The following is a 72,089-nucleotide window of genomic DNA, read 5'->3' as shown; positions in this document are numbered from 1 at the left end:
AAGAGAGAGGGTGTGGGGGGGGCTTATGTGGCACAAGGTGGAATCTTAGTCTTACTAGGATTCTATCTTATGACTTATTTTAATTTGATTTCTCCAACCAAATCAAACCAAAATTAGATCAACCTAATTAAAATAGATCTTAATCCAATTAAGAACTTAATTTAATCAGATTAAATTATATTTAAATCTAATTTAATTTTCTAATCAAATTAAAAATTAGGTTGATCCAAGTCCTAATTAAACTAGGACTAGTTTTTTTCATGCACTTGACTTATCCAATAAACCAATTGGACTTGATCCAATCAAGTCCAAACCAAATCTAATTAAATCATATTCAAGTAGACTTAATCTCAACCAATTGGCTTAATCAAATTAAGCCAATTAGCAATCGAATTGCTATTCGATCCTCCTGCAACACTTGCACTAGGTTAAATGTCAATTGTATTGATCATTTAACCCTAGAACGATTCTTAATCATTGATCAACCATCCGATCAGATCATAAACTCTAATGTGTGTGACCTCATAGGTCTGAACCTAAGTTGGTATCACAATAATAAATTTTGGTACCAATTGAAGTGATCATCTAGCAATGATACCCGACGATCGGATATGTCGAATGTGTAGAACAACATCCTTAGAACCCATGCGGATATAGTTTTTATATAATTCATCCTCTTGACCAAAATGATCATAGGACACCTCAGAGTTCAACTGTCAACTCTGATCAGGTTGTCTATATTGTATTTCAAAATATCAAATCCATCTGATGGATTATTCTGACAAAAATTTTGCTAAATTGAAATACAGTGACTCATTCTTCTCCAACTCTTGGAGTGGTCAATCCCATCTCGATCACACTCTGACTTCGCAAGTACTTGACTATGCGCAAAAGCCTTCCGTTACTGAATTAGAAATTCAGTTAGTCCAGTACCAAAGTACAGTGAGTTGCTTGCAAGTCACTGAGGTGATCTCAGGTCTAAGAAATACTTATACCTATATCCCATTAGAGATATTCTCGACAGTAGAATGCTCTGAAGTTGGTCACGTTCAATGATGATGTACCCTTATATCTCATCTGTATGCCATACCAGTGTCTTCACACTCATTGGTTAAGAGGACAACCAACCCATATGGCCTACAACGACCTATGCTTGATAGAAGATGTCGTCCTTATTAACAGCCTATCATTTGGTCATGAACAGTTTTAAGGACTAATCGATAAATCCTCTCTTTATCGAATCTAAATAGTTCTAAGGACTTCATCATAACAACGGAGTTTATTAAAAGATAAAAGCTTATGATGAAAATACCAAATATATTTTATTTATTAACAAATAAATTATCATACAAGATTGCTCAACCGTCAACAAGCTGACGATTGATTTTTGGGATACATTTTCCAACAACTCTCACTTGTCCTAAAGCCACTCGACACAGTATCTAATACCCATCTTTGACTTGTGGTTGTCGAACTCCTTTATCGCCAGGACTTTAGTGAAGGGGTCGGTCAGATTCTCTTTTTCATCGATCTTCTGAAGATCGACGTCACCTCGATCCATGATCTTTCGGATCTGGTAGAAGCGGTGCAAAATGTGCTTCGTACGCTGGTATGCTTTGGGTTCTTCGCCTGAGCTATGGCACCAGTGTTGTCACAGTAGAGCAAGACTGAACCATCGAGGGAGGGTGCTACTCCAAGCTCAGTGATGAATTTTTTCAGCCACACAGCTTCCTTCGCGGCATCCGATGCTGTGATGTACTCTGCTTCACAAATAGAGTCTGCCACAGTATGCTGCTTAGAACTCTTCCAGCAGATAGCTCCACCATTCAGAGTAAAGATATAACCCGATACGCTTCTGCTGTCATCATGGTCAGATTGAAAGCTGGAGTCTATGAACCCCACAAGTTTCAGATCTGACTCACCATAAACCAGCCATTGGTTCTTAGTATTTCTCAAATACTTAAGGATGGCTTTAACCACTTTTTAGTGGTTTTCTCCAGGATCAGATTGGTATCTACTCACTACTCCTAGTGAGTATGTCACATCTAGTCTTGTACATGTCATGGCGTACATGATAGATCCCACGATCGAAGCATATAGGACTCTACTCATATGCTCTCTCTCTTCAGGAGTTGTCAGACAATCCTTCTTAGAGAGAAATTTCATGGCCTATCGATAGATAGCCCTTCTTAAAATTTTCCATGCTGAATCTCTTCAGTACAGTGTCTATGTACGTGCACTGGGATAATCCAAGCATCTTTTTAGATCTATCCCTATAGATCTTCATCCCTAGGATGTAGGATGCTTCATCCAAGTCTTTCATGGAGAACTGCAATGACAACCAAACTTTTATTTCCTGTAGTGCGGGAATGTCATTCTCGATTAAGAGAATGTCATCCACGTACAAGATAAGAAATACCACAACTAGATCATTTGCCCATTTATAGATGCAGGGCTCTTCTCCATTCTTAACGAAGCCATACGTTTTGATCACCTTATCAAAATGCATGTTCCAACTCCGAGAAACTTACTTCAATCTATAAATGAATCTTTAAAGCTTGCATACCTTGGACTTATCTGTGGATGTAAACCCCTCAGGTTATCTCATATACACCTCTTCGGTCAGCTCTCCATTCAGAAAAGTTGTCTTTACATCCATTTGTCAGATCTCATAATCCAGATGGACAACTATTGCAAGCATTATCTGAATGGATTTAAGCATTACCACAGGAGAAAATGTTATGTCATAGTCAATACCATAATATTGACGATATCCCTTGGCAACCAGACGGGCTTTATAGGCCTCCACCTTTCCGTCTGAGCCGCTTTTCCTTTTGAACACCCATTTACACCCAATGGGTTTAACCCCTTCAGGTGGGTCAACCAATGTCCATACATCGTTGACCTTCATGGACTTCATTTCGGATTTCATGGCTTCAAGCCATCTTTCAGAATCAGGTCTCTGCATTGCATCCATATAAGTAATCGGATCCTCATCATTCTCATCGAGTTCGATGGGATCATCGTCTCGAATCAAAAAATTATAGTATCTGTCCGGCTGATGCGGTACTCTACAGATCGTCTTAATGATGCAGGTACATTGGGCTCCAGATCTGATCTAATCAAATCCGACTCAGGTTCAGCTATTGGTGTCGGTCCTTCTACCTGTTGAACTTTATCAAGTTCAACATTAGAGGCAACGATTCCTTCACCAAGGAACTCCTTTTCTAAAAAGATTGCCTTAAGGCTGACGAACACCTTTTGTTCATCAGCATGGTAGAAAAAATATCCTTTGATCTCTTTGGGGTACCCTATGAATGTGCATTTATCAGATCTAGATCCAAGTTTATCTGTGACTAATCGTTTGACATAGGCCGGGCACCCCCAGATCCTAAGGTGTGAAAGTGCTGGCTTACGCCCTGTCCATATCTCATATGGAGTCTTAATTACAGACTTACTTGAAACCCTATTTAACAGATAATAGGCCGATTCGAGTGCATATCTCCAGAAGGATATCAGCAAGTTGGCAAAACCCATCATGGATCGGACCTTGTCTAACAGAGTCTGATTTTTCCTTTCAGACACATCATTATGCTGTGATGTTCCTGGAGGAGTCCATTGAGAGAGAATCCCATTCTCTCCTACATATGTGAGAAACTCACTAGAAAGATATTTTCCTCCTCAGTCAGATCGAAGAGTTTTAATGCTCTTCCCAGTTTGTTTTTCTACTTCACTTCAGAATTGTTTGAACATTTCAAATGAATCCTACTTTTGTTTCATCAGATAGATATATCCATATCTGGATAGATCATCCGTGAAAGTTATGAAGTAGAAATATCCACCTCTAGCACTTGTGCTCATGGGCCCGCATACATCAGTATGTACTAGGATCAAGAGCTCAGTAGCTCTCTCACCTTTTTCAGTAAAAGGTGACTTGGTCATTTTACCAAGAAGACAGGACTCATAGGTTGGAAGTGATTCACAATCACTGACTTCGAGGATTTCTCTTAAGTCAACCTGTTTATTCTATTCTTGTTTATATGACCTAGCCTACAGTGTCATAAGTAGATATCTGACATACTATCTAATCTAGGGTGCTTGCCAGTTAAATAGACTACATTAATAGGTTGTGATAACATATACACACCATTGTTTAAATGTTCATAAAAAATAGTAACACCATTCATAATGATGTTATAAACTTATTTTTTTACTAAAATTTCATAATCATTTTTGGCCAGAAGGCCTACAGAAATGACATTTAAAAGGAAACTGGAACAAAAATGACAATCATTAAGAATAACGATATGGGATTCAAATACAAGTTTCAAGATTCTTAATGCTAGAACTGGAACTGGTCTTTCATCTCCAACGTTCAGGAACCTCTCGCCTTGCTCGAATCTCCTACTGACCTGCAACCCCTACAACGAATTATAAATATGGTAAGGGCTACCAGTATCCAATACTCAGTCAGTAATATCACAAATAGAAAATTACAAGGAGTTATCATATAAATACCTTGCCCAGCAACAACTTGCTATTTTCTCTGCCTATTCGGATCCAGGGAGGCAATGTACTGGGGACAGTTCTTCTTCCAGTACCTCCACTTCTTGCAAAAGAAGCATTCACTTGACTCTTATCGGGCTTGATCTTTTTGGTCTGGTCCTGCACTGATGTCCCAGTCTGAACTTGCACCTTTTTCACTTTCTTCTTCTTGTTTTTCTTTCCTTTCTTAAAGGATCGAGAATCAGAAGACGAACCTCCCATAAGTTCACCGACTCCTTATGAAGTAGGTGATCCTTCTCAAAGTTCTGAAGCAACCCCAGTAACCCATGGTAGTTTACTTCAGGCTTTGTCATTCTATAATGAGTGAGGAATGGGAGATAAGACTTGGAAAGCAAGTTTAGTATTGCATCTTTTCCAAACTGCTCATGCAAGGAAAAACTGAGCTTGCACAATCGTTCCATCAGCTCGATCATGTACAATACATGATCAGTGACAGAGGCACCATCCCGCATTTTGGCGTTGAAGATGGCACAACTAGTCTTGTGCCTCTCCACATCATCGGGTGTGCCAAAGGCATCCTCCAACACTTGAAGCATGTCTTTTGGCTGAGCCGTCTCGAATCTGTGACTGAACTCATCGCTCATGGCTGCCAGCATGATACAACGCACCATGGTCCGATCACTGAGCCACTTCTGGTAAGTGTCTCTGACTGTTTCACGTGCATTGGCAGCTGGCTCCTCAAGTGCAGGACCATTATCACATATAGGATCTGTTTATGCTCCAGGACTATCTTCAACTTTCGGTACAAGCTACTGAAGTTGGGTCCCACCAACTTATCATTATCCAACAATGATTGGAGCGATAGAGAAGTGGCTATATCTGCTCAAAGAAAAATCATAACCTAATTAGTAATTGATTCATTAAACCTAAATATTTAAACTTTAGTCAAAAGATTTCTCCCATAATTTTATTCAAATTGGTAGCCTCTACCTCCAATTCGAGGAATTATCCTAATTTCTTAGTGGGTACTAGAATCTACTTAGACTGCACACAAGCCCAACTTTGGTTGGCCAACCCATGTACATCTAAGGGTAGGTTCATAACTAATTATTTCTCTAAATAATTTTTAGTAATTTTAATTTTGCCTCAGAAATCTAATCAGTAGGCTTTGGCCTCCACTGTAAAGATCCGGTTAGGTCCAACCATTAACATGATCATACTTGGTGCATTTAACCAATGAATGATTAAGTCCAACTTTTGTTGGCTCACCTAACCACCATTAGAGAGATACTTTCAAGTTGTCATATGATGAGTGATAATTCCATTAGTCAACAAGCACCAGGCCTTTGGGTCTGCAATGATTATTGAGTTAATGGACTCATTATCAAACACCTTAATGGGAGGCTATGACTCAGTTATCTCCATAATTTTATCATTTTAAGGACCTAATAATTTTAAAAAATTTAAATAATTTAGAGGATGAGATCAGATGAACCAGCTTATCATGATCCTCCCACTGGCTTCACCAAGTCAGCTTAAGGGAGACCATTAAAAGGGCTAGTCTGGGAGCACCTAAATCAGTCACACTGATTTACCTAGCTGACATGGGTCAGCTCGAATAGTCAAGTGATCCGATCAAAATATTATTTCACCAAGAGGCCAGATAAGTTCAATCAATGGGAGGGTCGGCCAAAGCTTGCCTTAGACACCATCAAAAATGGTCAGGTAAGCGGGCTCCCAATTAAAAACCACCGATCTGGTTTACCTTAGACACCAACTGATTTAATTAGTTTCGATTAGATCAACCTAATAGTTTATGCTAGACTGTTTAGCCAAGAATCAAGTCTATTTGGTTTTCGTTAAAGACATGGACTTGACCAACTACAAGTATAGTAATTGATCTAGAGAATCCTTGACCTAATCTAAGATAATAATTGATTAGATTTAGTCAATTCTCTAATTAAGTCCATCTTTAATCTAACCATAGGTCTAACCCAATTAATGGACCTAATTCTCACTAACCCATTAACCCAATGTGTTATGGTTTGTGTCTTAGGTTCTTCGATTCACAATTCTAGAACTTAATCAAACAACTTCTTAATTCTTAATTAAGTTTTGGGCTGACGGTTGGGTTTGACTTTTCAAAAATAATTTTTATATTTATAAAATAATTTTACAATATGGTTCTACCAACCATATCGAATGTTTGATTCATAATCAAGATGTAAATGAAATAAACATGAAACTACTTTAGATCTAATCTAAACAGGTTCATGTAATTAAAATAATTTTAACTTTAAATAATTTCTTTTCATAAAAATTATTAATAAAAAGATTTTATTTTATATTTAAATACCTTTTAAATCTAATAAATTATAAATTTAATATAGATCATATCTAATAAATTTATGATTAGAGATAGATCTACACGAACTAGGACAACCTTTGCACTATAAGGGATAAACCTTACAGCAGGACAACCTTGCAGTTTGTGATTAATCTAAAATTTTAATTTTAGATTTAATAATTAGATTATAAATTAGATCTAATCTAAAAAATAATCTAAGCATATATAAATAATCTTGTAATAAACAACCTTAGGCTCTGATGCCAATTGTAGGAACCAGATCTAGGGTTTTAGGGTTAGATCTTGAAATTTTTTCAAGATCAGGCAGCGGAAGACTAAAATAAATCAAAATTTATTTTATAAAATTAGAGAATTTTTAGATCTAAGATCCTATTATATGATTATTATATAGTATTAAATCAAAAATTAAAATATATAGAGCATGAACTACATGTTGATCATATCAACATATTTCTATACTACATCTAATGTATGTATTAAACAATAGATCAGATCTATTACCTTGTAAGTTAGACATTCTAATCTTGCTGATCTGGGTTTAAGGATGATGTTGTAAAAATGCACATGCATTTAATCTCTAGGAGTCATCCACACGAGCCCACGAATCTCGACCAGAAGTCCTGTTTCAGGAAATCAGCACAGTATACTAGTACTGCACTGATCCTTCTTCGATGGTTGATCAAGTACCTTCTTCTTCTTGATTTGGGCTCTTCCAAAGATGAGAAGTAGGAGGAGGAGTTTTAGATCTGAGATACTCTCAGAAAAACTCAAGATGGAGGAAGAAAAGAGATGAAACTAACAATCCTAGAAGAAGACCCTCTTCTTCTTCTCTTTACTCTCTCCTGGACACCCTGTCTTGTGTCTATTATATCTCCACAACCCAAAGGTCTTTCTCTCTGATTTTTAGATGCCCCAAAGGTCTCTTAAATCTTTGTGTTCTTCAAAAATTTTATAAAGAAACTTATTTTATAGAGAGAGATATGATAGAGTTCTTATCTAAGTCAAATACCTAGTCAAGGCTTATCCAAACATGGCAAGATAAGGGGCACCCAACTCTTGAATACCTCCTCCTTATTTTTATACATAGACCACCACCAAAGGGTGCACAATATGTGCCCTAAAAGTCACAAAAATTTTAAAAAAAATCTGAATAAATTCAATGCAAAAAGAAAAGAGTTTTGGATTTCTAAAACTCTGTCTCATAGAATTTGAAATCCAAGCTTATTCCTACTTTGATTTGATCCACAACCACTTTTCATGTATGAAAGAAGAGAGGAAACCTTTTGGATGTGGGAAAGACCTAGGAGAGGGCTTTTGTCGCACAAAATAAGAGGGGATTGGTGTGGAATAAGAGAGAGGGCGTGGGGGGGCTTATGTGGCGCAAGGTGGAATCCTAGTCTTACTAGGATTCTATCTTATGACTTGTTTTAATTTTATTTCTCAAATCAAATCAAACCAAAATTAGATCAATCCAATTAAAATAGGTTTTAATCTAATTAAAAACTTAATTTAATCAGATTAAATTAGATTTAAATCTAATTTAATTTTTTAATCAAATTAGAAATTAGGTTGATCCAAGTCCTAATTGAACTAGGACTAGTTTTTTCTTTGCACTTGGCTTATCCAATAAACTAATTGGACTTGATCCAATCAAGCTCAAACCAAATTTAATTAAATTATATTCAATTAAACTTAATCTCAGCCCATTGGCTTAATTAAATTAAGCCAATTAGCAATCGAATTGCTAATCGATCCTCCTACAACACTTGCACTAGGTTAAATGTCAATCGTATTGATCATTTAACCCTAGAACGATTTTTAATCATTGATCAACCATCCGATCGGATCATGAACTCTAATGTGTGTGACCTCATAGGTCTGAACCTAAGTCGATAGTATAAAAATAAATTTTTATACCAATCAAAATGACCATCTAGCAATGGTACCCGACGACCGGATAGGTCGAATATGTAGAACAACATCCTTAGAATCCATGCGGATATAGTTTCCATATAATTCATCTCCTTGACCAAAATGATCATAGGACACCTCAGAGTTCAAATGTCAACTCTGATCAGGTTGTCCACATTGTATTTTAAAATATCAAATCCATCTGATGGATTATCCTGGCCAAGGTTTTGCTAAATTGAAATACAGTGACTCATTCTTCTCCAACTTTTGGAGTGGTCAATCCCATCTCGATCACACTCTGACTTTGTAAGTACTTGACTATGCCCAAAAGCCTTCCGTCACTGAGTTAGAAATTCAGTTAGTCTAGTACCAAAGCACAGTGAGTTGCTTGCAAGTCACTGAGGTGATCTCAGGTCTAAGGGACACTTATACCTATATCCCATCAGAAACATTCTCGACAGCAGAATGCTCTGGAGTTGGTCACATTCAATAATGATGTATCCTTACATCTCATCTGTATGCCATATCAGTATCTCCACACTCTTTGGTTAAGAGGACAACCAACCCATATGGCCTACAGCGACCTATGCTCGATAGAAGCTGTCGTCCTTATTAACAGCATATCATTTGATTGTGAACAGTTTTAAGAACTAATCGATAAATCATCTCTTTATCGAATCTAAATAGTCCTAAAGACTTCATCATAACAACGGAGTTCATTAGAAGATGAAAGCTTATGATAAAAATGCCAAATATATTTTATTTATTAACAAATCAATTATCATACAAGATTGCTCAACCGTCAACAGGATGACGATTCATTTTTAGGATACATTTTTCAACAGCTAGATGTGAAATCCAATGAGTCACACACATATGAAAATTGGCCAAGAACCCTTTTAAAAAAGGTTGATTGAAATTTTGGATTCAATTAGGGCTCCGGTAAGCATGCTAGCACATGTGGAACCCTTGTTCCTTTGGAGGTCAATTTGGTCTCATCCCTTGCTAATTAGCTAGCCCAATTTAATGGATATTTGGGTCAGGTCGTGCCACCTAGAAACAATCTAAATTAGGGTGCCACATCCCTTTTTAATGCCAATTATGAAGAGTCCAAGTTGTGAAGGACTCTTGGCGCAAAATAGGTTCTGCATACAAGTATTGGCGTGGGCAGAAGAAAAGAGTCCTTCTTGCATAAGATTAAGATATGTATGGTAGCCCATATCACCCTCCATCCTCTGATGCACATCTCCAAGCATGAGATGTATTTTTTCTAGAATTTTGGGGTAGAGAAAAATTAGAAAAAGGAAGGAAGTCTCGCACGCATGTGCAGAAGTGTCGCATCTCTTTGAGATTTGGAGAGTCTTTATCCTCATCAAATACTTTCAAAATAGAACTATTTTTGGTGATAATGTTCCATATTTGACAATATATTTTTTTTAATTTTTTTAGAATTTTTTCAGACTTATTTGGATGCCAAACGGATGCTATAAGTTCCTCCTCATGCCACGTGCATGGTGATCAGACTTTGCGTGAAAGGATGTGAGAACACATCCATTTGTGAGAATTTTTATCCACTCATTATATGTTCTGGAATTAATATTAAATTTTATATCCACATGAATTTTTAAGGATTTTTCTGATTTGAGAAGGAACATGAAAATATCCCTTCTCTGATCGCATGCGCAGAGCAGGGTGCTGATCGACGTATCATTGATAAGAGTCCTTCTATTTGAAGGAACTCTTATCTCTGATAATCAGATCAGATAGGCCTCTTGGGTGAGGTGCATCCCTCTAGTGGCTATAAATTGGCCAGGACACTGGGTGTCCAAGGTAATTCAAAAAGAGTTTTCAATTTTATCTCCGTTGCTCTCTTTTCTTTTTTACAATCTATCTTAGTTTTAGGACAAGACATGGGATTTAAGACAAAGCCATATCTAGTCCTAACAAGGGTTGTGAGGGTCCTAAAGAAGGAGGATCAGAAGTTCAAAGAAGGTTCTGAGAGAATGGAGTCAGTTTTTTGGAGAAACCTGATCGGTATAAGGCTAGTCGAGTTCTAGTGGCTAGAACTCTTGAAGCAAGATGAAGAAAGAGTGCTATCCTTGGTTCAGTTTTCGTGTGGATCATCATTGAAGGACGGATATTTGGACGCCTTGTAGAAATAGAGATTAGCGTTATAAGTATTCTTCTTATCCTAATTTATATTTATTGTACTTTGATTATTATAGTCAAGGGTTTCTGGGTATTGAGGTTTCTGGTGCATCGAGTGTTTTGAATGAAAATTTTAAACACCTAACCCTTCCGCTGCACCATCGGAACCCAACATTGGGCAGGTCGGCTCTAAACTTTTTAACTTCATTTTTTTCACTGTTTGACCTTCTAAACTTGAATTTTTTAGCTCAAATCTCTTCTAGATAATATTTTCATCTTCTAATATCATTTTCTTCATAACGAGCCATCTTTGTTTCATTTTCTCCAAATTTCACTAAGCCTAAATATGAATTTTTTCTCTTGAAGATGTTAACTTAGTGAATTTTGTGAAGATCTTTTTCAATGAATATTTTTTTAATTTTAATACTTGGAAAGACCTATAAATATTCTTGAAATACATGATTAGATGTATGACATACTTAAAGTTTGACAATCATCAAAATCAATCGCGGGATTAACAATCTCTCCTTTTTTGATGATGGCAAAACTTTGAGTATATGCACAAAAATAAAATTAATATATTTCAATAAATTAGCTAGTATAATAGAATATATATAAATAAATATATATTTCAAGAATATTTCAATTTAGATTCTAAATATTTTCATGCTTTTACATAATCTAAGATGTTTCAAACATTTCAAGATATTTCAAGAGCTTTTCATTTCAAGCATGAAACACATATAGTCAAGCATATACTCAATAATTCCTCTTTCCATTTTTGATGACATCAAAAAGCTCAAGAAAAAGATTTTAAAAAAGATATCATCAAAATCAACTTAAAACTAAATTTAAATCTAGAAAATTCATGTCAAGTATAGATCAATTTGAAGTTTATAACTTTTGAGATAAAAGATAGGAGCTAAGATCATACAAGTAATAATGAGCCATTTGAGCAATTTTTTTTATTTAAAGATTTTCATGAGTCATGACAAAAAATTAGAGTATGTAATAGAAATTTAGATTACTTCTTCAAATTTGTCAACCAAAAATTCAGATTATGACAAAAATTCAAATTTCTTCCCCTTTAGATATATTTGTATTAATATTTCTCTTCTTATTTACTTATTAAATAAAGATTCCAACAAAATGTTTTTTGTGCCAAGTGTGCCAATTGTGTACCATATGTGCTAAATGTGCCATTTTTCAAGTATGTGCCAAATGTACCACATATTTTGTGCCACATGTGCCATTTATGTGCCAAATGTTCTGTATTTTTACTTCATTTCATTTATGTGCCATTTTATTGTTTATTTCACACTTTCAAACCATTCTCTCTCCTTTGAAACTTATCTTTTGATTCAAAACATGCTTAAAATATTTCTTCCTTTTCAAAAATAGCTTGAAATCAAATGCCAAAAAGTTCTCCTCCTTTTAAATGAATTTGATTATATAATCAGATTTTCGATCAAGTAAGTAATTGCTTTGAGCTTGTAATGAGAATAGAATTTTTCAAAAAGTTTAAGCACTAAAATCAAGCATAAAATTCTTCAGCATTAAATCTTTTCTTTTCTTAATAAAAATCCATTATTTAAATTTAAAAAAGATATGTATCAAAAATGTATCAAGCAAATTAATCATTCTAATATATAGTATTAGAATTAAAATAAATTTATAAGTGTTTTTCATTGTGCATCAAGAAAAACTCTTCAAATGATTTGCTTGATACCAAAATTAGATTTAGAAATTCATTTCTTGGAGTAAGAATGAGTTTTCAATTCAATAAGTTTCAAGATTGGGAATCAATTTGTTCGTCTAATACTAATTTATTATCAATAAGATTTTGGCAATCAAATCAAGTAGATCAAATTGAATGATCAAAGTACATGAGAGCTTAAATTGAGAAAATCACAAAGTAATTGATTTAAAAATTTAAGATCAAAATTCAATTTCTTTTCACACAAATTATTTTGAATTAACAAACATCTCTCCCCCTTTTTAAATCCAACTTGAATTTAACTTTTCAAATTTAGATTTTTGAGGTCTTAAGAATATTTAAGATAAGATAAGAGCCTTCATTAAGAAGGACTCTTCACCTTTCCACATTAATTAAGAGTGGGCAGCATTATTATTTTGGCGTGAAACCTGATGAGCGCAAAGGACTCCTTCCACACTTGAAACTGTTTCAAGTTGGATAGGAAGCCAATTAAATTGGATCCAATCCTATTGGTCAAAGATAACTGGTCTAGTTTAGCTCAAACATTTTGAACTGAACCAATTTAAGAACTTGGGTTAATACAATATACTAGCATATCAAATTAACCCTTAAAATGTATAATAATTTTAATTAAATCAGATCAAGATCAAATTCTAAAGTGTGTGACCTATTGAGTTCCAAATCTAGCCAACAGTGGATCTATACTCTCGATGTAACTCTAATTCGATCAGATTAGGTCAGCTCAAGAGTCCCAATCAACTAAGACTCTTCTTAATTAATTCTTGAATTAAATTCTTTTAATTCTGATGAGTCTACAAGTCAAGATTGATGCCTAGCAACGTGTCATGACTATCTGAAAGATTTAAAATTTTGATAAAAAATTATTAAAATATCTTTTAATGATAAGTTATCGTGTAATTCAATCATTCAGTCAAACAACATCCCAGATGAGCTGTGGGTATGAAAACATGTCAAACTCAATTACTTATTTATATGTATCTCGATCAGAAAGTGATAATTCAGTTGATGATACATTAAAAAAAATTTTCTAATTATCATTCTGCTTTGACCAAAGACTTTCAGAATCATCGACCTATGAGATCACATAGGATATTCGCTCTTCTTATTAGGAGTGACTAATCCCTTATTGATCACTCACAACCTCCATGCACACTTCACCACATCCAGAACACCCCATACAAGGATCAGAGAATCAAATTACAAAGTGAACCAAAATATAAATTTCTGTACACAAGATACCATGGTGATCTTAGGTCAAAGGATCACTTACACAACTCCCACTAGAGAATCATCAGCTGATATGTAAATAAGACTCTATCAGATATTCTCTCACAGGTTTATTCGGTGAACTCATTCTCTAATGAGCATCCATATACTTGTATTAGTGACACCACACAAGTAGTTGTGAGATCAACCATCCTCATCTCTGAGCATACATAGGACATGTCAGTTTTATCAGTATCATTGATCTCTGACTTAATGAACCAATGACTGAAAATATTTTAGATCATGACTATCAAGATTTTAGGTCTCACTGATGTGATCTCATCACAGCCCTAAAACTATTGTCTAGACCTATAGAGTTTATTATAATCTTAAAAATAATAAAATAAATATATAATAAATTAAAAATATATATTTTATTAAATAATATTAATATCAATTACATGAGTCTGAAAGATAAAATACAGAAAACACTCCATCGCATCCCGTATGCGATTGGCTTGTAGGGCATTATTCTTTCATACACGCTATAAGAGCACCTCATTAAATGGGAGGAAAGGGTCATGTAACCCTACTTGTTCTATGACCGGACGGTCCGATGATTATCCAATCCAAGTATTTTGCTACTCAGATCATCTAATCTAACATGTCTAAGACTAATCAAATATTAGATCTAAAATTAAAACTTATTTAAATCTAATCTAAATAACATATAATCAGATCTAAAGACATAAAAAATCATATCATAAAGAACAAGGCTCTGATACCAATTGAAAAAAAAGTAGGATAGTACTATGCATATAATTTTAAAATTTTCACAGTGGATCATCTGAGATTAAACACTTTAATCTAATTTACAAGCATAAGATCTAATATAGACTACCATACCAAGATCTATGATATGATTTAATATGATATAAAGATCTGAAAATAAAATTCAGCATCGATCATATCAATGCTCTACATCAAATCTAACCCTTAGATCTAATGAAAACTGATCTAACAAGTTCAGAAACCATTATCGAATTGTAATCAGCTGATCTCTACTGGTTCAACACATGGATAGGTGCTCCTTCAAGCTGCTCGTAGCCACACAAATGTTGCCCAGCTATGCAACCCAAGAGGGGGGGGTGAATTGGGTTTTAAAAATTTCAAGCTTAACTAATTACTTATGAAAAGTATTTGTCAAAAGCTTGATGAATGAGGAGAAAGACTTTAGTTCAAGATTAATTACCTAAAGCAAGAATGCAAGGATATAATGAAGAATTAAAGAGAAACAATAAAGCACACCACAAACACAAAGATTTATAGTGGTTCGGTGCCAACCTTGCACCTACATCCACTCCCCAAGCTCCTACTTGGGAATTTCAATCCACTATATTTGTATTCAATTCGAATACAAACGTCGGAAACTCCGACACTAGCTATCCCAAGCTAGTCCACTTGTTTCTCGGATACAAGCCAACCCAATACACTCCGATTTCAGGTTCGGATCAACCTTCCCTTATTTTGGAAACCCTCCAAAACAAAAACAATTACTCCCAAAGAGTAAAACAGTTTAGAGCATAAATAAGTACAAGAATAGCTCCTTAAATGAGCGAATATAACATTAAATACACTTTACTCAAGTGAAGAAGCCCCTTTTGGATTTCCTCAAAGTGGATGAAGAGTTGAATGAACGCTTGAGGAGTAGGTGAGCTTTGATTGAAGACTTCTTGAAGGCTTTAAATGAGCTCTTGATTAAGGTTGAAAAGTTGGCTTGAGAAACCCTCTCTTTGAATGCTCTTGAATGCCCTCTTGAATGCTCTTGCTTTTCTCTTTCAAAATCTCTTGTATATCTCTTGTGTATATTGTATGTCTCTTGTTTGTTTTTCACCTTTTGAAACCTTTTATAGCTTTAAGAAACAAAGAAAAACATTCTAGGCAGAAAAAGAGCCGTTAGAGCACTTAAAGTGAGCATTAAAAGCAACTAAAACGGGTTAAAAACTAGCTGTTGCGGATAATTCCCATCGCAGGGGTCGACTCATGAGTCGACTCATGCTTCAGGGGTTGACTCATGAGTCGACCTCTGTTGCAACAGCCAGAAATGTGAGTTTCTGGATTTTTTGGCCCAAACCAGCAGAGGTCGACTCATGAGTCGACTCATGCCTTGTGGGTCGACTCATGAGTCGACTCATAGGTCGTGCCAAGCCAAAAAAGTAGCGTGCCAACAGAAATTTTAGCGTGCCAAGCAGCTCATTGTGCCATGAGTTGACTCATGAGTCGACTCATGCACTTCAAACATTCATAACTTCAAAAATATAAGTCCAAAAATAATGAATTTTCACCAATAGATCACAAATCATTTGTTCTACCAAATGATACAATCAAATCAGGATTTTGGTAAAATTATATTTTTGCCCCTGAAGAGCATAAAGACTTTTTCAAATAAAAAATGTTTGTATCCCTTCAATCTGCTTTGTAATCATCAAAATCAATCTAGGAGCAACAATCTCTCCCTTTTTGATGATGACAAAATATTTGAACAAAAGCATTTATGTGAATCATGAATTTCAAAAGAATGCATTATAGGTGTATATGCTTGAAAAGAGTGTGATTCTTTTGGCATGTGATACGAATGGTCATATGCAAAAATAGTTTGCCCATTTGCTTAAAGATTTGAAGATATGCTCATTGGATTATGTGATTTTGGTGTTAGAGCAGAAAACTTGTTTTTGTTATCAGATCAAGCTGTATTTTGAAAGTTTGCTCATTCTCATTTGATTTTAGTTTTAGCATCAGAGCAAAAAATAATTATGTGTGCCAAAGCATGTTTAAGAGTTGATTTGAAAAGTGTATTAGAGCATTTTGAGTTTAAGATGTATCAGAGCAAGAGAGAAAAAAAAAATTGCAATGTATCAGAGCAAGAAAAATAATTTTACAATGTATCAGAAAAAAAAATTTTACAATGTATCAGAAAAAAAAAATTTTACAATGTATCAGAGCAAGTTGGAATTTTGAAGTATATCAGAGCATATTTAAAGAAGTAATTTTAAAGTATATCAGAGCAAGTATATCAGAGCATTGTACTTAGCATTGTACTTTTGATATTGTTCTTTAAATTCTCTAACATAATTTGTAGTTTTGCTTTTGATGGGTTGCTTTTTCTTTAATTGCACATAATTTATGGTTTTCTTTTGATGGATTTTTTTTTTTTTTTTTAATTTTCCCCCTTTTTGACATCATCAAACATGGTTAACTCCTCCTTTTTTCGAAACATTCTTTAATTTCTCCCCCGTTAGAGTTTATCATAGATGTTTGCTCCCCCTTAATACAGCAAACAACAACAAAGAGAAGACAATATTTCAACAAGGAGAATATATATAACCAAAATATGATTGACATCATTACAAAAGATAGAAATATAAGTAAAAGATGATACCATAAAATCATAATTATTTCAATACATAGTTCATAATATAAAAGTCAACCAGCTAATTGTCAATACATGGCCCCAAAATACAGATCCTAGAACAAGACACTAACACCTAGGATCTAGTAAAGATCATGACTAGAAGGATCGAAGTCATCAGATATGGGATGAGGAGCTGATGGATCTCGACCAGAAGTGCGTCTTCTACCCCGTCTGCCTCTGGCACGAGCAGGAGAGCGAGAAGAACTGGGAGGCTGAGAACGCTGAGAGGCTAAGGACTGAACAGAAAGGGTGAGTCTGATGGAATCAAGTACGTTCAGTGCTCTGGAAACAGACTGAAGTAGAGCACTGAACTGAGTGGATGCATGCTCACTCGATCCTCGGATCTCTCTCCTTAGTAACTCATATCCACCCTCCAGTGCTCCTCTGAGCCTGCCAGCCTCTGCAGTGAGGTCTGTGACCTCAATAGTGGACTTCTGTGGCTGAGGATGGGCCAAAGCAAGGACTTGCCCCTGCAAGTCAAGAACTCTGCCAGTCAGTCTCCAGACGGTGTCCTCAAGCTGCTGAATCTGGATGGACTGATCTGATATCATCTGAAACACAGTGGAGATGTGGGGAGTCATGGTCTGATCAGAAGAAGTGGCTCCTGGTGCAAAAGTAGTACTGCTCCACTGACTAGATAGCAAAGAAGCCACACACTGTGATATCTGCTTGATCTGATCGTCAGCCAGTCTGAACTCTGATTGAGGTGCTCTGCTCTCTGGCTGATACACTGGTGTGGGCATCCTAGTAAACTCTGAAGGGCCAGCCTCTGTATCAGGAATGAACTGGATATCTGGTGATGCTGCCCTGAAGTCATGGACAGGAGATGATGGACCTTCTTCTTCTGCTCTGTCTTCAGTTCTATCTTCAGCTCTATCTTCAGCTCTTTCCCCAGCTCTCTCCTCAGCTCTCTCCTCAGATCCCTTGATCCAACCACCATCAGTCTTTGTAAATCCCATTCGGTGCAGGGTGTGTTGGTTGAAAGTGTCCACATGAGAGAGCTTAGTAGATGCCTCCCCCTCACAGCTGACTCCAAACCTCCTAAATACTCGAGTAAGGGCCATACCAAAAGGCAAGTGTGCCTTGGATCTGTTCAAAGTCTCTCTCATGGCCTCTATCATAAGTGCAGGGAGGTTTAGGGGGGTCTGAGTGATGACATGAAACATGATACATACATCTCTGTTGGAAAGTAAATCATACCTACCACTCCTAGGAAAGAAGAGCTTCGTTACCATCTGATGCAGGATCCTCATCTCAATGGACAAAATCTTTGCTTCCAATTTATTTAAACTCCCTGAGTAAGTTCCCCCTAGAATAACACTGATCCCCTCTTCTTTTACTGGGAGTTCCATATAAGAGTAATCCTCACTAGGCAAATGAAGTATTTCTCCCAATATACTAGAATCCAAGCAAATATCAATACCCTTGACTGTTGAAGTCACTGACCCATTTCCATAATGTAGATTCTGGTAGAATTCTCTAACTAGGTCAACATAGGTGACTTCCTTAAGGGAGCAGTAGAAACCCCATCCTTGATTTTTAATCTTGGTTGCAAATGTAAAACCCTCTTTTTCAAAGAACCAAAAATCTATATTCTTCCCGGTTTCAACTTTTCTATCAGATAGAGGATTCTTACTGGGGCTTAGGGAGGATTGAGGGGGACCTTGAGCAGATACTGAAGCTGGAGTGGGAGCAGTGGAAGACTGAGCAGCTTGCCTTTTCTTTCGGACATTTTCTTCAAGCTCACGGACTGACTTTCTTCTTTGGGGAAGCTTCATCTTCAGAGCCATATTCACTACAGTAGCAGGCAAGGAGACTTGGAGGAACAAGTGAATGAGTGGAGAGGGATCACAAGAGAGTGAAGAGGGATTTTGGTGGAGAAAAGAGGTGGATTTGGGAAGAACGGTGGAGTGCTAGGGCACGCTCCAACCGTGTCAAGCAATGGAAGAAAGCACAAAAATCTCTTTCCAAGGTGGCGATTTTTGATGGAGAGGAGGAGGGAGAAGTGCCTCGAGCTAGATCCTTAGATTTGGAGCAAATGGAAATGGGGAAGTCGGCTTTTGGAAGGAGGAAGATGAAAGGATGGGTCAGCTCACGAACAGGATCCCATATAAAAACAATGAGCCCGTGGGAAGTTTGAGGAAATAACAAGTTTGCCATTGAGTCGACTCATGGGGGTCGACTCATGAAGTTCAGAAATTCAGAAAAAATTGAATAAATTCTAGAAAAATTTGAAATTTTGGGAGAAGGAGTTTTGCTCAAAGATAAGTTTTTAGAATGATAAACTTGAGCTTTTGGGATCAGAATAGATGTTGAAAATTGAGCTCTAAGAATTTTTGACATCAATTCTTGGAAATTGAGAAAAAATTTAGGCATATGGATCAAGAATTCCTAGATTTCTCCTAATTTCACAGAATCTATCCTCACTAAGGGCCTTTGTAAAGATATCAGCTAATTGATTTTCAGTGCAAACATATTCAAGAATTATATTTTTATTTTGAACATGTTCTCTTATAAAATGATGTCTTATTTCAATATGTTTGGATCTTGAGTGTTGAATTGGATTTTTAGATAGATTTATGGCACTTGTGTTGTCACATCTTATTGGTGTTTCATTAATTTTGATTCCAAAGTCTTCGAGTTGTTGCTTAATCCACAAGATTTGAGCACAACAACTTCCGGCTGCAATGTATTCGGCCTCAGCCGTAGACAGTGCCACTGAATTTTATTTCTTGCTAAACCATGAGATTAGATTAACTCCAAGAAATTGGCAAGTTCCACTTGTGCTTTTTCTATCTAATTTACATCCAGCAAAATCAGCATCTGAAAATCCTAATAAATCAATTTGTGAGTCTTTAGAGTATCATAACCCTAGAGTTTGAGTACCATTTAAGTATCTAAGGATTCTTTTAACAGCATTCAAATGAGATTCTTTAGGATTAGATTGATATCTAGCACATAAACAAATACTAAACATGATATCAGGCCTACTTGCAGTTAAATATAATAATGAGCCAATCATACCTCTATAGTATTTTAAGTCTACACATTTACCTTCATCATCCTTGTCAAGCTTACATGAGGGACTCATTGGTGTGCCAATTGGTTTGGAGTTCTCCATTCCAAATCTTTTGAGTAGTTCCTTGGTGTACTTGCTTTGGGTGATGGAGATTCCCTCTTTTGATTGTTTGATTTGGAGTCCGAGGAAGAAGGTGAGTTCTCCCATCATGCTCATCTCGAACTCCCCCTGTATAAGCTTAGCAAAGTCTTGACAAAGGGATTCATTAGTAGACCCAAAAATTATGTCATCAACATAAATTTGTATAACTAGCATATCATTTTGATTTTTCTTAATAAAGAGGGTTGTATCTACATTAGCTCTTGAAAAACTATTATTTAGTAAAAATTTGCTTAGCCTATCATACCATGCTCTAGGTGCTTGTTTTAATCCATATAAAGCTTTATTTAGTCTAAAAATATGATTAGGAAAAGCATGATTTTCAAATCCAGGGGGTTGTTCTACATATACTTCTTCAGCAATATATCCATTTAAAAATGCACTTTTAACATCCATTTGAAATAATTTGAATTTCATAAAGCAAGCATATGCAAGTAGAAGTCTAATAGCTTCTAATCTAGCAACAGGTGCAAAGGTTTCATCAAAATCAATTTCTTCTTCTTGATTATATCCCTTAGCAACCAGTCTTGCTTTATTTCTAATTACATTACCATGCTCATCTAATTTTTTCTAAAGACCCATTTTGTGTCAATTATTGAATAATTTTTAGGTCTTGATACTAAGGTCCAAACATTATTTCTTTCAAATTGATTAAGTTCCTCTTGCATTGCATTAATCCAATTATGATCATTTTCAGCTTCTTCAAAAGTTTTAGGTTCAAGATGAGATACAAAAGCACAATGATTAAATACATCTTTAAGTGAAGAACGAGTTTTTACCCCATGCATAGGATCACCAATAATTAACTCCTTAGGGTGGTTGTGAACATACCTCCATTCCTTGGGTAGGTCATTTGTACCTTGAGGTTGTTCTTGAATTTCTTCACCTCTCTCATCTTGTTTGTCTTCTTGATCCTTATCCTCTGGAGTTGCTGAATCTTTCAGAGTGATCTCCTTCATACCTTCTATTAGTGGATCTGCATCATCAACACCCTCATTCTTCCTTGAAGGAAGATCGTTAGATTCATCAAAAACAACATGTATGGACTCCTCAACTACTAAAGTTCTTTTGTTAAAAACTCTAAATGCTTTACTAGTGGAGGAGTAACCTAGAAAGATTGCTTCATCTGATTTTGCATCAAATTTACCAAGTCTTTCTTTGCCATTATTTAATACAAAACATCGGCAACCAAAAACATGAAAATATGCAATATTTGGTTTTCTTCCTTTCCAAAGTTCATAGGGGGTTTTCTTTAAAAATTATCTAATCAAAGTATGATTTAAAATGTAACATGCTGTGTTAATTGCTTCCGTCCAAAAATATCTTGGAAGGTTGCTTTCACAAAGCATGGTACGGGCCATTTCTTCTAAGGTTCTATTTTTCCTTTCAACTACCCCATTTTGTTGGGGTGTCCTAGGAGCAGAGAAGTTATGGCCAATTCCATTTTCATCACAAAAATTTTCAAAGTCTTGATTTTTAAATTCAGTTCCATGATCACTTCTAATATTTTGAATTAAAAATCCTTTTTCATTAGTGACTTTTCGGAGAAATTTAGTGAAAATATGAAAAGTTTCATCTTTGTGTGCCAAAAAGAAAACCCAAGTAAAATGAGAGTAATCATCTATAATTACAAAACCATATCATTTTCCTCCTAGACTAGTGGTTCTAGTTGGTCCAAATAAGTCCATATGCAAAAGCTCTAAAGGTCTAGAAGTTGAAACAATATTTTTGGATTTAAATGAAACTCTAGTTTGTTTACCTAATTGGCATGCATCACAAATTCTATCCTTTTCAAAATTCAGTTTTGGCAAACCAAGAACTAATTCTTTCTTAATTAATTTTGAAAGAGAATGCATGCTAATGTGTGCAAGTCTACGATGCCAAAGCCAACTAGTCTCATTAACTTTAGCATTCAAGGATACTAGGCATTGCATGTCTAATTTGGCTAAATCATTCAAATCTACCATATAAACATTGCCATGCCTATGTCCTATAAATTTAATGCCATCGTTAATAGGACTAGTCACAATGCAAACAGATGATTCAAAAACAACTTTATACCCTTTATCACAAAATTGACTAATGCTAAGTAAGTTATGCTTTAAACCTTTAACTAACAAAATATTTTCAATATATTTGGAGGGAGTGATACCAATGTTACCTATCCCGATGATCTTTTCTTTGTCATTATCTCCAAAGGTGACCATCCCTCCATCCTTAGCATCAAGCGTGATGAATTGTGATTCATCACCAGTCATGTGTCTCGAGCATCCACTGTCAAGATACCATTTCCTGTTTCCTCCTTGGGATGCTAGACACACCTGCAAGCAAAAGTCAAGTTTTTGTTTTAGGTACCCAAGCTTTCTTGGGTCCTTTTTGGTTAGTCAAAATGGTTTCTTTTGGAACCCATATTTTCTTTATAGTTGTGTTTGCAGATTTGTTAAAAAGGCATGTGTATGATTTATGTCCTATTCTACCACATTTGAAACAAGTAATATTTGTAGACTTGTTACTTGAATAATTTACATAAATATTTTTTAGAAATTTTTGTTTCTTCAAGGGTTTATAGCCAAGTCCAGCCTTATCATATACAGCTTTTTGATTATCAAGAATCATATTTAGTTTGTTTGAACTTAAGATGAACTTATCTACTATAGGTTTCAGCTTGTTAATTTCATTCTTTAAGCTTTGATTTTCTTGAAGCAAGGTGAATTTTTCAATAGAAAGGCTTTCAGCTTGTTTTACTAAGGACTGATTTTTCAATTTCAGTTCTTTGTTTTTCATCCCTAGTTTCTTTAATTCATCAATTAAATTATAGAATGCTTCATGCAATTCTTCAAAAGTAAATTCACTAGGGGATTCAGAAATTACCTCATTTTCGTGTGCCATAAGGCACAGGTTGGCTTGTTCTGTTGAGGTTTCCTCATCGGAGCTTGAGTCATCACTCGCACTCCAAGTCGCCATCATTGCTTTCTTTTTGAACTTCTTGGGACCTTTCTTCAGTTGTGGACATTCGGATTTGAAATGTCCCGGCTTCTTGCACTCGTAGCATATAAGGGGTTGATCTTTCTCTTTCTCTTTACTTTGTTTCCCTTTTGTGAATGACTTCTTTCTCATCCCCTGTTTCCTTTTTCTTAGAAACTTCTTAAATCTTCGGGTGATGAGTGCCATCTCTTCATCCTGTTCTTCATCTTCAGTGTCATCCGTTTCATCATCAGGCGAAGCTGTGGATTTGAGGGCAATGGTTCTTTTCTTTTTGACTTCATCCTCTTGATGTTGCTTCATGCTAAGTTCATGAGTCATCAAGGATCCAAGAAGCTCTTCTAGAGGTAGAGTGTTAAGTCCTTTGCTTCTTGGATGGCAGTCACCTTGGCTTCCCAAGTTCTTGACAATGACCTGAGAATCTTCCTTACAAGCTCACTGTTAGTATAAGATTTGCCAAGACTCTTCAAATCATTAATTATATCAGTAAAACGAGTAAACATAGCAGTTATGGACTCATCATGCTCCATTTTAAACAATTCATATTTATGCACAAGCATGTTTATTTTAGACTCTTTTACTTGATTTGTTCCCTCATGGGTTACTTCTAACCTATCCTATATTTCTTTAGCAGATGCACAAGTAGAAATGCGATTAAATTCATTTGCATCAAGTGCACAATAAAGAACATTCATAGCTTTAGCATTTAATTGTGCCAATTTCTTATCAACCTCATCCCATTCTTTCTCGGGTTTGGTTGACTCCTCACCATCTATAATCTTGGTGGGTGTGTGAGGACCGTTCACTATGATACTCTACATATCATAGTCGAGTGCTTGTATGAATATCTTCATCCGAGCTTTCCAATAGGTGTAATTAGACCCATTGAAAAGTGAAGGTCGGTTGGTGGATTGCCCCTCGGCTAGAGAAGTACCGACATGGGTTGCCATAGATCTTTGGCTCTTTGATTGTTAGATCAAAGAAGGGCTAGAGCACCGGGCTCTGATACCACTTGTTGCCCAGCTATGCAACCCAAGAGGGGGGGGTGAATTGGGTTTTAAAAATTTTAAGCTTAACTAATTATTTATGAAAAGTATTTGTCAAAAGCTTGATGAATGAGGAGAAAGATTTTAGTTCAAGATTAATTACCTAAAGCAAGAATGCAAGGATATAATGAAGAATTAAAGAGAAACAATAAAGCACACCACAAACACAAGGATTTATAGTGGTTCGGTGCCAACCTTGCACCTACATCCACTCCCCAAGCTCCTACTTGGGAATTTCAATCCACTATATTTGTATTCAACTCGAATACAAATGTCGAAAACTCTGACACTAGCTATCCCAAGCTAGTCCACTTGTTTCTCGGGTATAAGCCAACCCAATACACTCCGATTTCAGGTTCGGATCAACCTTCCCTTGTTTTGGAAACCCTCCAAAACAAAAACAATTACTCCCAAAGAGTAAAACAGTTTAGAGCACAAATAAGTACAAGAATAGCTCCTTAAATAAGCGAATATAACATTAAATACACTTTACTCAAGTGAAGAAGCCCCTTTTGGATTTTCTCAAAGTGGATGAAGAGTTGAATGAACGCTTGAGGAGTAGGTGAGCTTTGATTGAAGACTTCTTGAAGGCTTTAAATGAGCTCTTGATTAAGGTTGAAAAGTTGGCTTGAGAAACCCTCTCTTTGAATGCTCTTGAATGCCCTCTTGAATGCTCTTGCTTTTCTCTTTCAAAATCTCTTGTATATCTCTTGTGTATATTGTATGTCTCTTGTTTGTTTTCCACCTTTTGAAACCTTTTATAGCTTTAAGAAACAAAGGAAAACATTCTAGGCAGAAAAAGAGCCGTTAGAGCACTTAAAGTGAGCATTAAAAGCAACTAAAATGGGTTAAAAACTAGCCGTTGCGGACAATTCCCGTCGCAGGGATCGACTCATGAGTCGACTCATGCTTCAGGGGTCGACTCATGAGTCGACCTCTGTTGCAACAGCCAGAAATGTGAGTTTCTAGATTTTTTGGCCCAAACCAGCAGAGGTCGACTCATGAGTCGACTCATGTCTTGTGGGTCGACTCATGAGTCGACTCATAGGTCGTGTCAAGCCAAAAAAATAGCGTGCCAACAGAAATTTTAGCGTGCCAAGCAGCTCATTGCGCCATGAGTTGACTCATGAGTCGACTCATGCACTTCAAACATTCATAACTTCAAAAATATAAGTCCAAAAATAATGGAATTTTCACCAATAGATCACAAATCATTTGTTCTACCAAATGATACAATCAAATCAGGATTTTGGTAAAATTACATTTTTGCCCCTGAAGAGCATAAAGACTTTTTCAAATAAAAAATGTTTGTATCCCTTCAATCTGCTTTGTAATCATCAAAATCAATCTAGGAGCAACAACAAAGATGTCCGACCTCTACAGATCATCCACATAAAGATTGATGCAGATCAAGCTCCTTAGAAGTGCTAGCTCATAAGAATCTTTGAAGATTGTTCACTACAACAAAATAGGTTATTAGCGACGAAATTTTTCGCCATTAATAATCGATTTTTGCTGCTAATACATATTAGCGATAAAATTTTGATCGCTAATAATTCATCGTAAATAATTCCATCATTGATAATATTTTATGATGAAAAAAATTTTCGTCACTAATAAATAATATTTGCAATAAATTTTTTTCATCGTTAAAAAAAATAGGATGAAAAACTTAATCTAAAAAAAGATATTTATGATGAAAAAATCATCGATGATAAATAAAAAATTAATAATAATAAAATTATTTTTATTGCTATTAATTTAAAAAGTTTTAGCGATGAAAAATTTACATCATAAAAAAAAATTTACAACAAAAATAAGTCATCATTATTAATTTAATAAAAAATAAATAAAATTAAATAATATTAGTGATAAAATTTTTTGTCACAAATAAGCTATTTTTTGATGAAAATTTACGTTGCTAATAATTATTTATGATAAAAAAAATTTATCACTGTTAATTATATATTTATTGATAAATTAAATTATATTAGTAAAATATTTTTGATGATGAATATTTTATCAAAAATAATTCTGTCACTAATAATTTAGTCATATTTTTTTAAAAAAATTTATGAATATATATTTTAAATTTATATGTATAATATTTTTTATAAATTAAAAAAATTAAAATAAAAAATTTATATAATAAATTAATAAATAAATTTTATTATTTTATTATATTAAATTAAAATTATAAGATATTTGAAATTAAAAAAATACATCAATAAGTCGTTAAATATCGATATCTGAAGAACGAGCTGGAGATGGAGAGCGCTCGACGGAGCTCAGATCGACCTGTTGCTACCTTATCAGTTGTATCATCTGCTCCATCTGCATCATCCGCTCTATCATCTGGATTTGAAAGTACTGATAGTCATCGATGCATCTGCTCCACCATTATTGTTTCATCTGATTTGCGATGTTTTGGACACATCTTCTCTATACAGTTATCAGTCAAATTAATAGATAACAAATTTAATTTAAGAATAAATGATTCAATAATTAAACTCAAAAAAAAAAGTTTGGATGTCTCCAATGCTCTAGAGCGAGGTTCTAAGATGGACCTCACCCTCGCCTCACTACCGATGGAGACTGACCTGAAACAACAATAAATAAATCATTAATATGATAGCTATTCAAATTAAAAAAAATTAAATTTTATTATATAAAAAAAATAATAATACCACTCAGATCCATTTCACTCGAACCCGTCTCACTAGGACCTGCTGGTGTAGGATCTTCTGATGATGGAACTAGTGTGGTAGTAGAAATCGGTGAACGTGCCTCAGCCTTCGAGGTAGACAGCAAACACGAACATCATCGTCTGTCTCCTGATACTATACTTGTAATTCTTGATATATAAATAAATATAATATTAAATAATAATAATAATAACTATAAATAATTGAGCATGTAATAAATATAAAATAAATTTATGTAACAAATATAAAATAAACTATAAGCAGTTGAGCATGCAAAATAATATTAACACAAAATAATAACACGAAACCTAATTTCGAGGACTCGATGGTTTTTTATTTTTCTCTAAAATATTTTTAATTTAAATTTTATTTTATAATTTTTTATTTTTTTCTAAAATATTTTTTATCTAAAAATATTTTTTTCTTAAATAATTTTTTCCCTGAACGAGCTTCGGAGTCGGCCTCCCATGGCCCCTACTCCCACGATGCCGGCACCATCACACACCCCGTACCGTCCAAACTCGGCCCCCACGACCCCCACTCCCACGACACCGACGTCGGTGCTGTCACACACCCCGCACCGCTCGGACTTGGCCTCCTACGGTCTCCACTCCCACGATGCTGGCACTGTCACAGACCCAGCACCACTCGAATGAGATCTCGATCTGGATCCTAATCCGAATCGAGGTCTCAACCCGGATCCCGACCTCGATCTAATTCGGATCGTGATTCAGATTTTATTTTTATTAATCAAATAATAAAATATTTGATTAATTTTTTATTTTTTATTTTTTTATTTTTTCTCTTTTTTTTCTTTTTTTTTCCTTTTTTTTCTTTTTTTTCCCTCCTTTCTCTCTTCCCTTCCTCCCTCCCCATCGTGCAAACCCCTCCCCACCGCTGCCCCCTCCCTGGCACCATCTCCCCCGACCGCCGACCGCCCCCTCCCCAACCCCATCTCCACCGACAACAGCCTCCCCGACCCCATCTCCATCGCCATCGGTCGCCCCCACCCCGACCCTATCCCCCTAGGCCCCATCCCGCCCCCCACCCCATCCCACATGCCTACGCCCCAGACCCCCTCCCCATCGACCGATAACCTCTCCGCCGGCCGACCACCTCCCCGGCCCCGTCTCCATCACCACCGATCGCCCCCTTTCTGGCCCTATCCCCTCCTCTGGCCCCATTCCACCCCGCCCCACCCCTGTTTGGATCCCGCCCCCTCCCCAGCCCCATGCCACCACCGGTGGCCCACGGCACCCCACCCACCCCCCTCCCCCACGGACGGCTTCGCCTTCCGGTGGCCTGATCAATACAAAAAAAAAAAGGTTGAAAACCTTACCTCCGACGGATGGCGGACGGTGGGCGATGCGATCGGCGGACTCGGTCGGACGGTGAACAACGGCAGTGGAGAGGGGCTCGTCGACGGGAAGAGACGAAGGGGAGAGCACGGAGAGAGGAGAGCTCAGGGAGAGGGAGAGAGATCAGGGAAAGAAGAGAGGGGGTGGGGGAAATAAGGATTTCGTGCGGTTTCGCATGAAGAGACGTCGATTTGATGTTGATTGAAAGTAGGAGTATTAGCGACGTAATTTTTCATTGCTAATAATATTATTAACGACGGAATCTAATTTTTATCGCTAATAATTCAAAAAAAATTCTTTGATAAAAAAAAATTTGCCATAAAAAAAATTATTTGTGACGAAACATAATTTTTCGTCGCTAATAACCTTATTAGCGATGAAAAAATAATTTTTGTCGCTAATTATTCTCGTCAAAAAGAAATTCTCCCATTTTTTTGCTAAAAAATTCTTTTCCCACCAAAAAAATTTCTTCGATAAAAAAATTTTGCTACAAAAAAATTATTTACGATGAAAAAAAATTATCATCGCTAATAACATTATTAGCGATGAAAAAATAATTCTCGTCGCTAATAATTTCTACCAAAAAAAATTTACCCCCATTTTTTAAAAATTATTTGCGATAAAAATAAAATATTTCATCGTTAATTATCTTATTAGCAAAGAAAAATAATATCCATCGCTAATAATTTTTGTCAAAAAATAAAAAAATTATTTACGACAAAAAATATTCATCGTCAATAATGTTATTAGCAATAAAAACTAAATTTTTATCATCAATAATTCTACCAAAAAAATAAAAATTCTTCACTAAAAAATTTTTTCTCTTAAAAAATTTCATAAAAAAATTTGTTTATGATAAAAATTAAATTTTAGTCATTAGTAATCTTATTAGATTATTAACTAATAATCGAACATAATTTATAATTAAAAAATTTAAATAATTAGATTTATTTTTTTGATGGCAATACTATCATGAGTTGATTGAAAGATTTGAATGGACATCCGAACTCAAATTTAATCTGCAAGCAGCTAAGACCCTTGAGATCTGACGCAAAAGGAGTATAGTAGAAAGGATAATACCTACTCATAAGAGTATATCAATCTTAGGATAAATCTTGAACTAGATAGCAATAATAAGAGTTCAGCTAATTAGAGAGTATCTGCGACAAACAATCATCGCATACCAATTAAGACCATGAATGCACTCTTGTAAAATAATACTGAAGGACCCAGCAAAGATCTTCTGCATACAGTTTAGAAGTATATGACATAATTTAGTCCATCGAACAGTTGATAAAGTTTTATTCTTTATATAGTTGGAAGTTTAAGTATATGAAGTATTTACGATGTTTCTAGCATTTCGTCACAAAAAATTTATAATTTTTATATTTTTAAATTTTTTATTTTTTAAAAATATTAATGATGAAAATTTAGTTTTCATCATAAATAATCAGTAATTTTTATTTTTTTTATTTTTTTTAAATATTAATGATGAAAATTTTTCATCGTAAATAATTGAGATCCAGTATCATATTTTAATGTATAAAAATCAAGTACCATATGAATAATCTTCTTATAGATCATGTTTTAATATATAAAGATCCAGTATCATCTCCTGTCTATGTTCTTGGGCAGATACAAGGCCTTTGTATTTTGTGATCTTTGTCGGTCCATAGAACCAACAACCTATGCAAAATTGAGCAATGAGACAGATTCAGAAAAATTTAAAGACGAAAAGTATTATCTCAAATAATGATCAATTTTTAATTTTTTTTTATTATAAATAATAGACTATTTATGATGAAAAATATATTTTCATTACAAATACTAAGTTATTTATGACACAATATTTTCATTATAAATAATCTATAATTTTTATATTTTTAATTTTTTTATTTTTTAAATATTAATGATGAAAATTTTTCATCGTAAATAGTAGAATATTGACGATGAAAAATAACTTTCTGTCGCCAATACTCCAGTATTTATGACATAATATTTTATCACAAATAATGTATAATTTTTAAATTTTTAAATTTTTTTATTTTTTTCATATATTAGCGATGAAAATTTTTCATCGTAAATAATTGGTATTGACAACAGAAATTTAGTTTTCTTCACCAATACTCATTATTTAAGATGTAATATTTTTATCATAAATAATCTATAATTTTTAAATTTTTTTATTTTTTTCATGTATTACCAATGAAAATTTTTTAAATATTAATGATGAAAATATTACATCACAAATACCCGAGTATTGGCAATGAAAAATAACTTTCCATCACCAATACTTCAGTATTTACGACATAATATTTTCATCACAAATAATGTATAATTTTTAAATTTTTAAAATTTTTTATTTTCTTTCAAATATTAGCGACGAAAATTTTTCATCGCAAATACTCGAGTATTGGCAATGAAAATGAGTTTTCGTCATTAATATTCTAGTATTTACAATGTAATATTTTCATCATAAATAATCTATAATTTTTAAATTATTAAAATTTTTTATTTTTTCACATATTAGTGATGAAAAAGTTTCATCATAAATAATAGGTATTTGTGATGAAAATTTAGTTTTCATCATCAATACTTCATTATTTATGACATAATATTTTTATCACAAATAATCTATAATTTTTAAATTTTTTATTTTTTTATTTTTTTCAAATATTAGTGATAAAAATTTTTATCGTAAATAACCAGTATTTGTAATAAAAAATGAGCTTTCATCATAAATACTTATATTATTTATGATAAAATTATTTTTATCATTAATATTTAAAAATTTAAAATTAAAATAAATATTTTATTATTTACGATGATTAATATCATCGTAAATAATAGGTATTTATGATAAAAAAAATTTTATCATAAATATGAAGCTATTTGTGATGAAAATAAATTTTTATCATAAATATTTTATTATTAATGATGAATTTAATTTTTCATCATAAATAATTTTATTGGTGATGAAAATATTTTCATCGCCAATAAATTCGTCACAAAAACTCTCTTTTCTTGTTGTGATTGTTTCTTTCCTGCTTTTGATCTCTTGGATACTTCAAAAGAGAAGAAAAATTAGAGGTGGAAGAGAGGAATAAGAAAAGCTATTGAGAAGAAACAAATTTCAACTGCAAATCATATGGGGCACCCAATTATTGAACCCCCCTTTATATAACAAGGGATTAGGATTTTGGGTCAAGGGGGGTGCCAATATTCTCCATGCCAACCACCAATTTTGGCATTCGAAAATTTTCAAGAATGGGTGATGGCATGAGAAAGAAATCTGATCTTTCTTACACCCAAAAATACTTCAAAAAAAATAAGAAAAAATTCAATTTGCACTATCCTTTTTTTCAATCATAACGGATCTCTTTCTTTCTTATCTTCTTATCTCTAATTCGGATCGCATTCAAATTAAGCAGGAGATAAGGCTATGACTCATAATGCTTGCCGCCCACCCTCTCTGTGCCCTCTCTCCTCATGCCCAAAAAATCACACACCAAAACCCTTTTGGCATTGAGAAGAGGAGGTGGGTCTAGGGTGGCACAAGGGAGAGAGATAGAGTCCCAGCTGGTTAGGACTCTTCATTTTTAATTTGATTCTAAATCAAATCAAATCTAGTTTGAATCTAATGATAGTAATGAACCTAATCTAATTAAAAACCTAATCACCTCAATAAATTTTTAACCCAATTAAGAATTAACTGAGCCTAAGTCCTGATCAAATCAGGAATAAATTTCTCTTGCAGTTAGGCTTGATCAAGTCAAACCCAATCTAAGTCAAACTGAATCTAATTCAATTAAACTTGATCCAAAGCTCTTTACTTAATCAAATTGAGTCAATTAGCAATCTAATTGCTAATAAATCTTTCATTAACGGTAGAATCCCAATCCAGTGAGACTCTCCTCCAAAGTCTCAGTCTCAGTGGGACTCTTCACCAGAGTCGCAATCCAATTGGACTCTTTAGCTATCAGATCTCACCGAATCTTCTAATATATGTGACCCCATAGGTTCGAACCTAAGCCGATAGTATAGAAACAACTTTCTATACTAATCAATGTAACCATCTAGCAATGGGATCCGACATCCGGACAGGTCAAAAAATTATAAAATAATATTCTAAAATCTACTAACATATGGTTATCGTATAATTCATCTCTTTGATCCTAATGTACAAGGTGACCTAAGATTTGACTGTCAACCCTAATATAGTCAACCACATTGTATTTCAACCTTTCAAATCCATCACATAGATTATCTTGATCAAGGTTTTACTAAATTAAAATATACTGATACATAACTCTTACTTATTCAGAGAAATTAATTCCATCTTAACTCATACACCGAATTGATAAGTACTTGACTGCACCCAGTAATCTTCCATCACTAAATTAAAAATTCAGATGGTCTGGCACCAAAGTACAGTAAGTTGCTTACAAGTCACCGTGGTGATCTTAGGTTGGAGGGACATTTATACCCATACCCTTCACGAGCTACTCTTGACAATAGAGTGCTCAATAAATGGTCACGTTCGGTACAAATGTACTCCTACATTCCACCTGCATGCCATACCAGTGTCTCCACACTCCTTAGTTAAGAGGACAACCAACCCATATGACATACAATGACTTATACTTGATATAGTTATTGTCATATTAAAAGCATATCATTTGGTCACGAATATATTTTAAGGACTAAACGACAAATTCTTCTTTATTGATTAAATATAGTCCTAAAGACTTTATCACAACACAGGAGTTTAAAAAAGATGGACAAAATGTGATGAAAAAGCTCAATAATTTTTATTAATAAAAAATTATATACAATTTACAAATGTGAATACAATCATCAGACTAATGATTGACTTTGGGATACAATTCCCAACACGAGTTTTTAAGCTTGTCTAGAATAGAATGAAAAGGATGGGAACAAGCACATCCTTTTGTAGTAGTTATAGCTTGGAGTTTTTGAAGGGGTTGTTTTCCTTGATATGATAGAAAAACTAGTGAAAATAATCAAGAGTAGTATGATCTATCGGATTGCAAATCTAATAGAAAACTGCATTTTGATGAGAAATTTGTGTACTCAAAGTATCACAATTTGACGAAATTCGCTAACTATTGTTAAATGATGGGGGTCAACTGCCTTGATTGTTCTTTGGAGAATAACGATGATTTTGATTAGAACCTTCATCGGTATTGCCATGGTTTGAGGAAGAACTAGAAGGATTGCATCATGCAATAAAGGCTATAAAGGGATGTTATTGAGTTTAGGTTATAGAATAAGATTGCAACTTCAGTTCAAATGAGAGAAGATATCTAAAAAGTTCAACAAAAGTGATGCGCATATCCCTGTGAAGTGACAATGGGATTATATTTTTGCCCCATAACTCAAAGAATATGTGGGAATAAATCAAATTCTACAAATAGGATGACTGATAACTTCAAGCGCATTATCTTAGCCTTCATCCTGTCTAAGTAGTTGGTCATGCAATATTACAAAGAGTATGCTAAAGGTTCATTACCCGGGAGCTAGACCATATAACAAGAAACTTTTCAGGGTCTTGCCATGCTTCACAAGAAGGTGTTGCTCCAAGAACATGGGTGAGCATAGGTTTTGTGAGAGTACACACTAGATTCAGCTTGGGAGATGAGAAACTTATATAATCCAGGCCATATATTTTAGATCGATTATGGTAGTCATATAAGTCTCTGCATGCAAAGTGAATTTGGTTGGACAAGTGAAGGAGCCATCAATATAACCAAGCAAGTCTTGACATGTAAAATAGGAAGAAATTTGCTTCTCCAGAGCAAATAATTAGTGTGGTCAAGTTTGATGGATACCAAGGATGTAATAAATAGAAGAAGAATGTAAGATGATATTAAAGAAGAGTTTGTCCGAACAAGAGTGGTGGTGGAGCTTGAGGATGCCATTGGCTCTTATACACCATGAAAATCAACAATACTAGGTTGAGAAAAATAAGAGCTTAGTAAAAGAGAATGAAGACAATATGATATGTCAAGGCACCACTTCTGGTGGGATGAGATAGATACATTATGGAAGCTTTACAAGAGACTGGTTACACAATTATAGGCATAATTATAGTGATATGACAAAGATATGCTATAATTACAAAAACTGGTCACCTATAAAACATCATAAGAAATATATGCTGTGATTTGTTTCCTTGTATGCTATTATTTATTTCCTTCATCAATAAGAAATATGTGTAGTGATTTGTTGCCTTGTATACCATTATTTGTTTCCTTCATCACAAAGAGATATATGCTATGATTTATTTGCTTATATGACTTTATTTGTTTCCTTTAGAATAGGGGTAAATCTTAGTGAGATCAGTAGGTGTGATTGGTGATGTAGATTTGGTTGCATTAACGGGTGATATGCTACCAATAACCAATTGTACTCACCTCATTGCTTCACCTCCTATCATTGTCAGTGCCCTAGTACAAGAGTGGCAACCTGTTGGCCCTATCCCGATCTACTATTTTACCTCTACTTGTTTGGACGTTCCATGCTTATTGTAATAAATAAAGCATAATAAAAAAGTACTATAACAAGGGCCATTGAGGAAAGAAATAGGAAGATCTATGGCATGGCTTCATCATTTAATTAAAAAGTACTGCCATCCTCGGCCTCTCCTAAAATGATTTTATGGGCACTGTAGACCCAATGATCACTATGGCTAAAGAATGTGCGTAGCTATCTTGCTTTATTAAACCTCCATTCTTACTCTTAGGCACTATTTAGGATTACTGGTGGTAGTAGAATTTCTGAAGCTTTTGTAAGTAGAACTTTTAAGAAGTATAATTTTTGAAAATAAAATTTTTCTAAAAAATTATTTATCATTTAGTAACTATATTTTTAAAATATTATAAAATTTTAATATGTATTTAGTAATCAAAATAAGAAAATTCATTTGATATGATAAAACAATAAAAAATATATTGCATAATATTGTATAATGGAGTATAATACAATATAATATTATAGATTATTATATATTAAAATATTATTATATTATATATGGTATACAATATTGAGTACTATAGCATTATAATATAATACAACATGCCGTAAGATGGTATAATATTGTAATGTATTATTAATAGTACATTACTATTATAATATAATATAATATTATAATATAATTTACTATAACTATAATGTAATGTATAATATAATATAATATAATGATATTGTAATACAATGTAACCATATAATATAATATAATGAATTATAATCTCATCTAATAATTGATTATAATAATATTATCAATATTATATTATATGTTTATGTTATAATAATATATTATTATAAGATAATCATATATCAGAATATAGCATAACGTAAGATAATCTAATATATTATATTATTATATTTTTAATAATATAACATTACATTATGATTACAATAATATATTATATTACCATAATATAACTATTATTATAATAATATAATGTGATAATTGTAATGATATGTTATATTATGCTTATTATATTATAATATACGAATATGTTATATTATAATATTATATTTATAATACAATAATATAGGATTATATGATATGAAATAATATAAAATATAATTATAAGATTTGTTGATCAATATTTTGATCATTAAAAAAATTTGTTAAAATCAAAATATTTTCCCAACCTTAGTCAAAAAGTATTTTAAGGGAGCAACTTCAATCGGAGCTTTTTTCAAGCAAATCTTTTCAGCTTTTAGGCAAAGGCAAAATTATTTCTCGATTTTTTATCAAACATTACTATATCATTCAAAAATATTTTTAGAGGATCAAAAAGTACATATATCATGGCCTTAAATTCCACATCTTCATTCTGATAGAAGAGAAAGGGAGAGAGGAGGAAAATTCTTAGATGAAGTGGAAGAAAACCTCAGGGAATTGAAAAAAATATCATCCTTTGCTTTTCTTTTTCTCATTACACAATTGACCATGTCAATCTAAAATGGTTTTGGTAGATGTTTTAAATGGTGTAGCCATCAACTGGTTAGCAATTTGTTGTGATTTTTGTATTTTGATCTCACATGAGTTGTAAAGGTTGGCTGGTTACAAGATTAATAAGTTGATTAGGCATTAAAACCTTGAGAGAAGTAAATCAAGTAAAACTTGATAGGAATTAATCAAGTAAAACTTGATAGGAATAAATCAAGTAAAAAAGCTTAAAAAATTTTGCTATCAAGTACTCTAGAACTTTTTAATAAAGGTCACCAATTAATGATGTGTGTAAAATAGCTTGCTCTTTGAAATGACATGGCATTCAAGATAATGCTGGCACCACTATTTATCTTTTAGTTTTCTTTTGATTTCTTTTCATTTTATCTATCTGTTTGGATTCTTCCTCTTCCTTCGAACAAAAGAAAGTATCTTTTCGGTAGATCTCTCTTGTTCGCATTTAGTCCCCTTCATTTTGCAAGTTATTTCTATGTTGATTTTCTATATTCTATGCTTTTTGATATTTCTTTTAATATTTTTGTAACAATAGTCAGTGACATTTTACCTATATAGTAGATATTGATGATAAATGAGATAATGATAAATATTCAACCCATAATTTTTTTTCAATCCTCTTTTTTCTGAAAAAATATTATCAATCCTCTATTTTGATTTATAAAATTTATTTCCCACAACAATTGAAGCATCTATGTACTACGTCAGGCTTGACTGATCAATTAGATAGTATCGGTGCATCTTAATTTTTTCATAATTTAGATTTATATGATAAGATAGATTAGGCTCAAATCAATCAGATTTAGCTCCAAATCCAATTAAATTCCTCGTCATCTATGTATCTTTATGTAACAAATCAAAAAGTTAACAGCTATCTTTCCATCCTTTTGGATTTGAAAACTTTAAGAGAAGCCATTAATGCAGATGAGATGTGGGACATAAGCCCACGTGCATCAGAGAGGAATTAAATTTATATTTATTATAAATCACTTCTATTTATCACCATGGAGCTGATTTTATTTATTTTATTTCTATTTATTTTAGATTTATTTATATTTATTATAAAAATATTTATATTTATTCTAAAGGAATTTGTATTTATTTCATCTTCATTTGTGTTTATTGCTAGAGAGACGTAAAGTAGTATGTTACATCCATATTAATGATTTGTATTTATTCTATTATTATGAATGGGACATGTCACTTTATATCTCTTCCAAAATAAATAAAATTTATAAAGGATGAATATAAACTTTGGATAAAATAAATATAAATTTTTTAAAATAAATATATATTTTTAGAATAAATATAAATGAGTTTAAAATAGAAATAGAATAAAAATTGATGCTTTGAAATAAATATAAATTTTATATGATAAACAAAAATATTTTAAAATAAATAAAAATGTATATAAACTTCTGTCAATCTACATTAATGGCGCGTAGGCTTCCATCCCATTTGTATGGTGATATGTTTTAAATATTTTTCAAGCTTAAATGGATAGAAAAATGGTCATTAATTTTTTATTTTCTATATAAAGGTCCGTACCGATTGGAAGGGAATCTCATTAGATTTGGAGCCAAATCTGATTGACCTGAGTCTAATTAACTCTTTATATGAGTATCATATATTATTAAATTTATAATAAATTTTAAAATCTTTCACATTATTATAGTTTTAAAATAATATTTTCAAAATATGAACAGTCGTTTCTTGTTCTCCGCTATATTGCAAAAAAAGTTTCAACGGTGATTTTTTTTTTTTTCCTCCCGTAAGATACCTTTTATTAAATCCACTTGTTTGACTAATGCTTTTCAGGTAATTTTAGAAACACCTTCGCTCATGAAAAGAAAAAGAAAGAAGATTCCTAAATATCCAAAGCTCTTGCCAAACCGCCCAAAAAGGAAAAAAAAAATATTAAAGTCTTGGCAATTAGGGTTTCTTTATTCTCGTGGAACTGTATTTTTGAATTTTATCATCCTATGAGCCTATTTGCGGTGGTGAAGGAGTTGTCATATATATATATATATATATATATATATTTGTGTGTGTGACACTTAACGGCCGTTAATCGAAACGCTGACCGTTTTCCCTTGTTGGATCTTCTAGACGGCAGCGGTACCCCAAGAAGTCTTGTGCCGCTGATAAATTCATATTTCCAAGTGGACCCCACTCCACCCAATCCGGTCCGCTACGCTTCCTGTTCGGACTTCTTCCTCGCCTTCCAGCTTACATCCCTGATTCCAAGAGGGACCGATGCGCACCCGAAAGATCTTCTCCCACGTGGCGGGATACAATTGTCTAGGCCCGCTGACATCGGCGCAAGGCACAGTATTAGTGGGCCCCGTTGACGACCTGTGTGTAGTTTTAGCCGGTCCCAAGTCGCATAATAGTATAATTCCAAGGAAGCGGAAATTAAAACCAGCCACTCCGTAGGACGATTCAGAAACGTCACACCTGTACTTTAGAATGCGCGTCAGACCTTTATCATCCATCACGACTCCTAAAGCCCACTTTGCTTAATATTTGCTGGCTTTTAAGTTTTTCTTTCCACTGTCCTCTGTAGCCAACCAAATACGACCCTCGCCCGCCCTTCTTCCGTGCGCGGAATACTCCGCCTTGTCACGCGCTTTCTTCTTCTATAAATTTTTTTCCGCTCGCCCTTCTCCGGCCTCGGAAATCTCGGCGATCGAGAGAGAAAGCGCGATCATGGCGACAAAAGGAGAGGGAGGGGAGCCAGCGCTGGGGGTGCCGTACGGGTACGCGGCGCCGGCGCCGCAACAGCAGGGAGTGCCCTACGGATACGCGGCGGCGGCGCCGCAGCAGCAGGGTGTGCCGTACGGATACGCGGCGGCGCAGCCGCAGCAGGCGCAGGCGTTCTACGTGGGGCAGAACCCCTACCAGGCTGGGATGATCCCCCCGAACGCCATCTACGGAGACCCGATGGGGATCCCTCTGCAGCAGACCATGTTTCGGGATACCCCCGCCCCCTTCCAGTGCGTCTACTGCGGCTCCTCCGGCCTCACAACCGTCAAGTATGTCGCCTTTCACCTCCCCTTGGCTTTGTTTTCGGATTCGATGTTTTGGTTCTTGATTTCTATTGATTAGGCTTCATTTGATCGAAAAGTTTGAATCTTTTGTTGAATTTGTCGTTATCTTGAGGGATAGTTGAAGAATTGGTACCGCTGCTTGTGGTTGATCACCGGAAGTAAATAGAAAAATTAGGTTATTAGTTAATCAATTAATTGATTATTTACTGATGAGGTTTATTCTGGGGGAAGAATGACCGGAGTGATCGGATATGAGTTTGGGGTGTTAATTAATTAGAAAATTCTTTGGGAAAAATTGAATGGTTTGTTGGGAATTAGGTTTATGAATGGTTTGGTTGGGGGTGTTAATTGTGGGTTTGAAGGCGAAAGGTTTTGTTTTTGAAGTGAGATTGTGCTCCTGTTATCATCTATAGGTAATGGATTTGATTGTGGAGTTCTTCTTTCTTAGTGATGTTATCATGATAAACATATATTATATCGTCTGAGATAGGTGTTATAGTTTGATTTCAAATGTGTGAGAGAAATTGCTTTATCTTATTATTGTAGCATAAATTTTGGATTTTGGCTGATACCAATTGATGCTTGCTCTATAGATGGTTAAAAGAGGTTTGATTAAATGAGATTTTCTAACTTGGTAGGTATCTATCGCTAATAGGCAATTGATAAAAAAGATCCACTGGCATTGCTTTGATTGACAAGATGCATTACATCTACTGGTGATTGTTTTATATGAATTCTGTCACCATCTACCCACTAGGAAATAAAAAAAAAAAAGAAAATAAAATTGTGTTTTTTGTAAAGAGGATATCTGTCTAATGGCACTTCATTCTGGAGACTTTATAACAAATTTTCTACTTTTTGCTGCACCCACTCTGGCATCCGCACCTGCATCTGCTTCTTGACACTTCAGGTTGATTTAGTTAATGTTCTTCCTTATAGCGAAGACGTTTTGTCAATTCTGGTATCATGAACTTTGTAAATTCTATTATTACTCGGTGAAGTTCTCTTTTGTTTGTCCTCATGTTATGGACTTGCAAGCTTTGTAACCAGTCTACTGTATGGGCTTGCAAGGATTAGGTATGCTTATCAAAGACTCCTCTGCAATCCAGATCGATACTAGTTGTTGCTTCATCTTGCATGCATTGACGTATTTTGCTCGGAGAAACATAGAATCTCAAGTAATCTATAAAATATAGCAGTGCATAACTCAGCATTAAGGGATTGTGCTTTGGAATTGTAAATAAAAGGCATTAAAAATGTTTGATACTACAGGATTACCGATTATCACAGATAAGCACTGCTACCGTGACATTATAACCTCGCACAGAAAGGCGATGCAGTTTATATATAACTCTTCTAATTCTCCTTTTCGTTTGGTACTCTACAAGCTGTAGGAGTTAGCTATAGGAAAGTTGCTCCTCAACTTTGTAACATTTTTATATGTGGTTTTGTGTTACTAAAGCATTTCTAAAAGGTTATATGTGTGTAAATATTTCATCATCTGAACATAATTTTTTTCATACAACCTAAGATTAAGCAATAATAATTGGGCACTAGAGACAGAAATGTACTTGAAGTTCATGATATTACAAAAAATGCCATTGGCTTGGGGTGTGCAGCCACTAGGCAGCAAGGTATTAAAAATATTAAAAAGCATTTTAAAACTAAAAAAGGAGGGGAAATTTAATGCAAAACTTGCTATGAACTTACAATTTGTTGGGTGATGTATATAAGAAAACGAGTAATATTTAGGAGAAGTCAATAAACTACTTGATAAATAAATAATACATCATAAGATAATACCATGGTGAAAAGGCATACTATACGTTCCAACCTGTTAATCTGTCTATTCTTCTTCTTGTTGGCATTCCTATACATTTATTTTGTTATTGCTTCAATATAGTATACCTTTTAAAATACCTTAGGGGGAAAGAGTAATAATGTGATCCCCTGTTTATGTGTTTGATGCTTTAAGGTGCTGCTAACAGGACGTTCAGTAATTTAATGCCTATCCATTAATGTATCTATGTTTACTTTGCGGAAAACACCTCTAGATAAACTAATGATGTGCTTTGTTAACAAGGCATCCATTGTGGCACATTTAATCTACACCAAAACACATTGGAAATACAAATTTTTCTGAAATTTTGACATAAACATTAAATGATTAAATGATGGTTTATAAGACTTAGTGAGCCACCTATATACGCTTATGTTGATCAAGATACACATTAACAAATGAATAAATTTACTTTAATAATGATCCATTATCTGCTACTGGCTTGATTCATCCTTGTTAAGAGTAGAAAGAAATTTCTAGACTTTGATTTGATGTAGAGCAATAATTTTGTGTCATAAACATGTAATCTCTAGATTGAGCCTTCAAAGTCTTTAGGGGCTAGTTACATTTCAAAAGAGGTCAAAACAATGTCAAACAGGAGGAAAAGGAAACAGAGGGGGTTTTCACAGTAAGGTGGTTTCTGTCAAACTGGCACAAATCGATGATAAAAGATATGGGCTGATATGGACCAGAATAGACCAATACACATGTCCTGGCTGTACACTTTGATGTGTCATACCTAGCCATTGCAGTATATGTTATGTTGTATAGACTGGTGCATATTGGCATGTTAATACTTAACGTGAGACATGTTAAAACATGTTTCCATAGACTTAGATTACATGAAGGATTGGATGTTTGACAATAGGTGCAATTCCACTGGCAATCACTTCAAAGTGTTAGACAGGTGTTTGTCCCACTTATGTAGAAGCATGGGAGAACCTCAAACATTTGTGATTGGTTGGGGGGATCCATCTCGATATTAGGGTGGTTGGAGTTTCAGACACTTGTGGGTTCTTGCCCCTTCTAATTGCTTGATTATATGGCCAAGGTAGTGTCATGTGTTTACTAAGCGAATATAAATTATGGAGAAACCTCAATATCTTCACCTATACTTGCAGATTTCTACGATCTAGGACCAAACCCATTCATATCCAACTTCTGGCTGTTTGGCAACAAGGACTTGTTCCATGCATCATTTTCAGAAAAAAAAAACTCAGAAAATGAAATTAGAATATACAAAGGATCAAGAGGTGATTTTCACAGTCTTTCTTAACACAAGAATCATTTGACAGTAATGATCAGAGTCATCACACTTTATAGTAGGTGACTTGATTGAAACTTGTGTAATTTCTGGTTATATGACATTCAGCTATGTGATTAAGGGCCTATTTGGCTAAGCTTTTGGAGAGGAAGAAGCTGCTTATTTTTCAAAAAAATAATTATTTTGAAAAAATAAGATGTTTAGCCAAGCTTATTTTAAAAAATAATCTACTTTTGAGTGATAGCAGAAGCAGTTTTTCTGCTGCAGGAAGTAGAAAATTGGAGCTTCTCCTTGAAAACAGAAGCAAAAGCAGAAAATTAATTTTTTCAAGATAAAAATATCCTTACTCAAAATTATTATTTACCATAACTACCTCTATTTACTTTCACCTAACCCTCCCATTATTTACCATAAATACATGTCTTTTTTCATAATTTGACAGTCAAAAGTACTTTTTTTGAAAGATTTGCCAAACACAAACTGCTTCTCAAATATTGATAAAAGTCCTTATCAAATGATTTTGCCAAACACAAACTGCTTCTCTCTCGCAGCACTTTTTCTGAAACTCCATTTGAAAAGAAGTGATTTCAAAATAAGCTGATTTTCATAGCTTGGCCAAACAGGCCCTAAGTCACTGAAAAGTTATAATATAGGTGAGGTGCAAGGCAGTCTGTGTCTTTTGTGTCATTCTTGTTATGCAACATATGAAGAAAGCCTCAATTGTTCTTGTTTTTGGAGTTAAGAATGCTGCTTCTGTTATACATTTTTTCTGGACCATCAGACATGCAAGGGCTTGAAATTTTTTATGATTTTTAACTAATCTTATATAATGGGGAATTGGATGGAGTCGTTCAGGAAGACAATTAAGTTGATGGTGTCAATGTTGAAGCATGATGATGTTCTAGGTAATGGAAATCTGTGGGTTTATGAATTTTGTTGTAAATGGAAAGCTGAAAACTGGGTAGAACAGGGGAAAAAAATAGGTGGTGCTTTTGTGGTCCATATCCACCTAGGACCTTGATATTAAGGGTTTGTGGTGATTGTCACGTATTTGACAAATTTTGCTTTTTTTTTTTTTCTGTGACTAGTAATAGGGTTTTACCTTTATTTTGGACATATCTCACAAATTAACAAAGGGAATAATAATCATGATGGATCTGCCACTTGACATTTTTCTTTTTCTATAGCACATTAAGCCGAGCAACTTAGCCAGATATATTTCGGAATAGGACATTAAAATTTTTTCCCTTTTCTTGAGATACCTAAAAATTGCTAACCACTTTTAGCTTGGTTGTTGTGTGAGCTCTTTCAAGTGCAACTAATTGAGCCTTGCATTGAATGAAATAATGATAGGAGTAATGGAGACGGTTGTGGAAAATTTGGCAGTGAACAATGACATTGATGTTTGCGAATGCTTCACAATGCTTTTGGTTTAGCAACTGGGGTGGGAGTTGAGGGCACTTAGGATCTTATGCATGGATTGTACTATTTCTAAAATAATCGCATCTTTGGGAGTTTCATTGATTTTCTCTCTACATCATGGTCTGTTTTTTCTGTTTCATTAATGAAGCTATTATCCTACCTTCTTGTTTTTGGTCCACGATTTAATGGGTTCTTGTGTCTTAATTGTTATAGTCTAATTTCATATTCGAACTTGTGGTATTTGAGTCATGCTTGAGACTATTTATGTCACTAAAAAGACACTCACCTTTGGATCAATCTGAATTTTTCGCTTTTAGTTGGTGCTTTATATATGAAGCTGTCTTCTCTCTTTCCCTAGTACCAGGTTTAATGGCAGGCCTTTCTTGCTCTAAGCTGTAGACAATAACATTGGTTGGAAGAATTAGCAGCAAAAAAATATATACCAAACTTTGGTGCATCTTAATTTGATCAATATTGGCATTAAAGATGGAATCACACTTGCAGGTTGAGGTTATGACTGGTCAAGGAGAAGTAATACCTACAAACATAACTGGCAGTGGATTGATGCTACTGCAGAGGCTGTTTTCTATTGTATTTTATTATTTTTGATGATCAGTTGGAGCCAAGATTTGTCGAACTGGTATTTGAGAGGGTAGCAGCCAGTGACTTGTTTGGCATGGTAGCAACCTATGGTAAGCCAAAAGGGAGGGGGAGAGGAACAGAAGGAGGGGGGGGGGATATAGAGAGAGTGCTTACCTAAATGTGAGTAGTTCCCTTTTTTTTTTTTTTTTTTTTTTTTTGAGGGGTGGGACAGGGATCAAGTCATGAGGGAGGAGGGCATGAAATCAAGTTATGAGGATGGGGGGCATGGAATCGAGTTGCGAGGGGGGAGAAGAGCATGGAATCGAGTTGCAAGGAGAGGGAGGGGTCAAACCATTTTAATAGCCAGAATCGTGCTGGTCCCTGACCAGTCTGATTTGGTACATCTTGAGCTAGCTAGTTCAGCATGGTTGGGCAGACCTTGGTTGGAGCCTATGCTAGTGATATCTTATTGGAGATCATGATTATAATAATGTTAATGATGTAATGCTCCCTTTAAGAAAGCTAATGGTATTGATAAATAGTATTAATAGTTCTCAGCATTTTTTCATTCCTTCCCAGGTATTTGCTAAAAGTCATTTGAAATTATTCATTTAAGCTTTTACACACTACATAGTAATTTACATGTTTTGTAGATTAGTTCTACAACATACTACTTGGACTTTAACTATGCCTGTACCCATAACACCATTCCATGTCCGTCTCCATATTATAGGATTTTGATAAATATTTGAAGTTTTTTGCTAAACAAGATTGAGTATTCACATTTATTAAGAATTACTTAATTATTTAGGAGAATTTGGATTTTATTATGTTAAAACTTATCTGCATATTCTTAGGGTGGCAAATGGCACTACAAGTGATCTGATGGAAAACAAGCCATTATGGTGCTATATTTGATTTTACTCAAGTTTGGGCTGGTTGAGCAGTCTTTGCTTTTCTTTTATTCCCTCACTTGCCTATCTGTTAGATAAGTCATTCTCGCTTAAGTGAAAAATCTTAGTGCGAGGACACTTAAGCCTTAGATGTTTTTTTCCCTAAATGTTCGTTGCTTTCTTTTTTCCCCTCACTCTGTATTCAAGTACTAGTCTTTGATTCTGGGTGGTGACTGAAGACTTCTATTGATGTTCTAATAACTTAGATGGATGGATGTCATATGGTCAAACATTATATTGTTTAGATTATTTAACGGCACAAAAGTGCATTTCATTCATCAATGGCATCTCCTTGATTCTAATGCGCCAGCAAGGTAGAGTTATTCTGAATGAAATTTAGTTTCATGACATTCGTTTACCATGGTACAGATCAAAACCAAGTCTGGCAGCTGTTGTGGCTTGCATGATGCCATTTATGCTGGGAGTTTGCTTCCTTTGCCCCTCCATGGACTGCCTTTGGCACAAGTATCATTACTGCCCTAGCTGTGGACAAAAGGTTAAAAAATTTCTCATATTTTCACCATTCTTTCCTCTGTATTGGCTCTTGCCATTATCTATATTGCGACTTACAATCTTGAAGTGTCACAGGTTGCTGAGTACGAGAAATCAGACCCATGTCTTGTTGTGGATGCACCCCGCTGGAGAGAGAAGAGTTTTGCTGTGCCTGCATAGTCTGAATTCCTGAAGCATTTCTTTCTTGCCTGAAGTTTGGAACTTTCCTGTATGGAGCTGTAAATTAGCTATTAGACAATAACAAAGGTTCTACATGTGTCACGTGAAAGGTTATACTTGTGTTATGGTGGTTTTTGATGACATTTTGTGATCATTCATGGAATAATTTGGTGGATTGGTCCAGGACTTCATTTATAACTGTTGTTTGATTTAGTTATTTATTGCTACCAGTTCTGATTGTGGGTATTGTAATCCAGGAGTTGTCCTTAGGGGGCATCCAGTAAAGAAACACTCGGTAGAAATTGTTTTAAGCTGACTAGGTTGTAGTTAAGGATGCCATCTGAGAAATGTAGAAATCATCTGGCTGTTTGACTGAGTCATTTAGGTTCCTAGATGCTTTATATCGCAGGTATTATTAACGCAAATGGAGACAGACATGCACCTTTATGTGTTGCAGATGTACCTTTTCGTTTCTTGTGGAACCTTTCCATTGCTGAAGATGCAGGATGGGTGAGTCTCCCCTGTGAAAATTTCCTGTTTTCATCTGCTTGCCAATTCCTGTCCAATAGTCCAAGAATCTCTGTACATTCCCTCTCAATTGTTCCATGCACAAAATCAACGCATCACATGTATTTAACTAGTACCCATTGCTAGTGAGCTGTGAAAGTAGCAAACTGGAGGCTGGCAATCTTACACAAAGATTTAATTACAAGAGTCTGTGAAATTGGACTAATTCCTGCACTACATCTAGCTCTGTTTGGTCAACAGAACAGTGAATTTTCCATGTTTCTAATCAAGATTCAGCTTTGGTGAAGCCTCCACACCATCACTTGCACATGAGTGATACCCCATCTCTTAGTTCATCTCGTCCTTTTTCTTAAGGGGGGCAATTGAGTCGGACAACATGTGTTGGATTGGATGCATGGTAGATCAAAAATCTGTCGGCCCAAATTTGATATATTTATTAAATAGGTCAAAAATATAGATTCGGATATGACCATTTTATGAAACAAGTAATCTAACTTAGTCTATGATGGATTGAAACAAGTGAAATGCATGTCTGCTCCATGATCTGATGTTGTCAAATGCTTTTGGATGTATCTATATTCGGGCTTCATAAGGTAGCTGGTGTCAACACAAAAAAAAAAAAAAAAAAAGTTAAACCGGATAAATGGTTAAGCATTGCCACCCTTATGTTTTCTTTTATAAACCCCATTCATTCCTGCTTCATCAAACAGCTCCAACACAATCTCCTAACCCTGATCTATGCAATGCTTTATGCTTAAATTGTTGCAAAACATGCCAGGCCAAAAAAGGGCAAGAGTTCATAAAGATGTTTTACCAAAAGACCAAGGAGTATCTTAATTTAAATTCACCCATTTCATATGGCTGTTACATTTGCAATACTTTAGAGCAAGATGATATCAACTGCAGAATACTAAAAACCTGCTTAGTCTACACGAACAAACAATTTAAGGGCAAATCACTATGGGTTTAAACAAGCCTTTACCTGATTCTAGAGATATTAATGTTAAAAATTGCAAGGGCATGGTTTATAGAGAACTTATGAGTTCAGTTCTTAATACGTGTGGAGCTTCTTGGAATAAATGTTTATGACCAAGCGCAGATCAAGGGATGTAGTAGTTTAAATTAAGAGGTGGGTGGAAATCTTCTGGTACTCATAGAAACTGGTGAGCTAGTCAATCAACTTTTGCAACTTCTTGCACACACCACCCCCAATGGAGTCTAATTCTGATAAGTTCCTTCCTGGTAAGGAGATGTTTTCCTCTCAGGATTGTGCAGTGTCCAAAAGCACCAAACAGGAGTATTACTAAGAAGTCTGTGCAGTTGCAGTCTTAGGGATGAATTCAGCATATCTGGCAGCGGACAAGCCCGCTTGTGACTACTACTCTAACTGCGACCCTAACCTAGTCCTTTGTAAAGTTTCTTCGGTAGAGTTCGGCTTCAGATTCAGCCAGGCTCGATGGGATCCGTGCAGCCTATGTCGCATATCATATCTGGCTATCTAGGAATATATGGTATTCGAGTCGAGATGATCATCAGCAGTTGTTATTGTGGAAAGAGCCCTGGCCCAAGTGATAGAGTTTGTTCACTCACTACTGTCCGATTCAGCCTTAAGAATGGCGGACTACTGGGACTCCTATTGGGCTTATTGAGTGACTCGTCGGATATTCATTTCTTAGGAGCCCCCACCCCCAACATTCTTGAAGATCAATTTTGATGGCAGTGTGTCTGGCTCGAGGGAAGAGCAGGATTCATAATTTGTGGCCCAAATTTGAGACCGCTAGTGGTGGGTGGGAGGAGCCTAGTAGACACTACGGTCGGGAGCGGAACTACGGGCCGTGTGAGCTAGTATTGCCTATGTGAGGTTGGCACTTGGGGTAGACTGGCTCATCATTGAAGGTGACTTCGCCATGGTGGTTAGATAGATTTAGACATGAGATAGAGAGAATATAGTTCACTCACTTCTGAGGGACATTGCGACCTTACTGAGGGGGGCCTCCATCATATGTACTAGGTATATCTACAGAAAGGCCAACATCACAATAGATTGGGTTGTCTCTTTTGTCATGGAGTACTTGGGAGGTGTGATTTGGACTGATATAACCTTCGCACCAAGTGGCTTTCGTGATGTTTTATTTTTTGATATTCTTGGTTGTGTTCATACTAGAATAGTATACATGTACAGTCTTATCAAAAAAAAAAAAAAAAAAATTCAGCAAGTATGAGTAGTAGAGGAGCGGAGTTGGCAGAGGATGGAAGATTGTGGAATTCCTTCAATATGGTCGTGGGAGTCCACGTGGCAGTGGTTTGTTGGCTGTTTTGGCATCTCTCAACAGGGACATGTGGAGGGCCGCCGTTGGGGTGTCAGCACCATAGTAGACAGAGTATTCTGGATGTATCAGTATTCATAATAGCTTCATGATTCATTGCACCGTGCAAAAGGGGAGGAAGCCAGCTTGAATAATGAGATACCATCTCAGAAATTATGTTCAAAGAAGGTGCATATATGCATACATTATTACTTATACAGTATCTCTTTTCCTTTGCTGTCAGAGGTAGATGTTCCAAGCCCCGGAGAGCTTTGTTCCTTTTAGCTGGTACGATAGGACCAGTAGGAGCTGCAGAGGAGGATCCTTGTTTATCTTAGTAACCATTGCCAAACCCAATATTTACGTTTTCAGAAACTGGCTGGATATAATGAACCATCCTTCATGCATTGGCTTTCAAGAATCTTCTTTGTTGAGGGAACTTAAATATTTTGTTTGTGAGGAAATGTGAACTGTTACATCCCATTTCTGCCCAATATCTTTGTAGCTTCACAGCATTAGGTGTCAGAAATTTCTTGCTTTATACAGGATTATGTTGTCTCAGGAAAACCTCTTTGTGGCTTGTTTCATCAAAAGCAGTGATCTCTTCGTGCTACTTCTCTGATTCATTGGTTCGGTTTATAGAGACGAAATGTTTTTTTTGTTTGATAACATATGGTTCCGTGGGTTTATTTAGATCTTTGGGTCCCTAAGTTCTATGCATCCTGTGGTTTTTCATTTCATTTCAGTCTCGCTGAAATGAAATTTTGATAAAGTATGTCCTATTTTTCTTTTCAAAAAAGAATTTGGAGATCAAATGTTGCGTTATATACCACTCTAGACCTTTTTTTTTTTTTTTTTTTTGTTAACTCACTCTAGACGTATTTGCATGCATCGGTTGTCATTGTTTTTCAGTAGTCAAAATATGATTGGGATTGAGCTTATATGTTGAGTTTCACCTGACGTATCTAAATTTAAAAGTATATTCCTTCATATGAACATGAAGGTATTGACAGAAGGAACGAGGACATCAAACGTAGGGGAAGAGATTGTGGCTCTGATGGATCTGCCATGACCAGGAATTCTTGAAGCCCAAGGAGCATTCGTTGAGAGCTTTTTGTTTTAGGAGTGTGGGTTGGCCTGAAAGACACTGGAAATGTTTTGTTGATGGTAATTCATTAGTCCATCTTTTCTTGTAGTGTTTCAGGTCTGGATTCCAATCATTTCGTTATTTTGGTTTTAGTATATGAGTTTTAAATTCCTTTTATGCTTCCTGCTGGCAAGGTTTGATCAATCCATTTAAACATTTATACTTTTTGCAGCCTGTACAGTTCTGATTTTTGTGAATCTATTGCAAACTTTTCTAAGCTTCTAAGATACATCCTGACTCTTGCTAGATGTTGATTCATGAATTTCTTCCATTGTTCAATAAAAATGAATGCTGACACTGATATGGTTGTCATAAGCATACATGTTGCATTAGCCATTTTTCACATTATTCTAGGACCTGCAGATGTTAAATTCTATTTCAAAGCTTCTTGCTGCTTGGTTTTGTGGGAATTTTGTTTTCATTGGTCATCTATGAATGAATGAATTGTCATTCTGCTGATATTACTTCCTTTTTATTCTTTGGTTTTTGGGTTTCATGGTGTATTATGAAGCATGGACAATATCTTCTTTTCTCATACAGGCAATAACCTACAGAAAAATAAACTATCATGTATTGTTTAAACTAAAAAGCTATGGCATCTAAAGATACATGCATGTAAAACGGCTTACAATTTCTCTTCCTTTGCTACACTTTTTCAGTGATAGCATTTAGGAAAATTAGATTGTACATAATCAAATTAACACCGCTACTACAAATCCACCCAGTAATCCTTGAAGGTAAGAAGAAAAGTCATCTCAAAATAAGCAGCCTTATTGCACCCTATATCTCTCAAACTGTACATCACATATAAAATGTACCATACTAGTGTCCCTTTACTCTTGCGCATACTAATGCTAAGCAAGCTAAAGGGCTGAACCACCAATCCTCCAACATGTTCAAGTGATGATTGCCACGGGCTTTCAGTATCTAACTTCCAGCATGTTTTGACTCGCTTCTTTCCTTTAAATGTTAATGCACTAGCCTTTTGAAGGGCCCTCACACCAGCCTAAGAAAGTGATATTTAGAACAGGGATTACCCTGATGTAAGCTTCTCGTTCATTAGCATCCTTTTTTTTTCCCCCTTTTTGGTTATTACCTCCTAACGGAAAGTTCTACTGTAAGACCTAAACTGGATATATGTCGCAACATGGGTCATCTGATCCTCAACATACCTACTCTACATCTTAAAAGGATTACTCAAGGTAGCAGGCATAAAGGAACTCTACATCTTAAAAGGATTACTCAAGGTAGCAGGCATAAAGGAAAGTTGGTTTCCAGGAAAGTGCAAATAATATTGACCCAGTACAATACTCTCTTTTTCTGTCCGTACATTTCCTTCATACGGTACTTTTATGCAAGATGTGCATCTTGTTTGATACCTTTGGTATCATGATGCAAAAAAATTCATCACCACACCTCTAACATGTCTGCACCTGCTGCGCCCATGCTTGCAAGTCTGTTGACCTCTACTTTTTCCGATCTTTAAATATGCTTCAATGAAATCCATAACTTGATATGCTTTCTTTCAATCTAGTATCCACTTTATCAAAGAAATCTAGGGCGCCAATTGTTGAAGTCTGAGAACAGGTTCTCATAGTCTTTGTATTGGATATCCCTTCTCTGATATATGCATGCAATCAAAAAGAAACGTGCAGCCACCACCAGCCCTTATAGTTTGTTGCCGTCCAAAAGAAGAGTCCTAGCAAATTTCTAATCTAAGTGGTTCACACCAAGTCAAAACGCTATATATCCATGCTAGCCTGAGTCATGACAACTCTGGGCAGACAAATTTCTCAAGTAGAAAGCTGGGGACACTAAAATTGCCCCAGGAGGAACTGATAGGGCGAAAGACATGAAATTTATAGAGAACTGTAGCAAAATGGCCAAGGCTGAAGTGAATCTGACTCTTTTTTTGGCAGCCAAATTTCGCAAGTAGAAACAGGGGGACACTAAAACTGCCCCAACCGTCAATGCCAGAACTGTTACATTTACAAACCCTCCAGCACCTGGATTCAAGGCCCCAGGTCTGAATAAATTGCTTTCAGCGGTACCTCAACCTAATGTTAAGAACAGCATTTTTACCATTCAGCATCCAATGGACATTAAATGGAAATGGCACCGAGCTCATCTTACCCAGAGGAGGAAAGCATGAAAAAGTTGAATGACCTAATTTTAATTGCGACACAAGCTTTTTGATCAGGTAATTAGAATTACAAACGACCTTTATCATACCTCTACACGGCTGAACCAACTTTCATTTCAAGGAATCAGCTCTTCCCCTGTATGGCAAGCTATTGGATGAAAAGCTTGCTGTATTTAACTTGAGCTCAAAACATATTTAAGTTAAAGCTCTCTATTCTTTTAAGTTGGTAATCTACAACTGAAGTACGTGAACAACGATAATAAACCGATGTAGTTTCCCACTGCTCCTAGCAATTAAACAAGACAACATTTAAGTATATGAAAAATCTTATCTCAGACTACAAATTCCAGTTTCTAAACAAAACTGGTCAAGAAGACCATAATTTTTGAATCAGCGTCTCTTCTTGCTTGCTTTTGCAGCGCTGGATTTTGATGGGGTTGCAATCAAATAGATGAACAGTGCCACCAACAACAGAACTGATACAAGTGATCCATACTTCGCGGCCAGCCTCTGTATGCATAAAAGTTTTTTAGTTAAATATGCTTGATGAATACACAACCATAAAATGATTGCACTTAGAAGGATGCTTACCTTTGCCTGAAGAAATTTGGTTGCATATGGTGCCAGTTTTGAGAAGGATGTGTGCACATAGAAGTTGCCATCAAACATCAGAAATTCCCGTAAAGAATAATATAAAAATGGTACAAGTAACGGCATGTGGCTAACTCACCCATTCAAACTTCTTTTCAGGAGGCCTGTCAGCAAGAATGTCTAATGGCAGAATGGGGGTAGAATAAGCCTCCTAAAACAAGAAAATGAGCGAGATTAAATCATGACTTCAAGCCAATGAACACGATAATAAAAACAAATCAAGCATGCAACCTAGAGTTAGCAAATGGGTATGGACTCTCGACAACATAACTGAAATAGCTCTCCGGCAGATGCTTAAAAAGCAAAAACCAGGCAACTTAGATCATGCCTAATGGCTCTCCAATATTTCAAATTCGAAGATGAACTCTCAAATATAATGCCTCAAATATCAGGAAAATGTTTTTACAACTAGAGGATTAGAAATAAAACCTGCAAGGCAGCCTTTGTGGGTACACGAAATTTAATGACAGCAGGAGAACCGTGGAACATGCCCTTGACTTTAGACTCCAAAACAAATAAGTGAGAGGCAGTGGAACCACTGAAAGAAACAGATATTGATTTTCTTTGAGAAATATAAAAACAGAAACGAAGGCTTGATGATGAACTAAGTGGTAAAAATTATAGTTGACTCACGCATCAAGCCTTTCCCATGTCCTTGACATGTTTCCAGAGACAAGTGCAAACATATCGTCAGACCAACTATCATCGCTAAGGCTCACATCATAAGCAGTCCTGCAAGTGTTTCCAAAGAAGCAACGGTTTATCAATACTTTATTGACATTAATATAAGAAATGCAAACTGTGAATGATATTCTATCTAGTGACATAAAACAATGAATATGAATGTACCCATCAGCTGCAGTGGTTCAACTGGTCTCAAACAAATGAGTTATAGACAAATTATACCATTCTAGTCTGCTCCTTTTTTTTGGTACATAATTCTAGTCTGCTTCAAACTACTTTATTTCCAAAGATGACACAACAACTAGCATGCAGGAGCTACAGCATTGTCCAACAATAAAAATGTTCATCCATATATGCCATTACGTTTTACTAATTTCCATCACCATTAGGGGGGAAAAAAGGAAAACAGAGCCACAGTTGTTTTCCACCTAAACAGAAGTTATTAGCATATAACACATTTACCACCAAGTGAATATTTACCAATGCTTGGGTTATTGCCTAAATAAGCATGTCTGATGATTAGATGATTTAGGAAAAGCGTGAAGCTGTTCTTGGTGATAACTATACCCACACATGTTCTTTCAAGCAATGCCTAAAAAAAAAAATTGATTACAACCAAAGAATAATACAAGAAGTACTTTTGTCTATATTTTATATATACTTTATGCTAGAGATCTTAACTTAAACAATTATATATTTTTGTTAGTTCTTGCAATATAAAATTCTTGGATTATATATTAGATATCTTCACACTTTTTCCTTATTTTGTATGATGCAACAGACAATTTTCTTTCAAGAAATTCATGAAAATCAACAAAGAGCGTGAATAATTTCCCTAGGGAAATTTCATTCACAATAAGAACATATAGCAAGATCTGTTAAGAATTAATATCAGCTATACATAGCCAATTTACATCTTTTTTATTACCAAAATATATATACACAAATGGGGCTGAAACAGATCCATATGCCAAACATTAAAATGCAGAGTTGCAAGACATGCATAACACAATCATCAGCATGGAGCATTAATGGAAAAAATAAAGCAGATGTCTCACAGGAAGAGCCCAAAATGTTTCCATCTCACATCTTGCTTATATTTTCTAGGACAGGCGCCTGTGCGCGTGCACACACGCACACACATAAACCATAAACAAAAACAGACAGGACAATATATTAAATTAACCAAAAGGAAGGGGGAAAAACCAAAGTTCATTTTAAAAGTAAGGTAAAAGAAAACAAATATAGCATAATTATAGGCAATTCACAAAGAACCAAAATGAAAAGGGAACAAGTAAGGTATATGATGAATATGTATAAAACAAAGAAAAAGTAGGCAGGGCATATGCAAGGCAGGATGGTAAAATCTACATAACAGAACATTTAAAGGAAATTAGTCATTATTAGAGTGAGTTTCTAGGTACTTCAAGATTGTGGATAACAAAATGACATATAATCCTTTCCTTCTTACAAACAATATCAAGAAATAGACGCGCGCACGTGCACACACACATGCACACACGTACACACAAATGGGGGGGTGAGAGAGAGAGAGAGAGAGAAAAGTGATGGAGGAGGGAGGAGTTATTTTAGCTCTTACAAACGAAATTGGAACCCATTTCCTACGAACTTGTCAGCTACTCTACAATACTGTAGTAAAAGATGTAACCAAACATGCATTAGATGTTGTATCTTTTCTTTTACATTTAGTTCAAATCAAGGTTTGCCGTCTCGGTACCAAATCCCATACTGATACCATCCTATTTCAGTGTTGGTATATGGTTCGGTATGATACGAGACAACATAACTAGTGCCAGTACGATTCAAGACAGCATATTGGTACAAGATCTATACGATATTGTGCGTCCCATACAACAAACCATGGTTCAAATTGTTCTGCAGTCAATTTGCATGTCCCTCCTCATTCTTCGATGGTGGCCTTGTTTCCTTCCACTGCCAGCACTCCAACATAATGCACCAGCCCTCAATCAGCCACAGCACCAGCACCATCTCAAACCTCCAAAATCTAGCTGCCTGCTACCCCTTCTCTTCTGCTCCAAGGGCCTCTTTTCAGGCAATTACTCATACCTTGCCTATCATCCTTAATCTTCATCATCCACATTCTTCACTCACTGGACATGAGGCAGAGACAAATAGCAAATATGGGTGGAGGATAGCGAGGCACATGTATGTGCATGCATGACACATGTGTCAAATTATAAATCCCAAATTGTAAAGAATACAGTAATATTTGGCAAAGAAATAACTTGGATTGGTAACTCTATATCATACAATCTCTCTCTCTCTACATCTCCAAAACTTACTATCTTAAAAATGGACACCTAGGAGCCATAGAGATGCCTCAACAGTTCAAGAACATCAAGCACAAGGTTCATATTGAGATATATAAGGTTTGCCTCATGTATTTTGCTGAAACCTGGGCAATATTTTTACCTTTTTTTTCCAAATTCTTCCAACTTAAAAAAAAATAATGCTTTGGACTTTAAGAAACATGGTTCCTAATGGATGTGGAACATCTATTTTCTTAAAAAAAAAACAAAATGAACAACCAATGGCCTTCATGAAGATTTTGCTGGTATCATGAATTAATAACAAACATAAGCTTCTCTTATCACTAACAGTTTCGACGTCTTCTAGAAAGTTCAAGATAGCAATTATAATGAAATTTTCCATCACAATTATATCCAAGTGAAGTGAAAAATCAAACTTTGCATGTGGTCGATGGAAACTAGAGGTTAGAAACACGGGTCACAGCCACATTCCTTTTTTTTTCGTTTTCTTGTGGAGCCTTTACTTGGTGCTGCTTTTCATAATATTAGCTCCTACTGAAATTAATCTCTTGATTGTTAGAACAACAATTCTGAGCAAAAGCATCATTGAAGTATATTGAAAAGAAAAGGTTCATAATCCCATTATCAACATGAAAAGACAGACAAATAAAAAGTAAGAAAAATATATCCAAAGCACCATCCATGACTAAGTATTCAATCCCCAAGTTAACTGGTCACCATCTGTCCATCTGACTGGGCATAGACAATAAGTTTTCAATCATTCTCATGCTTCACTTATGGAGTAAAGCAACAAATAAGTCATAAATACAATGTGCAGTGATTATTTCATTGATCATTTTTGTCAACAGGAATGTAAATGTGGTGTCAATTTTTATTATAGAGGCCATAGCTTCCTCAAAGCTAGCATTGCAATCACATTCCAATAAATAGAAGACCACATCAACCTTGTCATGAAGGAAATATAGTCATTATTAGACTAAATTAAGAATGAAAGTATTTTAATAAAAATAATTGAAGAGGCACATCCTTTTGCGATTAGAGATGGAGCCTGAAATTTGTTGAGGGTCCTCCTATAAATGTAATCAAATTGATTATTATTTAACTCAATGAGATGATAGATTCTACTATGAGGAGGTGCACATGAAATTTCAGATTTGAAAATCCTAATCTAGATGCAGTAGTTATAGAAGTCTCTAATTAGACTTTCCACAAACCCCATGCTCCTCCAATCATGGAATGTTATATGAACCCAAGCTGCCAAGTTCGTGGCATACCAAGCCACACCAAGGGCGGAACCATGCTCAAGAAATCTAGCAAAACAGGAAAAAGGGAGAAGGACAAAGGCCGGGGGGGGGGGGGAGAGAGAGAGAGGAGGGTCGGAATTAAAAAAAGGGGAATGGAGGGTTCCAACCCTCCTCTCAACCTCGCTCCCTCTCCCTCCCTCCCCAGCCCCCCCCCCTCTCTCCCTCTCTAATTTTTCTTTATCAGTATGCATGCCAAAATGAGATGGCATGATACTGTACCATACTATATCGCCAACCAACCGGTATGGAAACCAATATCTATACCACATATCTTGCCTCCAATTTTATTAACCACATTTCATCATTCTTGACCAAAATTCTGGTTAGCTCCCAATTTCATAAAAGCCTCCCTATATCTTCCCATTCTTTGCAAGGCCTTGAGTCATGAATCTAAATCTACAAGTCCCTGGCCCTGATATCTTTCAATTTAGCAGACTTAAGTACACAAACACATATACAATACTCACAGGCACAAATGCCTTCCAACCATAGATCGCACCATTTTGACAAAACAAGCTTTAGCCAGATATGCAACAACCCTATTCCATCTAGTGTAGTTTTACCAGCACCACAGAACAAATTTCAATGGGTGCATTACTCTCTAGTTAACCTTTGAATATATGAGACATAACTTGGATACAACCTCCCTAGATTCTGATGGTCCTTTTGCAATCAATATGAAGGGAAAACAAATTATTTAAGAAAACAAGATGATGAAAATGAATAAGAAAGAAATCTCATATCCCAAAACATACACCTGAAGTCCACTGAGCATGTAGCCAAGCAAATATTGAGTTTAAATTTTTAAACTACACCAGTATTTGTGGATGTCCGGACCCTACACAACATCCACCAAGGCAATCCAAGTATTCAACTCAAACAAGATAAATTTACTAACTTAAATTTTATAGCTCTCTAAATTTGAACAGTGACAACTTGAATCCTGGACCATCAAAGACTTGAAGAAAATATGCAAATTATTCTTGGGACTTCCTAAGATAACTCAATCATCCCAGATGTAAACAAACTGAACAACTAAAAAGTTCATATTTTGCATACATGACAACCAAACTGCAAAAAGTTAAGATTGGAAAGCATGTGAAAAGCCCAACAGGATATATACTAACTTACTCTATACCAAGCATATGACAGGAATAGGAAATGATAAAGAGATCTTCTAAAATTGAAGTCAAGATCCTCTGAAGAAACTATATATTTGTTTTATCCAGCAAAAGCAACGTAGTTAATTTATCATAACATGGAAAATGTATGAAACAAGAAATAGGATTAACAACTAAAATATTCTTCCTTTAGGCAAGAAAAATTCACCAAGAACATAACAAGTCACATCATAGTAACTATATGTGAGCTGGAAAAGACTCCTGAATTTCATTTCTCGTTTGACTCTTATAAAAGCATAAACAGAAGATAAGTTCCATTATTTCTATAGACATGATGTAACAAGCATTCTGAGATTCCCACCGAGTATTATTTTCCTCGACCTTAATCATAAATTTGCTACCAGCATGCAGTTTATAACAGGGCCAGATGATTTAAGGAGAAGGGGACAAGATTAGAATAATTATATAAACAACTCCTTGAACTAAGTACTACTGTTATCATAAAAATCCCATATAAATAGTTCATATATCCAAAGGCATCAACACCCAAATGATTCGACCAAATGCCTCAATCAAAAGAAACTACAGAGATTCCTTATAAAAAGAAAAAGAAAAAAAAGAAGAAGAAAGAAACTACAGAGATGCAACAGTCATAAATCCAAACAACGACAAAGTAATCGCTCATAAACAGATCAGATTTTGAGACGACACGCGTCGAACCCGATCAGATTCAAAAATAACACAGATAATCAGAACAGGACAAACGAAACCAGATGAGAGAACGAAAACCTAAGAGCTCAGATTTCTCGGGACTCTTACGCAGATCCTTCGTTGTAGAGGTCGATCGAGACGGAGACCCGCTCCACACCGCTCTTGAGACGGGAGAGGCTGACCTTCTTGTGGGCCACCATGAATGGCGCGTCGGAGCTCGCGAGCGCCGGCAAAGCGATGAGAACAGAGACGATAAGAAGGGAGAGGAGAAACCCTAATCTCGAGTTCGCCATGGCTAGGGTTTGCGGAGCTTCGCTCGGATCTGGAAGAGGCCGTGGAATTCTATTTGGGAGCCGGGCGAGAAACGAAAACGGGGACCGTAATAAGAAGTCGCGTCGCCCGTTTTGCAACGACCACGTAAAATGTTCGCCACGGAAAGAGCCGATTGGCTGGGATCGACGGGACCCACTAAACGTTTCACTGCAACGCGCGTTGCAGTCCGAAGTAGAAGAACGTAGAGGCATCGCCGTGGTTCCAGGGAACGGCTGAGTGAACCTGGCCTTGTCCAACATGTGGTTTGGTCCCGGATGGGCCGAAGTTATCTGATTTGGATGGTTATGGCTTTGGAAAATGTGATTTTATTTAATTCGACATGAATTTTTGCCATATAACTATCAATTTATGTCTTTTCTTTTTCTTTTTCGTAGATGATCCATGTCTATTTATAATAAAGCCAGCTTGAACTTTTTCTAGTCAATTTGAATAGCCAAGCCCAACCAACACATCTAGAAGATGGGCCAGGTTCAGATGTAGATAATTAGGGTTATTATTGAGTTGGGTTGGACATTTGATTCGCTGGTTGGGCCTATATTAGTCCTCTGCCTCACTCAAAACACCAAAGTTTATAACCACACATCCTGATAAATTACATTCCTTTTTGTTTTATTTTTCTTCATTTTTCCTTATTTTTCTTTTCATTCTTTGGTTGGAAATGTTGTAATTCCATACTTTTGTCTTCTAAATTTTACATTTCTAAAAATTTTATGTTCTATATTTTTGTTTATGACAAATGTCTTTAAAAAATTTATAACACAATTATAATGATTTTGGAGCAGATATGACGTATATGGCTTCCAAAAATCATAATGGTCATTACACATACATCCTCTCTAGCTTAACAATGTTATATTATGGTCAAGATAGCGATCATTATTTGTCCTGTTAATTATTCATTAATTAGGTTCTTCAATTAAAATATTAATTCAAGTATAAAAATTATCCAGTCACTCTCCTTATGGTCTGTATGGCCAGTCCCAAATTTGGATAAAGGAGGAGAGTTGCTGTAGGTTGATAGCCCCCATAAAACTAAAGTAACATCTACAAGCATGAATCCTAAGAAAAATGTTTGAACTTTTTGGACATGCTATATTGGACTCTAGATGTAGTGAAAAGTGTGCAAGAGCGATACGCGCTAGGAGCAATGTACCATATCAGCAACCGAATATGGGAGAAGTAGACAAAAATTCTTATACTTTAATGGATAGATATGGATAAAGAAGTCAGTTTATGAAAATAGATCAAATTGGGCAACTATAAACATAATAATTTAGTGGCCGGGTGATACTCGGACTTATTAATTTTATAAATGTAGGAGAATAGTCATCACAATAATAGATTTCAATATAAAGTAAACTATAAACATAATAATTTAGTTTGTAATTTAGTTAGAGTAGATAGAAAAATAAATTAAGCATTCAAAGTAATAATTTACATCAAAACGAATAATACTTGTTAATCATTTTATCCAAAAATCTAATCAGTATAACATTTAATCTAACCAATATAAATTAGTTAGACAATTAGCATAGATTCTGGCAAAATGGTGGTAAGGATTAATTATTCATGGGTTGAAAGATGTAAGGTTTAATCAACAAATTAATGTCATAGGATATCTAAACTATTCATGTGATACATTTGTTCAATAAATTATTTTTAGAACATAATACATGTAGTAAAGGATATTCCTTCTAAACAAATCATAGTTCAGGAAAAAAAAATTATGATTTTAAAAAACTTATTGAGAATCAATTACTTGATAGTTCCAAATGTAAATACTTCTAGAATAAAAATTTATTAAAATTCTACAGCAAAATGATGAATAAATATAAATGCTATAGAGTAAATATAGACTATAAGATAAACAAAAATACTTCAGAATAAATATGAATAGATGAGCTTCTATCACATCCATATTAATAGCATGTGGGCTTTTGTTTCATTTGTATTAAATATTTTTTTAATATTTTTTCAAACCTAAAGGAATAGAAAAGAGACCATTAATATTTTATTTTATTTATCTATTTTATTATTCTATCATATATATTTCAAAAATAATTAAAATAATAAAAAATTGTATGTGTATGGTATGGATTATAAGTTATGAAATAAATCTTATGAAGATCGACGATTCTAATTCCGTGAAGTCTCTTCATAAATCCATCATTTCTTATTATTTCTATCTTTAATTATTTTTAAACATTTTCATCTTTCCTTCCTCTTCTCCTTTGATTCTCTTCTTGCACACCTCCCAATTCTCCCAATGGTAGAGCCAACAATTTGTCTGTCGGCCACCACTTTCACTAATAATAGCAGCAACTTCGAGCTCGAGATAGAGTGAAAATATATAAATATAGTGATAGATGATGATCTTGTCAAATACCGATCAGAAATTTTTGAGATCTAAACTTTAATTTTTTTTATAAAAAAAATTATCTCCTTTAATACTTAGAAAAAGATATTATCTTTTAAATTTAAAGTAGTCTGAAATAGTTTGCAAGCTCTCCAACTTGATTTAAAGAATAGAAAAAATAATTTTTTCAATGAATGGGGAATGAAATATCGTCCACTTGTTAATACTTTATAAATTACTATCTTTTTTTTTTGGTAAAGAATTACTATCTTATTATTTAAAAAATCGTCCACTTGTTAATACTTTATAAATTACTATCTTATTTTTTTTTGGTAAAGAATTACTGTATTATTATTTGACCTACAGTTGGATGCATCTATACTTACGCCATCATACATTAAATTGCCTGCGCCCTTCTTTTTTTCCCCTGGTCAACTCCTAGTAAAAGTCCAAAGCAAACAGATCATCTCCTCAAGCTACGTGTCACCCCAGCTAGCACTGCCATACATCGATCCTAAAATATCAGACCCCATCAATGGCCAGATGTTAATCACCTATATTCTAGTCATGTTCCAACTTTTGCTTTTGGTGCGAGAAAGACGGCTACCATCGAAAATCCTCTCGCTTTGGTAATAGGCTGAGTGTGGAACCCCTTGACCCGCTCACCCAAAAGATCGAGTCTCGATCCACTGACTCATGACTCCCTCTCACTTTTTTCAAAGCCCACGACATCTCCTTATACTCTCTCATCCTCTGACACATCCCCCCTTGTCCTCCGATGCATCCCCTTCTTCGATCATTCTCCCCACCACTGCTCCTATCTCCTCCCCTTCCCCGATCATTCTCCCCACCACTACTTCTATCTCTGCCGCCCCTGCCACCTCGTTCACCTCTACTGCTGTGCCCCACTACTGGCACCTACCATGCCATCGAGGGTGCCTTCCACCCCAGACAGATCTACCTCATCGTTGAATATCTCATCACTAGTGGTGCCTCCATCCTCAAGACCGTCACCCCGCTTCATGCCGAGGGCCTCGAGGTGCATGACACCATCGTCATCATCGATCGTGAGTCCGCTTGCCCCACATCCAAATGAAGCAATTTGGGACCCAGCGGGAGATGGATGGCCCGATCGAATGAAGCAACTTCGGACAACGCTGTGGGAAAAAAATAAAAAATTGAGAGGGTCCCGATTGCTCTCCACCATTCGATGGCAAAGTTGGGCCATGGCATAGCTGACCTCCTCCACCTCCTCATCTACTACACCCACACTTGTAATCGTACTACTTCGACCGTCGTGGTGTCAGCCATTCGGGTGGCGATCCATCAGGGGTCCGCTCGCCCCATGTGGGTTCCTCCGATGCCTCTCCCCCTCTGAGCCTCCACCATGATGGAAGCGCCACCTTTCTAGCCAAGAAGGCCCCCACTCTGCACTACCACTGACGGCATGCCCTGACCTCTTGACTTGATCTCCCTCGATCGCTCCAACTCTGCCTCCAGCTGATCCAACTTTGAATCCCCCTCCTCCTCCTCTACCTCCACCACCATCATCAGCCAGAGCCTCTCCTCCATCCTCAACAACCCCCATGTTGGCCGCTCTGATGCCTCCTGGACCCTCTGGTGGCCCTCCCTCCCTGACATCTCCTGCGTCGACTTTCTGAAGAAAAAATGGGTAGTTCAAAGCATGTATTTTTAAAATTTTACAGTAAAAAATAAAAGATTAAATATTTTAATCTTCTAAACATATCTTAGATCAGATCTAAACTATCAATTAGAGATCAATGACATAAAAAATTTATATATAAAATCTGATATAAAATAGAAAACTGTATCGATCACATCGATGTCCTGAATCTGATCTAACCTTTAGATTACATTGGTTGAGTTCAGAACTCATCATCTTTTTATGGATTGATGATCTTTGCTACAGGTAGGCATGGGATGAAGCTCTCGCTGATGCTGAGTAGCTGCACAGGTCGTCTGACCTCTACAGATCGTCCATTCGAAGCCCTGATCGGATCTTCTTTTGTGAGAGTGCTAGCTCGCGTCAAAGGCTCTAGATGGCTGATCCAAGCTCCTTTCTTCGGATCTCCTAAACTCTTTCAGATCAAAAGATGAAGCTTTACAAGAAGGTGGTGGTGTGAAAGATTGAACAAGACTCGCTTTTATATTTTTCTTCTCACAAAATCTAGAGTAGAAACCCTGGACCCTACACCTCAAGCCCGAGAGAAAGAACACTTCTTCTATTTCTCACACACGGAAGCCCAACCCACTCTCAACTTTTCACACCCCAACTCTCAAGTTTCTCATGCCAAAAATTACTTCTAATCTCGTACAAAACTGATTCCTTCTTAAGGGTGGCATCCCATGGAAGATAAGGATAAGGAAAAGGTAGTTTCGATTTAATTTCAAATGTTGGTTGATCCTTATCACCAAATCAAATCAAATTTGAATTAAATTTTGAATCAAACTTTATTCTTATCTTATAAACTCAGAGAGAGGTCAACCAATATCAGAATGGTGCAAAAAATCTCACACAAAAATACTTTATGCATGGAGAAAAATGATGGCGTGAAGAGAAGAGTCCAACTCAATTTGGACTTTAGATTTTCATTCAAATTTAAATTCATTTGAACTAAAATTTAAATCAATCAATTTTTAATTCAAAAGAAATTAGATATGGATGTGGAAAAGCTCTGAGTATGAGAAAAATTCATATAAAAAAAATTTCTCACGTGAAGAATAAGAAGGCGCAGAGAAAGGAGGCGTAAGGAATTTGAATTCGAATTATTTTCTCATCTAATTAGATTCTTAATCCAACCAAATTAAGTTAGGCCCAATTGGATTACTAAATCTAATATAATTAGATAACTAATAGATTCGATTAAATTTTAATCAAATCAAAAATTAATCGAGCTCAAGTCCTGATCAAATCAGGAATCGAACACTCTTAGCGATTAGATCATCTCATAACCTAATTGGATCAAATAAATTGAATCCAATTTAATTAGATTTGATCTAAATCTCAATGCTCAATTAAATTAAGCTAATTAGCAATCTAATTACTAATCAATCCTCCTACAATTCATCAATAATTAGCGAATTGATTTATTGTAACTTTTGCATAGGATTAATCATCAATCGAATTGACTATTTTATCCTAGAATAATTTTTAATCATCAATCAACCATATGATCAGTCAGAAATTTTTTTTGAGTATGACCCCATAGGTTCGAATCTAAATTCGTAGTATAAGTGTTGAAAATTATATCCTAAAATCAATCATTTGACGATTGTACTAATTATAAATATATATGAATTGATAAATAATAAAAATTATTTGATATTTTTCATCACAAAATTACATCTTCTAACGAACTCTTATATTATGATGAAGTCCTTAGAACTACTTTAATCGATAAAAGAGGATTTATCGTGTAGTCCTTAAACTGATTTGCGATTAAACGATCGTTATTACAAGGATGATAGCGATATCAAGTGTAGGTCGTTATATGCCATCTGCGTTGGTTGTCCTCGTAATCAAATGATATGGAGATACTGGTATGACATGCAGATGAGATGTAGGAGTACATCGTCACTGAACGTAACCAACTATGGAGCACTCTGCTGTCAAGGATAGCTCGCGAAGGATATGTGTATAAGTGTCCCTCCGATCTGAGATCACCACGGTGACTTGCAAGCAACTCACTGTACTTTGATACCGGACTAACTGAGTTTTTAATTCAGTGATGAAAGATTTTTGGGTACAGTCAAGACTTATCAAGTCGGTGCGTAAGTCAAGATGGGATTAACCCCTCCAAATTAGTAGGAGATATGCATCAGTGTATTTTAATTTAACAAAATCTGGATCTGGATAATCCATGTTATAGATTTAAGAAAGATTAAAATATAATATGGATAATTTATCTAGGATTGACAGTTAAATCCTTTGTCATCCTCAAGTATTAGGATCCAAAAAATAAATTATACGGTAACCATACGCCAATAGGTTCTTGAATGTTGCTTCGCCTTCATTCAACCTATCCGGACGTCGGATCATCATTGTTAGATAGTTATATCGATTAATTCAGATAGGTATTCCTGTACTATCAGCTTAGGTTCGAATCTATGAGATCACACTTAAAAAAAAAATTTGACCGATCATGTGGCTGATCAATGATTGAGAATCATTTAAGGGTTAATTGTCAATTCGATTGATGGTTAACCTTATGCAAAAGTAGCAATAAATTAATTCATCAAGTGTTAGTGAATTAATAAAAGATTAATTAATAATTAAATTACTGATTAGCTTAATTTGATTAAGCAAAGAGGATTAAATAAAATCTAATTGAATTAGATTTAATTAGGTTTGACCCAATTAGATTATGAGATGACCTAATCGCTAAGGGAGAATTGTTTCTGATTTGATTAGGACTTTAGTTCAGTCAATTTCTAATTTGATTAAAATTTATGAATCTAATTAGATTAAATTTTATATATTTTATTTGGGTTAAACTAGATGTGATTTGGTTTGGATTCTGTTGGGTATAAAATAACCCCAGCCGAAGTTCGTAAGAGGCCGACCCTCTCAGGGCTCTTCCGGCTTCCGACCTTGCATAGCGTCTCTCTAAACCTCCCCGACCGTTCGAACTCCTATCGTGCCATCTGGACTTCTCCAATCAATGAGCTCCTCCAATCATCTACCGGACTGCTCCAAACACTCTCTGAGCTTCTCTTTCAGCCGATTCTCTACAGTGATCGACTACTCTCCAAATCTCTTCCAGACTTCTCCCAGCCACAATCGACTTTGCTCCGAACTCCTTTCGAGCTTCGTCGATGTCCGAACTTCTCCAACAACAGAGCTTCTGCAGTAGCCAGACTCCATCCAAGTTTCTACAATGGTCGACGCCTTCCGAATTTCACCCGGACTCCTACGAGAGTCGGATCCCAGACGAACTTCTACCGCAAGCAGTCTACTCCGAACTTCTATAGCATCCGATCTTCATCCGAACTTCCACGACAACCTGCCTTCATCCGAGCCCCTACTGTAAGCGAATTTCTTTCGAACTTCTATTGCAGGCAGACTTCAGCCGGGCTTCTACAACAAGCGGTCTCCCTCCGGACTTCTACAAGAACTGGACTCCGTCCGAACTTCTACAGTGGATGGGTTCAGGCAAACTTCTACAACGGATGGGCTCCAGCAGTCGAATTTCTATAATGACCAACTATCGACCTTCAAACAGCACCAACCGGACTCCAACAACGCCAACCAGACTTCTACAGGATCCTCCAGAGGATGAACTTCCACAATGCCTTCCGAACTCTTCTATCGACCAACCTTCAGCCGGATTCCATGTGCAACCAGACCTCTTCAGCAGACAAGTCTTCAGACGAGCTTCTACATCATACAAATTTCGATCGGACTTCTCCAACAGGAGGTTCCTATCCGAGCTTCTACAGCGGATGACTTCCGTCTGCAGCACCAACAGCACTCAACAATAGTTAACCCATCAATAACCTCAAAAATATCCGAGCTTCTCCCAGATTGCAGAGACAGAGAGCCATTCTGCTCCATCAGACATCCCAACCGAGCTTCAGCCGACAGGCCCGAACTCTTTGGCAAGTCACGACGATGGCCACTACCCCACTCCACTCTCTGTAATAGATTCCACGTGGTCTCACCACTCTCTGGCAAGTCGCGACAATGGACACCACTCCACTCTCCATAACAAACTCCACGTGGTTCTGAATGGCCCACTGATGCCACTACTCTCCACAACAAACTCTGCGTGGCCCTGAACGGCCCACTACCAGGCAGTTACGGATGTCGCTGTCAAGCAATTACGCTCCTCCGTCTATAAAAGGGACCCCCCAAATACGTTATTCTCTAAGCTCAAAATTCTATCTCGAAACTCTGCTAAAATTTCGTTTGAGTGCTCCATTTCTGTTGAGGCAGAGTACTGACTTGAGCATCGAAGGATTTTGCCGGAGCACCCCCAACTCCGGTTTAGACTTTCCTTGCAGATTCTGACAGCGGATGCGGTCACCTCGACTCCAGCTTCTCCAGCGTCGGCAAAATTTGCACCAACAGATTCAAATAAGGAAATTAAGAGTCCTTATTGGAATAGGACTCTTCTCCCTATGCCAACCCAAATTGTATGCCATATATCTCTACACACAAAATTATTTTGTGTGAGATTTTTTTTACACCAAAGTATTATTTTCCTTATCTGTCTTACATCTAAATCTGATTTGATTTTAGTAAAAGCAAGATTCTGAAATTAGATTTTAAAATATTCTTTATCAGGAGAATCTGTTCTCATTCAGATCAACCTCTCCATGCCAATAAATTTTTTTCTCCTTATATATGTAACATTTTGAGGAGATGTTTTATGAGAGATCAGCTGTTCTCATTCAGATCAACCTCTCCATGCCAATAAATTTTTTTCTCCTTATATATGTAACATTTTGAGGAGATGTTTTATGAGAGATCAGTTAGAGAATTGGTTTACTATAAAAAAATATAGAAAAGGGTGTCCCATATTTTTTTGATATATTTTGAAATATAAAATTATGAAGAGAGGCAGAATCCTGTAAGAGTCCAAGATCACTAGGACTCTTCACCCCACCTCCTTACATGCCTATAAAAGGGGCTTTTTGATTTCTTTTATCTGTGTAAGATACTAGAAGAGAGCTCTTCATGTGGTAGAAATTTGAACATGGTTCATGATGTAAAAAATAGAGAGGAGGATCCTCTCTCTTGGGCTGTGCACAAAAATTTGAATTTTAGATTTTTGATTCTAAAGATTTGAGAGGAAAAAATAAATTAGAAAAAAATTATTTTCTTCTTCATATTTCTTTCACCTCTTCATCTCCTCCAAAAGTCTATTTTCAATCTCTAAAAAGATTTTAGAGATTTAAAAAAAGATCTAGATCAGTCAAGAAGAAGATCTTCACACGAGCTACCACTCTCGAGAAGATCGATCAGATCAAGACTTCGAGTGAATTTTTCGTAGAGACTGGACGCATGTGTGGCTGTGAGTAAATAGCAAAGATCTTCTCTACCATATCTCTTAGCAGCAGAGATCGTCGACCCATGATCAGGTATGGAGTTCTGAACTCAGATTAGAAGTAGATGTGATCTACTGCTCATATGCATGCATGCTGATTTTATCTTCAGATTATTTCAGATTTTATATGCAACATAACATATCATAAATCCTAGAGTAGGTTAATTTGATGATTAGATCATATGCATGTTAGATTAATTTGATTAATCTAATTATCTTTCACTATAATTTTTTTAAAAAAATTTCAAAAATACATGTATGAAATCGCCTACGTATCGCAACAGTGGTATCAGAGCTTAAATTCATTATGACATAATTTATGTGTATATTAAATTTAAATTTAAATTTTATTTAGATCTGATATATGATATTTTGATCTAAATTTAATTAATGATTGAACACACAAACTGATATAAGGTTGTCCTGCTATAAGGTTTACCCCTTACAGTAAAAAGGTTGTCCTAGTTTGTGTTGATTTTTGATAAAATCTGATTTTATGTCATGCATGTGATGTTTATGATCTAATTTAGATATGATCTAAGATTGTAATCAGATTTGATGTAATTTAGATTAGATCTAAATTCATGTATATATGATATGTGATTAGATTAGATGATCCGATTTGTAAGTACTTGAATTGAATTGATCATCAGGCTGTCTGGTCATAGAAGCAAGAAGGGTTTAAAGACCCTCTCTTCTCATTCGATGAGGTGCTCTTATGATGTATAGGGATACTATGTGATTAGATCTCATGAAGAAGAAAGCAAAAAGAAAAAATTACTTTCTTGCAAAATCCTAGATCATGAAATCCTAGGTGTTGTTGTATGCGATGCAAGTTGTGAAGAAGTTAGTTATATCTAATCTTGTTTAATTAAAATTATTTTGATTTAAAATTATAAAAAATTTAGATTTGATCTAAAAGATTATGATTTATGTGTGAAAATTATTTTCAAAATCTTAATCTTGTTGATGCAAAACTTAATTGAGAATTAAGTATAGAATCGATTAGATGTAGAATTATGATTTAAGATCTAATGATATTCGCATAAAATATGGAGGCATGGGTTAGCTTAGATCAGATCCTCTTAATTGGATTAGACCTAAGATTAGAATCAAAGAGTTAATGGACTAACTAAAAAAATTGATTAAATCTAACCAAATATTGAATTAGATAAAATCAGAATTTTTTTAGAATTAATACAATAGTTGTAGATGGTCAATTCCATATCTTTGATTAGACCAAATAGATCTTGATTATAGCTCAGTGGTTGAACCCGAATCATTAGGTTTGTTGCTCCTTGAATTGATTTTGATGATTACAAAGTATTTAAGGGGATTACTAATGATTTTAGTTTGGAAAAAGACTTATTGCATTTCAGGGGCAAAATCATAATTTTGTCAAGACCTGATTCAGAAGCCTTAAGAGCAAGAACTAAAGACGTACAATCCATTCGAGAAAATTTTAATATTTTTGAAAGTATATTTTATAAAAAAATTAGATTTTTATTTTTTGAGTCGACCCCATGAGTCGACTCATGGCTTAAAGGGCTAAACGGCACGCTGAAATTTTGGCTGGCACTCTCTGTGAGTCGACCCCTTGGCATGAGTCGACCTCTGCTGCTTCGCAGGCTAAAATTATAGAACAGTAGTGTTCTATTCTGTTCCACAGAGGTCGACCCATCCATGAGCATGAGTCGACCCTATGAGTCGACCCCTGTGATAGAAAAATTCTGCAACGATTAGTTTTTAACCCATTTCAATTACATTTAATGCTCATTTAATGTACTCTAATGGCTCTATTTCAGCCCAGATTATTCTCCACCATTATTTGAAGTTATATAAAGGACTTAAAGGAGGGAATCAAAGAAAGAGAAAAATTTTGAATAAGATTCTTCAAGCACTTTGTTCAACCCTAAGCAAAAGCCCACTTAAAGCATTCAAGAAGCTTTTAATTCAAGTTCACCAATTTCTCAAGTGCTCATTCAAGTCTCCAACTACCATGAGAAAATCAGAAAGAGCTTCCTTCAAATTGTGTAAAGTATATTTAATGCCTTATTCGCTCATTAAAGGAGCTTCATTTGTATTTTTATGCTATTAACTGTACTCTTTTTGAGTCATTATTTTTTATTTTGGAAGGATTCCAAAATGTGAGAAGGTTGATCCGAACCTTGAATCGGATTGTATTGAGTTGTTTATACTCGAGAAACAAGTGTTCTAGCTTGAAATAGCTAGAGTCGGAGGTTCTGATGAGTGTATTCAGATTGAATACAATTTAGTGGATTGAAATTCTCAAGTAGGAGCTTAGAGAGTGGATGTAGGTGCAAGGTTGGCACCGAACCATTATAAATCTTCTTGTTTGTGTTGTGCTTAATTGCTCTCCTTTTAAATTTCTTTATTCTCTTGCATTCTTGCATCTAACCATTACCCTTGCATCAATTACATTCTCCTCACTTATCTTGCTATTATTAAATATTCTTCATAAGTTGTAAGTTAAGTTTAAATTTTTAGAAACCCAATTCACCCCCTCTCTTGGGTTGCATAGCTGGACAACAAGTGGTATCAGAGCCCGGTGCTCTAGCCCTACTTTGATTTAACCATCAAAGAGTTAAAGATCTATGGCAACTCAAGTTGGCACTTCTCTAGCTGAGGGGTAGTCCACTAACCGACCTCTTCTTTTCAATGGGTCAAACTATATCTATTGGAAAGCTCGGATGAAAATTTTCATTCAAGCACTTGACTATGATATGTGGAGTATCATAGTAAATGACCCTCACACACCCATTAAAATTATTGATGGTGTGGAATCAACCAAACTCAAAAAAGAATGGGATGAGGTTGATAAGAAAATGGCTCAACTAAATGCTAAAGCCATGAATGTTTTGTATTGTGCTCTAGATGCTAATGAATTCAATCATATTTCAACATGCATGTCTGCTAAAAAATATGGGATATATTAGAAGTAACTCATGAAGGAACTAATCAAGTGAAAGAATCCAAAATTAACATGCTCGTGCATAAATATG

General features: G+C 35.4%; 2 protein-coding genes across 2 annotated transcripts; one reads left to right on the top strand and one right to left on the bottom strand.

Annotated features, from left to right (window-relative positions):
• The first annotated feature begins 39,262 nt into the window (after positions 1–39,262).
• LOC105035461 (GSH-induced LITAF domain protein) lies at positions 39,263–46,598 on the top strand. Its single transcript, XM_010911027.4, has 3 exons — positions 39,263–39,652; positions 46,098–46,224; positions 46,317–46,598. The coding sequence occupies exons 1-3, from the start codon at positions 39,327–39,329 to the stop codon at positions 46,398–46,400; spliced, it is 537 nt and encodes a 178-aa protein (XP_010909329.1). The 5' UTR covers positions 39,263–39,326; the 3' UTR covers positions 46,401–46,598.
• A 6,120-nt stretch (positions 46,599–52,718) lies between these two features.
• On the bottom strand, positions 52,719–59,894 carry LOC105035463 (uncharacterized). Its single transcript, XM_010911028.4, has 6 exons — positions 59,416–59,894; positions 53,809–53,907; positions 53,605–53,713; positions 53,255–53,326; positions 53,116–53,121; positions 52,719–53,034 (listed from the first exon to the last, which is right to left on the bottom strand). The coding sequence occupies exons 1-6, from the start codon at positions 59,877–59,879 to the stop codon at positions 52,915–52,917; spliced, it is 870 nt and encodes a 289-aa protein (XP_010909330.2). The 5' UTR covers positions 59,880–59,894; the 3' UTR covers positions 52,719–52,914.
• Between the last annotated feature and the right edge of the window lie 12,195 nt (positions 59,895–72,089).

Source organism: Elaeis guineensis, chromosome 1 (assembly GCF_000442705.2).
Source record: "Elaeis guineensis isolate ETL-2024a chromosome 1, EG11, whole genome shotgun sequence".
Classification (NCBI taxonomy): domain Eukaryota; kingdom Viridiplantae; phylum Streptophyta; class Magnoliopsida; order Arecales; family Arecaceae; genus Elaeis; species Elaeis guineensis.
This window is presented reverse-complemented; position numbering and strand designations above follow the sequence as displayed.

Excerpts from the sequence above, each read along its gene's own strand:
- LOC105035463 (XM_010911028.4), bottom strand. The coding sequence starts at position 59,879 with ATGTTGGACAAGGCCAGGTTCACTCAGCCGTTCCCTGGAACCACGGCG. Across the intron at positions 53,908-59,415 it reads CTCTACAACGAAGGATCTGC|GACTGCTTATGATGTGAGCC; the intron begins GTAAGAGTCCCG and ends AAACACTTGCAG. Across the intron at positions 53,327-53,604 it reads CCACAAAGGCTGCCTTGCAG|GAGGCTTATTCTACCCCCAT; the intron begins GTTTTATTTCTA and ends TTCTTGTTTTAG.
- LOC105035461 (XM_010911027.4), top strand. The coding sequence starts at position 39,327 with ATGGCGACAAAAGGAGAGGGAGGGGAGCCAGCGCTGGGGGTGCCGTAC. Across the intron at positions 39,653-46,097 it reads TCCGGCCTCACAACCGTCAA|ATCAAAACCAAGTCTGGCAG; the intron begins GTATGTCGCCTT and ends ACCATGGTACAG. Across the intron at positions 46,225-46,316 it reads GCCCTAGCTGTGGACAAAAG|GTTGCTGAGTACGAGAAATC; the intron begins GTTAAAAAATTT and ends GAAGTGTCACAG.